The sequence below is a fragment of the Sapajus apella genome, unplaced genomic scaffold (assembly GCF_009761245.1).
Source record: "Sapajus apella isolate SASKATOON/1434 unplaced genomic scaffold, GSC_monkey_1.0 scaffold12, whole genome shotgun sequence".
Classification (NCBI taxonomy): Eukaryota; Metazoa; Chordata; class Mammalia; order Primates; family Cebidae; genus Sapajus; species Sapajus apella.
Window position 1 is genome coordinate 26214803 of NW_022436952.1, and position 65329 is coordinate 26280131.

Below are 65329 nucleotides of genomic sequence, written 5' to 3' on the forward strand. Positions count from 1 at the left end.
TTTACAGGCACCCGCCACCATGCCCAGCTAATTTTTGTATTTTTAGTAGAGACAGAGTTTCACCATGTTGGCCAGGCTGGGTCTCGAACTCCTGATGTCAGGTCATCTGCCTGCCTTGTCCTTCCAAAGTGCTGGGATTACAGGCATGAGCCACCACACCCTGCCTGAATTTGACTGTTTTATATTTCACATGTAGGTGAGATCATACCAAACTTGTCTTTCTGTGCTTGCTTTATTTAACTTAAAATAGTGCCCTCTAGGTCCATATGATGATCACAAATGGAATCATTTCCTTTTTAAAAATGCTGAATAATATTCCATCATATGTATATGCCACAATTTTGTTGTCTATTCATCCATCAATGGACATTTAAGTTTTTTCACACCTTGAATATTGCAAAGAATGCTGCAATGATCATGGCAGTGCAGATATCTCTCTGAGATACTGATTTGTTTCCTTCAGATATAAGCCCAGATGTGAGTTGCTGAATCATTTGGTAGTCCTATTTTTAATTTTTTGAGGAACCACCATAGTATTTTCCATAATAGTTGTTCCAGTATATATTTCCACCAACAATGTATAAGAGTTCCCTTTCTTCACATCCTTACCGGCACTTGTTAGTTTTGAATTTTTGATAGTGCTCATGCTAACAGGTGTGAGATTATATATCATTGTAATTTTGACTTGCATTTCCTTGATGATGACTGATGTTCAGCTCCTTTTTATATGCCTGTTGGCCATTTGCATGTCTCCTCTGGAAAAATGTTTGTTCAGGTATTTTGCCCACTTCAAAATCAGGTTGTTTGTTTTTTGCTGTTGAGTTATATGAGTTCCTTTTATATTTGGAATATTAAGGCCTTATCAGATACATGGTATGCAAATGTTTCTCCCATTCTGTGGTTGCCTTTTCATTTTGTTAATTGTTTTCTTTGCTGTGTAGAAATTTCTTAATTTGATATATTCCTATTTATTTTTGCTTTTGTTGCTTGTGCTTTTGGTACCATATCCAAAAATGGATATGGATTTTGATGGACTGCCCCACCCATCAAATTATTGTTAAGACCAGTGTCATGGAGCTTTCTTATATGTTTTCTTCTAAAATTTTTATGATTTCAGATCTTACATTTAGGTCTTTAATCCATTTTGAGTTGACTTTTGTGTATGGTATAAATAAGGTTGAATTCCATTTTTTAAATGTTTATGTTGAGCTTTTAAATTCTTGTTCACAATTGCTTTAGATATTAGAGGTCTTTTGTAGCTCAATACAAGTTTCAGGATTTTTTTTTTTTTTCTATTTCTGTGAAAAATGCCATTGGAATTTTGAATGGAGTTGCAATGGATCTTTAGATTGCTTTGGGTAGTATAGACATTTTGACAACATTGATTCTTCCTGTTCATGGACATGGGATTTTGTGGAATAGGTTCACTGTGTACTGATTACCAACTTCTCTGAGTCCAGTAAGACTAAACCCACTTATATGCAACAAATTAAATGTAATGAATTTATTAACTACAGATAGGCAGCAAGGGACAATGAAAGCCCAGTGCTGATTGCAAGCATTCCCCATCTCTGGAAAGCTGCTGTGGTGGATGGGGTGTCGTATGGACATGTCCACCTGTACTGCAGCTGAGGGACCTCCCCCAAAAAAGCAGTCTGCTCTGGCTTTTTGTTTTCAGACAGGGTCTCACTCTGTTGCCAAGACTGGAGTGCAGTGGCACTATCTCCACTCACTGCAACCTCCACCTCCTGGGAGATTCTCCTGCCTCAGCCTCCCGTATAGTTGGGACTAAAGGAGTGCACCACCAGGCCTGGTAAATTTTCATATTTTTAGTAAAGATGGGGTTTCGCCCTGTAGCCCAGGCTGGTCTCCCAGAGTGCTGGGATTATAGGCATGAGCCACTGCACCTGGCTGGGTTTTTTAATTAATTTTTTTAATACCCTGGGGTATGTGACATACTGGGCTAACATATTGAAGGACATCTTATTTCTAGGGGGGACTGGAATAGAGCCCGGGCTGTTCTGGCCAACTCCTTAACTCAGGATGCTGAATTCCCAGCACATTGTATAGTTATTTTTGGGAACTACAAGCAAGAAAGGGGGAAGAACTAAATCAATGCAAGACTCCCCCACCCAATAACTGTCTTGCAGATATCTTTACATTTATTTATGACTTTCCAGTGTATTTCATTAATGTTTTATAGTTTTTGGGGTACAGACCTTTCACCTCCTTATTTAAGTTTATTCCTAAGTATTTTATCCTTCTTGATATTATTGCAAATGGAATTGCTATCTCAGTTTCTTTTTTGGATAGTTCATTGTCAGGGTATGGAAATGATACTGATATTTTTAGGTTGATCTTTATATCCTGCAACTTTACTCAATTTATTTATTAGTTTTAGCAGTTTTTTTTGGTGGAAACTTTAGGGTTTTCTACATATAAGAAAGATCATGTTATCAAATGAGACAATTTAACTTTTTCCTTTTCTATTTGGATGCCATTTTGTTCTTTTTCTTGCCTAATTGCTCTGGCTAGGACTTCTAGTACTACTTCATGGTACTAGAAGTAGTGAGTATGGATATCCTTGCTTGTTCCTGATCTTGGAGGAAAACTTTTGACTTTCACTGTTGAGTATGACTAGCTGTGGGCTTGTCATGTATGGCCTTATTATGTTGAGTTACATTATTCAGTACCTAATTTGTTGAGAAATTTTTATCATGAAAAGATGTTAAGTTTTGTCAAATTCTTTTTCTGCATCTATTGAGATGATTATTTTTATTTTGCAATCTGTTAATGTAATGGATCACATTTATTGATTTGTATATTTTGAACCATTTTCTCATCCCAGGAATAAATCTAACTTGATCATGGTGTATTATTCTTTTAATGTATTGTTGAATTTTGTTTGCCAGCATTTTTATTGAGGATTTTTGTATTTGTGTTTATCAGGGATATTGCCTTGTAATTTTCTTTTCTTGTAGTGTTTTTATCTGGCTTTGGGATCAGGGTAATGCTGGTCTTGTAAAAAGAGTTTAGAAGTGTTCCCTCCTCTTTAATTTTTGGAAAAATTTGAGAAAGATTGGCATTAATTCTTCTTTAAAGGGTTGTAGAATTCAGCAGTGAAGCCATCTAGTCTTTATTAGTGCCCTGTTCAGATTTTGTATTTCTTCTGACTTAGTTTTGTAGGTTGTAAGTTCTGAGAATTTATCCATTTTTTTATGCTACCCAATTTGTTGGTGTCTAATTGATCACAGTAGCCTCTTATGATCCTTTGTATTTTTGTGGTATCAGTTGGAATGACTCATCTTTCATTTACAATTTTATTTACATCTGGTCTCTTTTTTTTTTTCTTAGTTTAGCTAAGGGTTTGTCAATTTTGTTTTTTTCAAAAAACCGACTCTTTGTTTTGTTGATTTTTAAAAATTGTTTTTCTCGTCTCTATTTCATTTATTTCTGTTCTACATTTTATTATTCCTTTTACTAACTTTGGGCTTTGTTATTTTTCTATTTCTTTGGGGTATAACTTTAGGTTGTTTATGTGAGATCTTTTCTTCTATTAATGTAATCATTTGTTGCTATAAAATTCCCTTCAATAACTGCTTTTGCTGCATCCCATACATCCCATTTTGTTTGTTTGTTTTTTCCAGTTTTGTTTGTTTCAAGGTATTTTTGTCTCTGCTTTTAATTTCTTTTTTGACCCATTGGTTTTTCAGGAGTGTGTTGCTTAATATCTATATATTGTGAGTTTTCCAATTTTTCTCCTATTATTGATTTCTAGTTTCATTTCATTGTGATTGGAAAAGATATTTCACATGATTTCAATCTCCATAAATTTGTCAAGATTTATTTTGTTGCTTAACATGTGATCTATCCTGGAGAATGTTCCATGTGGCTTTCAGAATGTGTATTTTGCTTCTGTTGGATAGAATGTTATGTATATGTTCATTATATCTGTTTTGTATCTAGTGTTTAACTCCACTGTTTCCTTATTTATTTTCTGTCTGGATGATCCATCCATTGTTGGGTGGGGTATGGATTTCTTCTACTATGTATTACTATTTTATGTCTTCCTGATGAATTGATCCTTTTGTTAGTATATATAATGACTTTCTTTGTCTCTTATGACAGTTTTTGACTTGAAGTCTATTTTATCTCATATAAATATAGCCACCTGTGCTCTCTTTTGTTTATTTTTATGGGATGTGGTTTTCATCCATTCATTTTCAGGCTATTTGTGTTCCTTTCTTCCTCTCTTGCTGTCTTCCTTTGTGGCTTCTTTATTATTATTATTTGTGGTAGTATGCTTTGATTCTTTTCTTTTTATCTTTTTTGTATCTACTACAGGTTTTTGTGTGTGTGATTACCATGAGGCTTATATAAAACATCTTGCAGTTATAATAGTATATTTTAAGCTGATAACAATTTTTATTACATACAAAGACTGTACACTTTCACTTCTCCCCCATATTCTATATTATTTATAACACAATTTACATCTTTTTATATTGTGTATCCAACTATATGCCATCATCACAGTATTACAGAATTCTGAGTTTGACTATATACTTACGTTTATCAGTGAGTATATGTTTTCATGTTGCTAATACATGTTCCTTTCATTTCAACTTGAAGATCTCCCTTTCACATTTCTTGTTAGGCAAGTCCAGGGGTGATGAACTTCCTCAGTTTTGGTTTGTCTGGGAAGGTCTTTATCTTTCTTTCCTTTTTGAAGGATGGCTTTACTGGGTATGTTTTTGGTTGGCAGTTTTTTTTTCTTTCAGCACTTTGAGCATATCATTCCACTTTCTCTTGGTCTGCAGGGTTTTTGGCGAGAAACCCATTGATAGTCTTATGGAGGTTCCTTTGTATGTGTTGAGTTGTTTTTCTTTTGCTGCTTTAAAAATTCTCTGGTAAAAAGAATTTGAGGAGGTTAAAAAATAAAATAAAACAAAAATTTAAAAAATCTCTCTTTGTCTTTGATTTTTGACTATTTGATTATAATGTGTCTTGGTGAAGACCTTTTTATTCTCAATGTATATGTAGTTCTTTGGGTTTAATGGATCTGGGTGTTTTTTTTTTTCTCTTTACAGATTTGGAAGGTTTTCTGTTATTTTATTTTTTGTAGTTTTTACAGTTTTATTTAAACAGAACGTGCACATGAGCTGTCTACTCATTTTCTTCACTGCACAGCTTGGCATTGGGGTTAGTGACTCTGATGGCCAGCAGGCAGCTCTTTCCACGATGGCTTTGTGGTTCTTGGAGGAAACATTGTAAGCAATCTCAGCACAGTAAGATTTGTTGCACATCAGCAGCACTTCCAGGTCCTTCATGTTGTGGACCAGGAACTTTTGGAAGCCACTGGGCTGCATATGCTTTGTTTTTTTGTTGCTCCTATAACCAGTGTTGGGCATCAAGATCTGGCCCTTGAACCTTCCGCGAACCCTGTTGTCAATATCTCTGGGTTTCTGCCAGTTACGCTTAATTTTGACATATCAGTCTGACTGGTGCCAGATGAACTTCTTCGTTCTCTTTTTGTGATCTTGGACTTTACAAGGGGTCTGAGGGTGGCCATGATGCCAAGGAGGAGATGGCTGCCACCTTGGCAATGCCAAGGAAGAGAGCCATTATATTTTAAAATAAGCTTTCTTTCCCTTTCTCTTTCTCTGGTCCTTTTGGGATTTCTGTGATATGTATATTATTTTACTTGATGTTTTCATAAGTCCAGCAGAGTTGAGCCAGCTGCTAAGACCCATGCCTGTTGTTAATGTTCATGTTCTCTCTCTGCAGCAGTTAATGTGGGCCATGCACAATGGTATTGGGCCCCATATATGGTGGGGTAGGTCATGTAGGGTACATAGACTTGTTGGGTGGGGTTCCTCAGGTGAGTCATCTGGTGAGATTTGTGGGCAAATCTCCTGCTGGGGCCTGTGAGCTAGTTGGCAGAATCTGTGGTTGGTTGTTGAAACCACATGCCAGTTTCTGTGCACTTCACTCCCTTCTCCCTGTTTCTAGGTGATCAGTCATCTGTATTCTGGGCAGGGAGAGACATAAGTGAGCCTCCTGGTCAGTGTTCTTCAAGTCTGGGGAAGCTAGGTGTTCACTATACTTTCACCTTCCCCTGTGGGAGAAATGGAAGGCCAAAAAAGCTTCCCTCAGCACAAGCTGTGCCTCTGTGGGGAAGGGATAATGCAGGTAAAGTGGAACTGCACGTGTTACCCTTTTCAGTGCTTCCACTCTTGGGTTGATTTGCTCCAGTGGCATGATGGAACCTCAGCCAGACTCCAGGCCTCCCACGTAGTGATTCTCATCTGTCACTGCCTGCCTTAACTGGTGTTTCTATAGGGGGATGAGAGCTGGAACATCCTACCCTGCCGTGCTACTGATTTCACTCCTGACTGAATTTTGAAGAATGAACAGAACTCACTAGATGTATAAGGAGAAAAGAGCATCCTAAGCAGAGGGAACTCCAGTTACAAAGGCAGAGAAATTTAATCTATCAAGGTGTTTGTGATGGACAGTAAGTTTTTTGTGGGACTGGGGTGTAGGGTTCATGGAAGGAGACAGTAGGAGTGTGTAATTGGAAAGCTAGTCAGAGGCCAGATTACCGTGGGCTCATATGGACAGTGAAAACTATAAAGGAAAATGGAAAACTTGTGATGGCTCTACTCATTGAAATTTACCAGTGAAGACTTTTCCTTCTATCTGAGCAGGATTTTAGACATGGATTCATCAACGAGCAGTTGCAGTACTGTACGTGAGAGAAGTCAGGAGTGATAGTGGAGCTAAGAGACAGAGACATCAGGAAAGGTATGTGCAGTCACAGTTTGAGATGGGCAATAAGAGGAGTTCATTCAACTAATATTTGCTAAGTATCTACCACATACCCTCAAACTTGTAGAAATTGAAGACACAGCAGTGAACAAAGAGAAGAAAATCCCACTCTTATTCTGTTACATATGTTTGCTATATCTATACATATTTTTTTTTCTGGAATATTTAAAAGCAAATCCCAGACGTCATGTAATTTCACCTTTGAATATTTTAGTATGTGTCTCTAACTGATAAGGACTTTAAAAGTACATAGCCATCATACATAACTACCATATCATTTATCATAATATATAATACCATGATATCATTTCAGAGTTATTATGCATTTATATTTTCACTAGTGTTTAAAATGTCTTTTTAAAATTAGTTACTTTGGGCCAGTTGTGGTGGCTCATGCCTGTGATCCCAGTACTTTGGGAGGTAGAGGTGAGCGGATCACTTGCAGGCCAGGAGTTCACGTCCAGCCTGGCCAACATGGTGAAACCCCATCTGTACTAAAAATGCAAAAATTAGCCGGACGTGGTGGCGTGCACCTATAGTCCCAGCTACTTGGGAGGCTGAGGCAGGAGAATCACTTGAACCTCACAGGCAGAGGTTGCAGTGAGCAGAGAGTGCGCCACTGCACTCCATCCTGGGTGACAGAGCAACTCTGTCTCAAAAAATAACTAACTAACTAAATAAAATTAGGTGCTTTGGATCTGGGTTCAAATAAGGGCCATATATTGTATTTAGTTGACATATCTCTTGTCGTTATCAAAATCTAACAATTTCCTATCCTTCCTTTGATATTCTTTTATGCCTCTCAAAATTTTTTTATTTTAAAATTATCATACAGTAAAATTAGCTTTCTGGTATACAGTTCTATACATTTTAACACATGTATAGATTGATGTAATCATGACCACAGTCAGTATACAGAACAGTTTTTTCACCTGCATGTGTGGGGTAGGAGGAGATTTGGTGGTTGATCATCTATGACACACTGTTAAATACCCCCTTGATTTTGGGTCTATGGCTCACCTTTCCACCTTGAATCTCCCTGGGCTGAGACTTTCCAGGTTCTGTGGGGGTTTAATGTCTCACTTTCCATTGGGTTACTCTTCGTCAGGGTTAGGAAGATTAAATTGCCAAAGGTTCCACACTGTATTGTGGAATTCAGATTCGAACCCAGGTTTTCCATCTTCAAACCTCTCTATTTAAAATTTATTGTATAAAACTAGAAAAAGTCTGAGCACATAGAGTACCAGAAGAACCAATTTCAGAATATAGATGCAGGATTCCTAAATAAAATATTAACAAGCTGAATCTAGCACAAATTAATGAAAAAAATCTATGAATGGTAGATAATAAATAAATATGAAGTAAAATGAGGAACCATTTTTGTGTATAGGTTACTAACTTAGCAGAGATTTTAAGAGAAATACTATCCACTACAGGCAATAGATGGAGAAAACAGGCATTCTTATATGTTTCTAGTGTGAAAACAAATTGGTACCACCATTCAAGGGGTCAATTTTACTATCTATAACAAAACTCTTAATATTTCCCAACTTTTAACCCAGAAGTTTCACCTCTAGGAATTTATTTTCAGGAAGCAATCATGATATTTATAAAAATTTAACTATGAGGATATTCATTTCAGTGTTATTTATAATATTGAAAAAACTAATAATAATATATCTGTCCACTAACATGGACTTCATAAAATAAATTAAAATACAAGACACAAAATAATATTGAAGAATAATGTTAATAACATGAATGTATGATAATGTTATATTAAATGAAATACCTAGTTTCAAAACAGTGTTTTTTTTTTTTTTTGTATTACAAGGGATTCTTTCTGTTGCAAGTAATGAAAAGTCAACTAAAAATGGCTTATGAGAAAGAAAAGGAAGATATTGATTCATAAAAATGGAAAATCCATGTTCACAAGGCCTTCAGGTAAGGTTGCATCCAGCTTCATCATCAGTAATTGGTTTCCATCTCTTGGTTTGGCTTTACTTTCAGATAGACACTCTAAAAACATTGGTAAAGAGAGCTACCAGCAGCTCTGGGATTATGCTTTACCAACTAATAACCTAACAGGAAAAGAGTATTTCCTTTCAAATCATTCCAACAAAAATCCTAGTGCTGAATCTCATTGGTCAGGTCTGGCTCATGTACTCCTCTCCTCTTTTTTTTTTTTTTTAATTGCATTTTAGCTTTGGGGATACATGTGAAGAACATGCAAGATTGTTGCATAGGTACACACATGGCAGTGTGATTTGCTGCCTTCCTCCCCATCACCTATATCTGGCATTCCTCCCCATGCTATCTCTCCCCAGTACTCCTCTCCTTAACTGAGAGGTGGTGTGAATCCCATTTGAACTATGTCATCATAATGATAGCTGAAATTTATAGAGTATTGACTATGCGTCAGATTATGATTCTGAGTCCCATGATTTTATGTGTAAGTTTGGGCAATTTAACCTTCCTAAGCCGGAAAAGAACACATAATCTGTGTCCTCTGTATGATTTCACTAAATTCTCTTGGCAATCCTTGTGAAACAGACTCTATGTCCATCCTCATTTTATGGAGGAAAACACTGAAGCTCAGGCAGATTAATTATTGTCTTAATCTATTTAGCATTGCTATAAAGGAATACCTGAGGCTGGGTAATTTCTTTCTTTTCTTTTCTTTTTTTGACACAGAGTTTTACTCTTATTGCCCAGGCTGGAGTGCAATGGCGTGATCTGAGCTCACTGCAACCTCCGCCTCCTGGGTTCAAGTGATTCTCCTGCCTCAGCCTCCTGAGTAGCTGGGATTACTGGTTTATGCCACCACGCCCGGCTAATTTTGTATCTAGTAGAGACGGGGTTTCTCCATGTTGGTCAGGCTGGTCTTGAACTCCTGACCTCAGGTGATACACCCACCTCGGCCTCCCAAAGTGCTGGGATTATAGGCGTGAGCCACTGCGCCCGGCCAGGCTGGGTAATTTCTAAAGAAAAGAGGCTTCTTTGGTTCATAGTTCCGTAGGCTCTGCAAGAAGCACGGCACTGGCATCTGCATCAGATGAGGGCCTCAGGCTGCTTCTACTAATGGTGGAAGGTGAAGGGGAGCCAGTGTATGCAGAGATCACATGGCGAGAGAGGACGTAAGGTGTGGAGGCGGTGCCAGGCTCTTTTTAACAATCAGTTTTCCTGGTAAGGAATAGAGGAAGAACTTACCCTTGAGGGAAGGCACTAATATATTGATAAGGGACCTACCCCCATGACCCAAAAACCTCTCATTGGGCCCCACCTTCAACATTAGGGATCAAATTTCAACATGGGATGTGGAGGGAACAAACATCCAAACTAAAGCAAGTTGATTATATAAGTTGAAAGAATTAGCAAATGATGCATTCACTCACGTGGACTGAGAATACGGGAGGCAGCAGCTCTTCAAAGAAGAATCAGATGCTGCTTCAGACATTGACTAGAAAGCCCAAAACAAAGTAAAGGAAAACAAAACAACCCCATAGAATAAACAAGGATATGAAAACTTTAAAAGTCTGCTATTAATATACTTGGAAAGGTACAAAATATATTGCACCCATGTTATAAGAACAGAGTAAGATTATGATACTTTTTTTTTTGAGACAGAGTCTTGCTCTGTCGCCAGGCTGGAGTGCAGTGGCGCGATCTCTGCTCGCTGCAACCTCCACCTCCCAGGTTCAAGGGATTCTCCTGCCTCAGCCTCCCAAGTAGCTGGGACTTACAGGTGTGTGCTACCATGTCTGGCTAGTTTTTTGTATTTTAGTAGAGACGGGGTTTCTCCATGTTGGTCAGGCTGGTCTTGAACACCCGACCTCAGGTGATCCGCCTGCCTTGGCCTCCCAAAGTGCTGGGATTACAGGCATGAGCCACTGCACCCAGTCAATAAATTTTAAGAGAATAAAAAGGGCCCTTAAAAAGTGAAGCAAGAGAGTAGACCTGAAAAATGTGACAGAAGAGTTGGAAGATAAACTTGAAGAAATGGCCCAAGAAGACGTAGAGTTGGAAAATAGGAGAGAAAAGATAGAGAAGATTAAAGTTAAGGCTGGACTGTTCAATATCTGAATAATAGGTGTTCAAGAGAGAAAAAGAATATGTAGGAGAGGCAGTCGTCATAAAAACCATACAGAAAGTTTACTCAAAACTCAGGAAGGCCGGGCGCAGTGGCCTGTGCCTGTATTCCCAGCTACTCGGGAGGCTGAGGCGGGAGGATCGCGTGAGCCCAGGAGTTCTGGGCTGCAGTGTGCTATGCTGATCGGGTGTCCGCACTAAGATCGGCATCAATATGGTGACCTCCCGGGAGCGGGGGACCACCAGGTTGCCTAAGGAGAGGTGAACTGGCCCAGGTCGGAAACGGAGCAGGTCAAAACTCCCGTGCTGATCAGTAGTGGGATCGCGCCTGTGAATAGCCACTGCACTCCAGCCTGGGCAACATAGCGAGACCCTGTCTCTTAAAAAAAAAAAGAAAAGAAAAAACTCACGAAGGACATGAGTTTCCAGATTGAAAATGTTCTTCAAGTGCCTAGAGAAATGTATGAAAAAAGACTTGTCAAGACACATTACCATGGAATTTCAGAACACAGAGTCCAAGAGATCTTGAAAGCTTAGACAGCAAGGGAGAGGGTACATACGCAGATCAAATATAAAGGACTGGGCATCAGCTTTGGCTTTGCCTGCTTCAATAGACAATGGTAGAGGCAAGAGACACCAGAGCAAAGCTTGTCAAATTCTTTTTTTTTTTTTTTTTTTTTGAGAAAGAGGGTTTCTCATTTTTCCCAGGCTAGAGTGCAATGGCGCGATCTCGGCTCACCGCAACCTCCGCCTCCTGGGTTCAGGTAATTCTCCTGCCTCAGCCTTCTGAGTAGCTGGGATTACAGGCACGCACCACCATGCCCAGCTAATTTTTTGTATTTTTAGTAGAGACGGGGTTTCACCATGTTGACCAGGATGGTCTCCATCTCTTGACCTCGTGATCCACCCGCCTCGGCCTCCCAAAGTGCTGGGATTACAGGCTTGAGCCACCGCGCCCAGCCAAAGCTTGTCAAATTCTTAAGAAAAACTATTTCCAGCCTAGAATTCTGCACCCAGCTAAATTAGCAATCAAATATGAGTGTAAAATAAGGACATTTTCAGATGTGCAAGATTTACTTCCCATGCATTCTTTCTTAAGGAGCTGCTGGAGGCTGTGCTTCTTGAATGAGAGGACAAGCCAAGAAAAAGAACATATGGGACACAACAGATAGGGATCTAACATAGGAGGGTGGCGAGGGGACTCTAGGATAAGGGTGATGGGAGAGCCCAGAATGGCAGTTACGCACTAGGTGCAGAAGGAAACAAGTCCAGCTTGAAGCAGTGGGACACTGGGACTCCAGGGAGAGACATACTGAGGGTTTCCATCACCACTGTCCCCGCTGCCATCAGGCTAACTCTCTTTTTTGAGGTGGAGTCTCGCTCTGTGGCCAGGCTGGAGTGCAGTGGTGCAATCTCGGCTCACTGCAACCTCCACCTCCCGGGTTCAAGCAATTCTCCTGCCTCAGCCTCCCGTGTAGCTGGGATTACAGGCATGCTCCCACCACCATGCCCAGCTAATTTTTGTATTTTTAGTAGAGACAGGGTTTCACCATGTTGGCCAGGATGGTCTCGATCTCTTGACTTCATGATCCTCCTGCCATGGCCTCCCAAAGCGTTGGGATTACATGCGTGAGCCACCACACCTGGCCCATGCTAACTTTTAAATCAAGAACTAAATACCCAGAGTCTGCCCCAGATTTTTCTCTGTGTTTATCTTATTTTGACCACATGCTGATAAAGTTCCTGCTCGTTCCTCCATGCTCTGATGCTTGAGCTACTGTGGGTCTCATCTAGTAATGTTCTGCTTTGACTTCTGGGAAGTGGAGGGGAAGTCATGATGAGCAGAATATACAGAACAGCCCTCTCCTTCTGACTATATCCTGGCCAGACATCTAAAACCTGGCCCATCCTCCAGTGCCACCGCATGTCTCACCTGTGCTGAGCCCAGCATTTCCCAGTGTTACTCATCATCTTACTCAAAGATTTTCTCATAAAAGCTTTTATAAACGCTTAGGGAAGCTGAAGCCAGATAATGACGCAGAGGCTGTTCAGTTTATCTTCTCCTCCTGAGCCTTCCTCAAACAGTGGTAACGTCACCCTTTCCTTATCCTTCTAGATTGGTGCTTGCTGCTCAGTTTTTCAAGATGAAAGTTGTCATGTTGTTTAGGGTTGCATTTATAGGTGGAAAACTGTAAAAGAAACAAGAGAATGAGTGACAGAAGTCGTCATTGCGGTTATCACTGGGGGTGGACAAGAGACTGCAATTGGGGAGGGATAAACAGAGGCTTCTAAAGGACTGGTTATATTTTGTGTCTTTTTTTTTTTTTTTTGAGATGGAGTCTCACTCTGTCACCCAGGCTGAAGTGCAGTGGCGCAATCACAGCTCACTGCAACCTCCACCTCCCGGGTTCAAGCGATTCTTCTGCCTCAGCCTCCCAAGTAGTTGGGATTACAGGCACCTGCCACTACGCCTAGCTAATTTTTGTATTTTTAGCAGAGACGGGGTGTCACCATATTGGCCAGGCTGGCCTCAAACTCCTGACCTTGTGATCTGCCTGCCTTGGTGTCCCAAAGTGCTGGGATTACAGGTATGAGCCAACACACCTGGCCTATATTTTATATCTTAAACGGGGTGGATGATTATTTATCTTATTATGTTAGGTTGGTGCAAAAGTAATTGCGGCTTTTGCCCTTACTTTTTTTAATAATTTTTATAATTTTCCACCGGGTTTTCGCTCTTGTTACCCAGACTGGAGTGCAATGGCGCGATCTCGGCTCACCGCAACCTCCGCCTCCTGGGTTCAGGCAATTCTCCTGCCTCAGCCTCCTGAGTAGCTGGGATTACAGGCACGCGCCACCATGCCCAGCTAATTTTTTGTATTTTTAGTAGAGACGGGGTTTCACCTTGTTGACCAGGATGGTCTCGATCTCTTGACCTCGTGATCCACCCGCCTTGGCCTCCCAAAGTGCTGGGATTACAGGCTTGAGCCACCGCGCCCGGCTTGCCCTTACTTTTATTTTGCCATTACTTTTAAATATTCAATCAAGCAAATTTTATCCATCCTTCTATTTGTATGATGCATTTTACAACAAACTATTTTAAAAATCAGGTGCTGTTAATAAAAGAGGAAGTCAATGGAAACAAGTAGAAAGAAGAGATATTTATTCAGAATCTTTGGATAGTAAAAAATACCTGCAAAGGGAAAGGACAAGAAGGGACATTTTATTTCTTTTAAAGTGAAAGCAAGTTTATTAAGAAAATAAAGGAAGAAAAGAATAGGCAGAGCATCTGGGAAGGGACATTTTTTTCCCCCTCTGGCTTTTTTGTGGTTGTTGTGGCAAGCAACAGAGCCCTGCTCAATTTGACTCAAAAAGAGCAGGGGTTGTTTTGAGCCTACACACGGAAGAAACTGGAATAGTAAAACTTAGACAGTGTTTCCTACAGGCATCTCGGTGTGTCTGCTCTGTTTCCTTTAACTATACAGATGCCCCTCGACTTATAATGGGGCTGTGTCCTGATAAACCCATTGTAAATTGAAAATATCATTAAGTCGAAAATGCATGTAATACACCTAACCTAGGCTAAGGTAGCTTAGCCTAGCTTGCCTTAAATGTATTCAGAACACCTGACATTAAAGTTGGCAAAATTATCTAACACACAGCCCATTTTCTATAAAGTGCTGACTATCTCATGCGATGTATTCAATATTATGCTGAAAGCAAAAAGCAGCATGGTTGGATGAGTACTCAAGGTGCAGTTTCTGCTGAATGTGTGTCACTTTTGCACCATCCAAAAGTTGAAAGATACTGAGTTGAACCATTGCAAGTGGGGATTGTCTGTATAACAAATCTCCCCAAAATGTATTGTCTTAAAAATAACAACTACTACTTATTTATTGGCTCAAAATGCTAATCTTTGGGAAGGGATTGACAGGAACAGGTTGGTTCTTCTCTGTGTGGTGTTGGCTGGGCCACCTTTTCTGGGGCTGGAGGATCTAGGTGGCTTCACTCACATGTGTGGCTCAGCAGAGGTGTCTAGAACAGCAAAGGACTGGCCAGGCCAATCTCTCCAGCAGGCAGTCAGTCTTCTTTATTATGGTAGCTCAGGGCTCCAAGAGAAGCAAAGAGCAAGATGTCAAGCCTCTTACTGGTCAAGAACTGGCACCGTGTCACTTCTGCATTCTGTTGGTCAAAGCAAGCCATAGGGCCAGTCTAGAATGCAGGGAGGAGAAACAGATCTCACCTCATGATGGAAGAAGTGCTTACGAGATGAGAAGCATTCTTGGCACCTATTTTTGCAAACAATTTGCTGTACCTATCTTCCACCTCGTAATTTTGGTGTGTACGTGATTTTAGTTTGCTATCACTGAACTCTAACTGTTTTTCTGTCACCTCCAGCTTTATTGCTAACTAGCAGATCTTTTTTTCTGTGTTTAGGTTTAAATTCCTAAGAACAGTTGGTTTAATTAATCTCTTTACCTCGTGTCGGTGGTCGGAGGTCAGAGGCCATCCTATTTTTTTTTCACCGAGTTTTTATTTTGAAAAGCCTTTGGGAGAGTTACAAGAATAGTACCATGACTGTCTCTAGATGCTTCACTTAGATTCGCCAGTTTTAACCTTGGGCACATTTGTTTGATCACACATTCGTTCTCCATGCATATATATATGTACGGAGTTGGTGGAAGTCATCATGACATTTTACCTTTAAATACTTTAGCATATATCTGCTGAGAACAGGGGCGTTCTCTTACATAACCACAACCAAATTACCACACTCAAGAAATTTAACATTTATATACAACTATCATCTAATGTACTAACTATATTTATATTTCTACAATTGCCCATAATGTCCTTTATATATCATTCTTTTTTGATCTAGTATTTAATCAATAATCACATATCAAAATGAGTTACCATGTCTCCCTAATGTTCTTTTCTTTTTTTTGAAAGAGAGGAGGATCTCACTCTGGTCACCCAGGTAGGAATGCAGTGGCTTGATCATGGCTCATTGCACCCTTGACCTCCTGAGTTCAAGTAATCCTCCCGCCTCATTTTTTGATTTTTTTATATGTAGAGATGGGGACTCACTATGTTGCCTAGGCTGGTCTCGAACTGCTGAGCTCAAGTAATCCTCTCGCCTCTGCCTCCCATAGTGTTGGGATTACAGGCATAAGCCTCCCTAATGTTCTTTAATTTAGATAAATTCTCTGTCCTTTTTTGTCTTTTAGGACATTGACATTTTGGAGAGCCTAGGCTAGCTAGTGTACAGTGTCTTTCAATTTGGATTTGCCTGATTGTTGCCTCATGATTAGATTCAGCTTAAACATTTTTTGGCAAGACTACGCCATAGGTGATGTGTGACCAGTCACTTCAGGTGCTACTCTTAGACAATTGCTGGCCAGCTGCCTGTGCGTACTACCATCCCATCCCCACCTTCCATCATTTCCATCACCTGAAGTCTTCCAGGTAAGTTTGGCCACGGAAAGATAATAGTGGATGACTGGAGGGTGGGAAGAGGGGAAAGGCTAGGATATTGCCCCTATTTCTGTCTCCTCTGTGACTGCTTTTCTTTGTGTCTCCAATTCCTCCCCAACAAATGCTCCCTCTGTGGTTTCAGCTCCCCTGGGGAAATGCCCTCTCCTTAGTACTGCTCCTTCTGGTTGGCCTCAACTTCTGTGCTCTGATAAAATGACCTTCTCCCGTTGTTGACTCTTTAGTTCCAGGATGGCAGTTCCTTTCGGCTGTTGCCGACCTCTCAGTTGCCTCATCATCCCATCCTGTGTTTGGCGTCTCAGCTTTTCCATTTCCTCTGTCACCAATTTCCTTATTAACTTTCCTGTTCATTTTGTTTGAAAAGTCTAGGGTGGTGTCTGTTTTCTTGACTAAACCTTGATTAAGATAGTTAGGGTGTTCATTGTCAGTGTGATTTGTGTGACTTGTGGAATGGGGCCACGTGGTAGAAAATAAGGCAGCATTAGCAACAGGAGGTATAAGATGGGAAATTCCTTTATAAGGATAAGTAAGCAGCATAGGCCTCCTCCCTGGTTACACAAAAGGAAATATACAAAAAAGAAACATCTCAAGGTGGTAGAATTTTGTATGATTTTTATATTATTTTTCTTCTTTTCTGTTTATCCAAATTACTATTTTTTTTTTTTTACAATGGACATAGATATTTTTGACATGAAGAAAAATTGCCAGCATGCTGTATTTGTAAACAAATGAAGGAGAATGGTGTGCAGGTGTACATGTTGTACACAATAAGATATTATCAGAGGATGCAAAAATGGCTCACCCCCATCAAAAGACAAAATTACAACAAATTTAGAGACCTTAATTGGCTTTTATTTGCCATTCTAGAATAAGGTAACACCTCATTCTACAAAATAGAATGAGTGCTCTGATGAGCTGAACAGAGGTGGTTGGTTTTATCAGCAGAAAATGGCCAAGGAAAGCAGAAATAGGAAATAAAAGGTAGACGGGTTGTTTCAGAGTTACTTTTGGTAAAGATTAAAGCAGGTGGATTTCCTTATTATACCAGCTAAGATTGTGTTGTTTGGGGATTTGGCTATTATATCTCACTCGCTTGATTTCTTGGAAGGTCAGATAAACAACTTAGTTTTGTCTTGGTGATGTGGAACTGTAGCATGAGTGACTCCATTTTGGTTTGGTCTGTTGGGCTTAGTGTAGGAGCTCAGTCAAAATCAATGGCCTCCTATACATTTTATTTAATACCCCCACAGAAGCATTTAGCTCCCAAATCTTTTTTATTTTTTATTTTTTGACGGAGTCTCGCTCTGTCACCCAGGCTGAAGTGCAGTGGTGCAATCTCGGCTCACTGCAACCTCTGCCTCCCAGGTTCAAGTGATTCTCCTGCCTCAGCCTCCCAAGTAGCTGGAACTACAGATGCATGCCACCAGATCTGGCTAGTTTTTTGTATTTTTAGTAGAGACGGAGTTTCACCATGTTAGCCAGGATGGTCTCCATCTCCTGACCTCGTGATCCGCCCGGCCTCCCAAAGTGCTGGGATTACAGATGTCAGCCACCGTGCCTGGCCCAAATCTTTTAAATAGAAAACATAAGAGGGTCATTCAGTGTAAGATGATAAAAAGAGTAACAAGAGACTACTCTTATTTCTTCATATAAAATGCTTATACTTTTTTGTATGTCTAATTTGTAATTTAATAATTTAAAAAATTTTTATTATAAAGGAAATCATAAATTGGGAAATGGTTCAGTTGAGGTTTTCATGTGATCAGTCTAGCCCACAAATGGGCAAATCTCCATTGATCATGAAGAAATTACACTGGTTCTTATGGAAATGTTTACATTTAATAGGTGACATAACAGTGATTGTTTATAACAATTAAAGGTACTTTTCCAATGTTTACTTAGTCAGTTATCCTTAGGAGCTTTGGAAAGCTTATTAGAGACTAAAGAATTTAAAGGGTACCAAAATAGCTGAAGCATGAGTTAGAATTCATAGAAAATGAGTAAAAAAGGCTAGGAAATATTAGCGAAAAGATCAAATGATTGCAAGGCTAAAATAAAACTGCAATGATGAAGACAAATGGAAAACACTGGAGATAAAATGGATTACTGGAAACAAGAAGCACAAAAACAGAGTTACCCAGTAAGTACCAGATTTGAAAAATTAACAAGAAGTTTTCACAGAAGAGCCTAACATAGGAAATATGCACTGCAAGTGAGGGCGTGCGAAAGCCTGCTTCTGCTCTGCGTATAATCCAATATAATCTGGTACAGAATGTCTTGAAAAGTCAAAAGAAGATAGTTTCCTAGGTGTTTAACTATTTCAGTGGCTCCCATCGGTAAGTCATAGCTAGCAATGGACTTTTGACTTAAACCTGCTTGTACCTGCTGCTATGTTTTGAATGTCTCCTCCGAAACCCATGTTGAAATTTAATTGCCATCGTGATAGTATTAAGAAATGGGACCTTTAAAGGGTAATTAGGTTATGAGGGCTTGGCCCTTATGAATAGATGAATGTTATCATGGGAGTGGCTTAGTTTTCATGGGAATTAGATCCCCATTTTCTCTGTTTTGTGTGCTTGCTTGCCTTTCTGACATGAGATGAATCAGCATGAAGGTCCTTGCCAGATTCTCATGCTGTATTCTTATACTTTCTAGCCTCCAGAGCTGTGAGTCCAGTAAACTTTTATTCTTTATAAATTATCCAATTGATGATAGTCTGTTACAGCATCAGAAAATGGACTAAGACACTGGCCAAAACCTGTATGTAGTCAGAGTCTAATTAAGGCTATCCCAAGAGTTTATTCAATGGGCTCACTAAGTGCTACATGTGCGAATAAGAAGATTGTTAATTCTGTCTGAAATGAAGCATACTAATAAATGAATGCATTGACATTTTATGTGAATAATTATGACCTTCTAGTATTGCATATTTAATGTTATGGCTTAGAAACATGGAAGAAAGTACCAGGTCAGAGTTAAACCTGTTTGTCTTTACCACCCACATCAAAAAAAGAATCAAGGTTGAAGTAAGAGCTCTGATTCTGAGAATCTCTTACTTTAGGATTTTCCATCGATAGTGTTGGGAAACACGATCTGGACTATGCAATATTTGGCTCTTCATAGGCTGCAAATTTTTGAAAGGTGCTGGTATGAATTGTAGCAGAGATCTCTGGCCTAGGTAGTCCTTTATCTTTTCTTTCTCCCAACTTTATGCCAAGTAAGTATCTCAATACAGCAATATCTACTAATTCACAGGGCTATAGTGACATTCTCTTGACACATCAGGAAAACTTTAGGAAACAAGGCTGGGAGGAGAAAATGGGCTTGGGATACCTTCTCATAGCTATGCACCTAACACTACCTAGATAATAAAAAACTCTATAGATTTTATGTTTAAAAACTCTATTAAAAAAACAAAAAAACAACGCAACTTGGCATTTATTAGTTATATAACTCAAGCTTTTTTCTCTTAAGTGTTCCCCCATTCTGTTTGTAGAAGCTCTAAGGTCATGATTACCTTTCCAATTTCCTGAGACACTATAAAATAACCATCATCAGACTTCTAGCTGCAGGTAATAAGTAGAAGAGTTATTATAACATTCTCAGTATAATAACTGGCATTCCTAGAAGTATCCAGGACAACTGTCTAAGGCCTTGAGGTATCAAACAGGTATCTAAATGGAAAATAAATCTGAATTTTGTTCAGTGGATGGTTGAGATTCCTTTGAAAGCTGTTGATGTGCAGTTATGTGAAATACAACAGCCATTTATGCCCATAATCTGCTTGAGAGTAATCGTGTACATAGTTAATACTCCAAACTACTTTTCCATTCAGATCATTTCAATTTGGTTAATGATGTAAAACAATGCTGCTCCTTTATTAATGAACTACTGCCTGGTCCCCTCATTATTGGACATCTCAGTCACTTTCAATGACACTCAAAAAGCATACCACCCAAAGGAGTCTTTTTTTCCCATGCTCACTCAGTTTAACTTCCTCTCCTGGTTTATCTAAACAGGAATTCATCTCCATTTTAGGAAGTACTTACTTCACAAATTAGTTTTCCTTATATTCCTTCTAAAGCAAAACAAATCTAGTTTAGTTTTGTTTCTAAGAATCGAGGTCAGAAATGCTATAACTTAAATTTTGTAACTGCTTAACAAGGAACACGTTGACTACTAGTTTTTCTTAAAGACAGTATTACCCATTTCCAGAGTACATATTTTTTAAATTAATAGACTTTATTTTAGAGAAATTTTAGATGTACAGAAAAATTAAGCAGAAAGTAAGCATCTATTTTTTGAGCAGAAATTTTTGAGAGCTGACAAAATTTCGGGATCTGTTGTAATAGTTGGTTTTGTTCCATTCTGCTGCGGATACACCAATAGCTTATAGCCAAGTGCGTATTAGTACCCATCAAATCCTTGAATGAGATATTTTTCTTTAAATCACATGGCTCTAAATTACAAGTTTTACATACAGTTAGCCCTCTGTAACAGCAGAGGTGGAATCTGTGGATACAGAGGGCTGGCTGTTACCTGAAAAACCAGGGTTTGTTTGCCTGGTTTTTCAAGCAACTCTCCATGAGAATGCAGGAGTTTTCTTACAAGAAAGGCCGGCACTGGGAGTATTCTCCAAATCAGTGTCTTCTCAAGGGAAAATGACAGGAGGCTGTTGACAAAAAGAACTAAACTGTAAAATATTTTAAAAGATTTATTCTGAGCCAAATATGAGTGACCAAGGCCCATGACACAGCCCCAGGAGGTCCTGAAAATAGGCATCCAAGGTGCTTGAGTCACAGCTTGATTTTATACATTTTAGGGGGACAGAAGTTACACAGGTACCAATTAATACATGTCAGGTGTATATCAATTCAGTCTGAAAAGGTGGGGCAACTCAAGGCAAGAGCCTCCAGGTCATAGGTGGATTGAAAGATTTTCTGACTGGAAATGGCTTGAAAGAATTACGTTATTATCAATTTTTTTGAGATTGAGTCTCGTTCGCTCTGTCACCCAGGGTGGAGTGCAATGGCATGATCTCAGCTCACTGCAAACTCTGCCTCCGAGGTTCAAGCGATTCTCCTGCCTCACCCTCCTGAGTAGCTGGGATTACAGGCACATGCCATGACACCTGGCTAATTTTTATATTTTTAGTAGAGACAGGGTTTCGCCATGTTGGCCAGGCTGGTCTTGAACTTCTGACCTCAGGTGATCCACCTACCTTGGCCTCCCAAAGTGCGTGCTGGGATTATAGGCATGAGCCACGGCACCTGGCCAAGTTGTTATTATCTAAGGATCTGGAATCAATAGAAAGGAATTGTCTTGGTTAAGATAAGGGGTTGGGGAGACCAAGATTCTGAGGTGGGAGGCAAGACTTGATTCCAGAGGTGGAGCTTGGACGCCAGACCAGTTGAAGACTAGCTAAAAACAGGTGCTGGGGGGCAGGGGGCAGAAATACCTCCTCATAAGACACACCCACCAGTGTGCCACGTCAGCTTACCATTGCCGTGGCAACACCTGGAGGTTACTGCCCCTTTCCATGGCAACGACCTGACAGCTGGGAAGTTATCTCACTCTAGAAATTTCTACATAACCCCCTTAATTTTCATATAATTACAAGTGGGTATGAGTGCAGACCTGCCTCTGAGGTGCTACGCACACTGCCTATGGGGTACCCCACTCTGCCAGGAGGAGGACCTCTGTTGGTCCACTGCCGCTTTCAATCAAAGCTGCTATTTAACAGCAGCAGCTGACTCTTGAATTCTTTCCTGGGAGAAGCTAAGAACCCTTCAGGTCATAGCCTTAATTTTGGGCCTTGCCTGTCTTGCATCAGTTCTTATTATGCAGATGAAGTCTCCCGGTAGCAGGCTTCAGAGAGAATAGGTGGTAAATGTCTCTTTTTTTTTTTAAATGTATTATTTATTTATTTTTTAAAGACGAGGTTTCATCCTGATGGCCAGGCTGGTCTTGAGCTCCTGACCTCAGGTGATCCACCCACCTCGGCCTCCCAAAGTGCTAGGATGGCAGGCGTGAGCCACCGCGCCCGGCCATCTCTTACCAGAGCTAAAAGGGTGCCAGACTCTTAGTTCATCTCTCCTGGATCGGGAAAAGACCTGGAAAGGGAAGGGGGTTCTCTACAGAATGTAGATTTTCCCCACAAGAAACAGCTTTGCAAAGCCATTTCAAAATATGTCAGAGAAATATATTTTGGGGTAAAATACTTGGATTTCTTTCAGGGTCTACTATCTGTCATTTGAAGCTATACTAGAGTCAGATTGAGATTTAGTGTCTTATTGCTACAAAGAGTCTGTTTTGTCAGTCTTAAGATCTGTTTTAATGTTAATGCTGGTCAGTTTTGTCTTTTTTCTTTGATGTAATCCCATTTGTCCATTTTTAATTTTGTCCTTGTGCTTTTTGTTAGGTTTTGAATGGAGGCGAGGGTTAAAGAAACACACACACACACACACACACACACACACAGAGAGAGAGAGAGAGAGAGAGTGAGAGAGTGAGAGAGAGTGAGAGAGAGAGAGAGAGAGAGAGAGAGAGACTCAACAGCAAATGCAGGCATTTATGCCCACGATAAACCTATAGAGGTGGCGGATCAGCTTAATGTCAGCGCCCACTGCTGCTTACATACAAGCTGGGGTACGGTGCGGGCGGAAGAGGTCTAGGGAGCATGGCTTGTTGCCTGGCAGGATATTGATAAGATGTTCCTATGATCAGGTGGTTTGGCCCCTGTTCTGGTGGAATGTGGTGTTCCTTGCATTTTCTCTTAGCGGAATATAAGAGGCAGGCTGTTTCTCATGGCCCTAACCCCATGGAATGTTTGACTTTGACCAAGGTCTGTGAAATGGTGGGGAGCTTAAAAAATGGTGCAGTTTGGACTAACACTTTTGGGGAATCTTGTTCTTTTTGACTACATATATTTTCTAGGAGGACAGCAAGTTTCTGGATACTCGTAAATATTACTTGTTGGAAACAGATGCTGGTGCCGCAAAGAAAAATCAACACTCAGACAAAGGATCTCTCAGCAAAGCAATTTTACTTCCTTCAGAAAGGGTGCTCCTGTTAGCCATCTTGCCATGAGAGTAAAGTGAACAAAGGAAAAGCAGAATATTTATTCCTTACACATTTGGAGTGGTCCTTCCTGCTGTGTCTGATCTCTGCTGATTGGAGCCAGGCCTCGCTATCTAAACTAAAACCTGATGGGCTAACAACTTAAAACTTTTCTAAACAGGTAAAAGCAATGGAGAACAAAAGGAAAAGAGGAAGTCCAAATAAGGAAGGGACAGGAAGTTGCTTGTGAAAGGACTTAGAAAAGTAATAACAGAAACCTTATTTATGTTAAAGTACAAGGACACAGAATGCATTTCGTGCCTGTGAGCATGTCTAGCACAAATATCTTGGTTAAAGCACAAGGACATGGAACGTACTTATTCCTTTATATCTAACAGCTACTAGGATAGGGCTTAACGAAGAGTCGCTAATAAAAAACAAGAAGGCTTTGAAGAAAGTTAGTCTTTAAAAGAGACTATTATTTCTAACATTTATTATTCTTTAACAAGACAGGAAACTTTGAAGAGGCACTTTTCTTCTTCCCACATGACTTGTGAGCTTTAAGTTACTCAGTGATTTAACCTGTGATGGTGGTTGTCTTTAAACATGTCATGATTTTTTTCTTTAACCGTTTTTAGTGTGGACTGTATAAAACATACAAAAGGCCACCATACTTATATATAATTTTAAAATAATTTAAAACAAATTAAAAAGTACCCAGATAGCTACAACCCAGTCCAAGAGTTAGAATATGGACAGAGTCCCATGATGCACAATTTCCCTATGCCATCCCCTGCCTGCAACAGACCTTTTCCTCTTCCGGAAGTCACCACTTTTCTAACGTGTGACAGTCACTTCCTTGCATACCTTTATAGTTTTGTCACTTCTATGTGCATTGCTTAGTTTTGCCTTTTATGTTTAGATCTTCAATCTACTTGAAATTTATGTATATCAATAAATAAAAATTTATGTGTGATATAAATTTATGTATAAAATTTATGTATGATATAAATATACATTTGTTTGTGTATGATAAAATATAAGACCATGCTTCTCTGTCCCAGCACTGTTTATTAGAATTTCTGTTTCCTTACCTGATCTACACTACCACTGAATCAGGAGATTAGAAGCTGGAGGCAGGGAACCTAAGGCTGATTCGTGCTGCTTATCAGGGAAAGGAGGGGTTGAATCCGGCTTAGGCTCAACCTTAGGTTGAGCCTAAGCCGGATTCATCCGTTTCCAACCCCTCCTTTTTTCTGCGAGGCAGTTGAAAAATGAAAGTACCTCTGACTGGGCTGGGCATTGGTGGCTCATGCTTGTAATCCCAGCACTTTGCTGAGGCAGGCGGATCACTGTGTCAGGAGATGGAGAGCATCCTGGCCAACATGGTGAAACCCTGTCTCTACTAAAATTCAAAAGTTAGCTGGATGTGGTGGTGCGAGCCTGTAATCCCAGCTACTCGGGAGGCTGAGGCATGAGAATCGCTTGAACCAGGGAGTCTGAGGTTGTAGTGAGCCAAGATCGTGCCACTGCACTCCAGCCTGGGCAACAAGAGTGAAATTCTGTCTCAAAAAAAAAAAAAAGAAAAGAAAAAAAAAAGAAAGTACCTCTGATTGGTCCCCTCCTGCAACCAATTAATCAGACTGGTTGGGGGCCAATGGGAAACCTCTAGCGGGTATTTAAACCTCAGGAAATTCTGTAACGGAGGCTTTGAGCTGCTTGCTTGAGCCCGCTCCTACCTGTGGAGTGTCCTTTCATTTAAAACAAATCTTGGCTTTAGCTGCCTTGCTTTGTGTGTTTTGTCTAATTCCTTGTTCAAAATGCCAAGAACCTGGCCAACTACCTTCAACTGGCAACATATTTTGGTCAGCCAGCCAGGAGGTAAGCCCAATGTTTGGGATTTATTTTTCTTTTTCCCCTTTCTGTCTCTTTTCCTTTCCAACTCGGGACCCTCAGTGGACAGCGCCTGAGCATGGAGGCAACTGCAGGTTTCTGGCTGGGCCACTCTCCAGTGCATTGCAAGGTTTCCATGTAGAAGCACCTGATCACCACCGTCCAGTTTGGGTGATGGACCTGAGTCCTTTTCTTTTTCGGTCTTTCAGCAGCTGTTTCCTGGCAGGGCAAATGCTCAGAAATCCTACATGTACAGGCCTTCATGGCCCTATGCCAAAACCTAATAATTTCCCCGAAGAAAGTCTAAAGGCAGAGCTAGATATTATAGATGACCCTCTTTAACAAGGGTCACCTGTCTTTTATGGTGAACAGCAACTGCCCCCATGTAGCCCCTTGCCAAGTGCTCCTGAGGCTAAAACCCACACTGGACACCCTACCAAGTCCACCTCACACTCAGAGGGGAACGCCATGTTCAGCTCACCTTCCAGCCCTGCTACCCCTTAGGGAAGAAGCAGGAGCTGAGGGGCCAGTCCTAGTGCGGTCCCCTTCTCTATAACTGATATACAACAGTGTAAGGGAAAGCTAGGAAGCTCTTCTGAGAATCCCAGGAAATTAGCAGATGGGTTCCAAATTTTGACCATAGCCTTAGATTTCTCATGGAGAAATGTTCAATTCTAGCAACCTCTTGCACCCCCTTTGAAAATAAATGAATCTTTTAAGGCAGCCCGCCAGGAAGCAGATGATCTGTTTGTTCTGATCCTGCTTGTTGGGACTCTAAAACGCCCATGGAAATGAACAGCTGGGCTAAATTTCTTGAGGCTCTCCTTGGAGGCAAGAGAAAGGGAATAACTAAGGCAGTTAAGTGATGATGAACTAAGGGAGGTTACATAAGGTGAGGCAACCCTTGCCATGCTCATGCTACAATCTGGAAGGAAGGGGACTGCTAAGTAGCAAATAATCCCCTATACAGCATGGGCCTGAAATTCTTCAGCGTTTGGAAGCAATACACCTGCTAAAGGCTGTAGCCATTGTAGGGGGCATCAAAGGGGCTTAACCCTTATAGTGCAAGGAAACAAAAACAGCTGGAGAAGCCACGGCTGTAGTTCTCAGGGCACAATCCCCCAGATCCTAGCACTGCTTCCACTCTGATTCCCCAATGGAACCTGAATACACACCACAGGAGGAACAGTTAATAAAGGAGCAAGGAGGACAAAAACAAGGATCCTGGTGGTGTATCGCATCAGAAACACATTTCCCTCATGCAGCCCAATGGAGAATTATAAAAACCCTGCAAGCTGGGCGTGGGGGCTCACGCCTGTAATCCCAGCACTTTGGGAGGCTGAGGCCGGTGGATGATGTGAGGTCAGGAGTTCCAGACCAGCCTGGCCAATATGGGAAACCCCATCTCTACTAACAATAACAATTAGCCTGGTGTGGTGGGTGGCAGCCTGTAATCCCGGCTACTTGGGAGGCTGAGGCAGGAGAATCTATTGAACCTGGGAGGCGGAGGTTGCAGGTGAGCTGAGATCGCCCCTTAATAAGGGCAAAGGGGGAAACTGATTTCACAAGAGTGAAACTCCATCTCAAACAAAAAAAAACAAAAACACCACCACCAAAAACCTGGCTTAACTCTTTCCATATGGGGAGAGCTGCCAGCCTGGCCATGGTTAACAGGCTCTTCTTTGGGTCTAATTTAGCTTCTGTGGTTAAGCATGTCTTTCAAGCCTGCTCACTGTGTGCACTTAACCCAGGAAACAAAATGCCTCCTCTAATGGAACCAGTCCAGAGGAGAGTTTATTTATTTTTGAGATAGAGTCTCGCTCTGTTGCCCAGGCTGGAGTGCCATGGCACAACCTCAGCTCACTGCAACCTCCACCTCCTGGGTTCCAGCAATTTTCCTGTCTCAGCCTCCTGAGTAGCTGGGATTACAGGTGCCCGCCCCTATGCCCAGCTCAGAGGAGACTTGTATTAGAGGACTGTAATAGAACATACCCAGGAAAAGACTGGCAATTAGACTGCACACATATGCCAGCTAGCACTAACAAGTTTTTGTTAGTGCTAATAGATATCTTTGCTGGTTCGGTTGAAGCTTACCCTACCCGAACAGAGAAAGCTAATGAGGTTATAAGGGTTCTCTTAAAAGAAATAATCCCCCTAATTTGGGTTACTTCAGAGTCTCCAAAATGATAATAGCCCATCCTTTCCCAAATAACTTAAGGGGTTGCTAAGGTTCTCAGAATCAAATACTATTTACATTCAGCATGGAGGCCTCAATCCTCTGGGAAGGTAGAAAGGTCTAACCAAACTCTAAAATGATGGTTAGCTAAGCTGTATCAGGAAACAGCAGAAGCTTGGATCAGCTTACCGCCCATAGCCCTCTCAAAAAATCTGTAATACCCCTGGAGCAAAAATTAAGCCCATACTAAATGTTATATGAAGGCCATCCTTAACTAATGATGTAATTACTGATTCAGAAAAAGCTGATTTAGTAAAATCCCTAGTTAACCTAGGACAATTTCAGCAGGCTTTACAAAAGTTTGTAACTCAAAGGCTTCCCATACCGGGAACTAACCAGCAACCCCAAATCAGGCCAGGAGATAAGGTGCATGTCAAAGCATGGAAGGAGGGATCAGTTGCTCAGTAATTACAACACAAACGGAAGGCGCTGTTTTCAGTAATACTGGCCATGCCTTCTGCGGTCAGAGTACTAGGATTAGATAGTTGGATCCTTTCAAGGATCAAGTCTGATACCTGAAGCCCTGGACCTCAAACCTGAAGTTTCCCTTCAGCCACTACACCTGTGAAGGTTTTCCTTCAGGGAAGGACCTGTTTAGAAGACAGCCAAAAGATAAATGTTATAAACGGGTTCTCAGTGCCACAAAGAATCAACACTGAGACTATGGATCCATCAGCAAGGCCAGTTTTACTTTCTGCAGAAAGGCTGCCACTTGCTAGCAATTTTGCCATGAGAGCACACCTGAACAAAGGGAACAGAAGCATTTATAACCTGATGCAACCACCCTACTGCTATGTCCAGTTTCCATTGGCCGGAACAGGACCTCACATTCTAAGCTTTACCTGACTGGCTAGCAACTTAAAACTTTCCTACATAGGTAAAGGCAAGAAAGGACAAAGAAGAGAGGAAGCAGCTTGTAGAATGCTGAGAAAGGCAAAAGTGCTTCTTAATAAGGGCAAAGGAGGAAACTATGATCTAATGCCTGCCTAGGCTTGCCCAGACATGTCAGGATGAATATCTGGGACAGCCAAGGAAACTTTGAAGAGGAACTTCTGTTTCATTTTCTACAATAAATAAATGCCTCTCAACTTCTCTTGGTGTTTTTGTGGCATAGTTACTGCAGGATGAATAACAGAACCCATGTTTTTTGTTTTTTTTTTTGAGACGGAGTTTCGCTCTTGTTACCCAAGCTGGAGTGCAATGGCGCGATCTCGGCTCACCGCAACCTCCACCTCCCGGGTTCAGGCAATTCTCCTGCCCCAGCCTCCTGAGTCGCTGGGACTACAGGCACGCGCCACCATGCCCAGCTAATTTTTTGTATTTTTAGTAGAGATGGGGTTTCACCATGTTGACCAGGATGGTCTCGATCTCTTGACCTTGTGATCCACCTGCCTCGGCCTCCCAAAGTGCTGGGATTACAAGCGTGAGCCACTGCGCCCGGCAGAACCCATGTTTTTATATTTTTTGCAAATTAATTGCCTTCTTTCAAACAGTTGAAATTGCTTCCTTTGTAATAATTAAGTAGAAAATTTTAATTGATTTCTATAGCAAACATTCCTGACAGCATAGGTATCCACTTCCTGAAGTTCAATAAATCTTCTAACCAAATTCATTTTCTTTCGCCTAGAGATGATCATGTGGTAAGGCCTCCAGCCAGTTCCAAATGAATTCACCACCCCTGACTATCAAGAAACTACCCTGTCTTCACTAGACAGAGCAGGGTGAGAGTTCTGTGATCCCCAATAGGTAGGGACTGTGCCCCAAGTCAGCATGAAGCAGTTACAGAATAAAGACCATCAGTCTGTCTGCCTCCCATAAAGACTATGGGGATCATGTCTCTCCATGGGGAAATGAGGCAGGAGAATAGGGCCTGGAGGCAGGAAGCCTGAGGTTGATTTATGCTCACTGGATATCAGCGGCTACTGCCTTTTCAACCCCTCCTTTGTCTGCGTGGCAGTTGGTGTTTGGCAGTTGGTGTTTGGCAGTTGGTGTTTGGCAGTTGGTGTTTGGCAGTTGGTGTTTGGCAGTTGGTGGGTGGCAGTTGGTGGGTGGCAGTTGGTGGGTGGCAGTTGGTGGGTGGCAGTTGGTGGGTGGCAGTTGCCACCCCTCCTGTTTCTGCCTGTCAGTTGAAAAATGAAAATACCTTTGATTGTTCCCCTCCTGCAACCAATCAGGCTGGTTGGGGGGCCAATAGGAAACTTCTAGAGGGAATTTAAATCCCAGAAGATTCTGTAACCAAGCTCTTGAGCTGCTTGCATGAGACTGCTCCCACTGTGTGGAGTGTACTTTCACTTAAAATAAATCTTTGCTTTCGCTGCCTTGCTTTGCACATTTTGTCCAGTGCTTTGTTCAAAAGCCAAGAACCTGGGCAACTACTCTCAGCTGGTACCACCACCTGTGTCGAAAATGAAGTGTCCATATATGCCTTTTCTTGGGCTTTCCATTCTATTCCAATTGTTCTACTTGTCAAAATGTGTTAATATGATGCTATCTTTAAAGCAAGTTATTTCTGTTGATGTCTGGCTTGTTTGCACATACTAGTCATAACATGGCTTGCCTGATTGCAATCTCCTAATTTTGTGGAGACTTCCTTTATTGTCCAGTATGATTCACTTTGTAAAGCTCTTGGGTGTTCTTGAAAAGAATGTGTGGTATGCAGTGTTCACATCCCTTCAGGTCCCATATGTACGCAGTCATTTTCCCCTAGGCAGGCTCACAGAGTCCACATACTTGGTCAGGGCTGGTGTTAAGCATGAGATACAGACTAAGTTCTCTTCTATGTTAACCTAGCCCTTGTGTTGACACCAGATGGTGATTCCAGACCTCCGACCCTCTTGTGTTTCTCTTGGGTTATCTGCGGGCCAGCTTATTTCAGTTGTAGATATTCCAAATTATTAGAAATACGTCAACAAGTTAGAAAATCAAAGGGAAATCACTCGGATCTTTATTTTCTTCCTTCCTAAAGCTCCTTGTCTTTAGGGTGCAAGGGGGGCATCACCTACTTTTTTCTACCAAGAACATTTAAACTCTTGCTCCCCGTTAACCTTCTCTACCCTCCCCATCCCCCCAAAAGAAAATCCTGCTCCTTTTGTTCCTCTAGAACAATGGGTGGGTTCTTGCTTTTGTATAACTAAGTGACCAAACTATACTTCCCCAAATTAAAAAAAAAAAAAAAAGACTACGCTGAGGTACTTTAAAAGCTCTCTTCTTAAAAGTAGAAATGGCTAGCAAATCTAAAGGCTTAATTTCACTATGAAAAAAGCTTTTGGAAGATATACAAGTGGCCAATAAACATAAGAAAAAAATGCCTGACATTATTAATCATTCGAGAAATGCAAATCAAAACCACAATGAGGTACCATCTCACACCAGTCAGAATGGCTGTTATTAAAGGGTTGAAAAATAACAAATGCTAGTGAGATTGCAGAGAAAAGGGAATGCTTATTCACCGCTGGTGGAAATGTAAATTAGTTCAGCCATTGTGGAAAGCAGCGTGGAGCTTTCTCAAAGAACTTAAAACAGAACTGCCATTGGCCCCAGTAGTCTCATTATAGGGTATATACCTGCAGCAGTCCATTCTCATGCTGCTAAAAGGACTTACCCAAGACTGGGTAATTTTTAAAGAAGAGATTTAATGGACTCACAGTTCCACTTGGCCAGGGAGGCCTCACAATCATAGTGGAAGATGGAGGAGGAGCAAAGGCACGTCTTACAAGGCAGCAGGCAAGAGAGTGTGTGCAGGGGAACTGCCCTTTATAAAACTATCAGATCTCGTGACACTTATTCACTATCATGAGAACAGCTTGGGAAAAACCTGCCCCCATGACTCAATTACCTGTCACTGGGTTCCTCCCATGACACCGGGGGATTATGGGAGCTACAATTCAAGGTGATATTTGGAGGGGTACACAGCAAAATCGTATCAATACCCAAAGGAAAATATTGTTCTACCATAAAGACGTGCGCACTCATATGTTCATTGCAGCACTACTCACAATAACAAAGACACAGAATCAACCTAAATGCCCATCATCAATACACTGGATAAAGAAAATGTGGCACATATACATCATGGAACACTATGCATCCATCAGAAGAACAAGATCATGCTCTTTGCAGCAACAAGGATGAAGCTGGAGGCCATTATCCTAAGTGAACAACGCAGGAACAGTAAACCAAATACTGCGTGTTCTCACTTAGAAGTAGGATGTAAACATTGAGTGCACATGGACACAAAGAAGTGAACAATGGACACCGAGGCCTTTGTGAGGGTGGAGAGTGGAAGGAGGCCAAGGATCAAAAACTACCTATTGGGTACTAGGCTTATCGGCTGGGTGACAAAACAGTTTGTATAACAAACCCCCACGATACTCAATTTACCTGTATGACAAACCTGCATATGTACCCCTGAACCTAAAATAAAAGTTAAAAAAAGATAAAATTTGTAATCAACAGCAACAACCACAAAAGCTTTTGTTTCACACACCATTTATTACGATATGTAAAATAGTAATACTTAAAACAGTTTGCGATTCCTTAAGCATCTAAAATGATAGTTATTTTTATTTGAAAAATTCCTACTCGATGCACAATTCAGTGGGATTAGACCTGTTCACCCATGTTATTCAGCCATCGCCTCTATCTAGGTCCAGAACGTTTAAAAATCGCCCTAGACAGAAATGCTAACTAAGCAGTCACTCTCCATTTCTCCCTCTCCTCAGCGCTTAGCAACTACTAATCTGCTCTTTGTCTCTATGTATTTGCTTATTCTGGACATTTCATATAAATGGAATCATTCCATATGTGGTCCTTGGTGTCTGGCTTCTTTTACTTAGCATAATGTTTTTGAGGGTCATCTGTGTTGTATTTTTCTTTCCTTTTTATGGATGAATAGCATTTAACTTTGTGGTATCAAAACACATTTTGTTTATCCATCTATTGATGGACATTTAGATTGTTTCAACCTTTTGGCTATTGTGACTAGAGCTGCTGAGGTTGGTTTATTTGTGTATAACATTTTGTAAACAAACAAATGGAAATGTTTTTATTTGAACACCTGGTTTCAGTTCTCTTGGGTATATATTTAAGAGTGGAATTTCTAGATCAAGTGATAATTCTATGTTTAATTTATTGAAGAATCACCAAACTGTTTTCCACAGTCGTTGTACCATTTACATTCCCACCAGCAATGTATGAAGGTTCCAATTTCTCCACATCTTTACCAACACTTATTCTCTATTTTTAAGAAATGGCTATCCTAGTGGGTGCAAAATGGCATCTGACTGTGGTTTTGATTTGTCTTTCTCTAATGTCTAATGACATTGAACATCTTTTCATGTGCTTTTTGGCCATTTATATACGTTCAGAGAAACGTCTGTTCTAGTCTTTTGTCCCTTTTTAAATTGGGCTGTGTTTTGCTGTTAGTTGAATTGGATTTTTAAAGCTTTAAGTTGCAGAGAGCCAAACACTGGCTTAAAAAAAAATGATTTTTTTTAGAAGGAGACTTACGTAGCTGGAAGGTAGAAGGAGCGATTTGTTTAGTTCCAGGAATTCTAACAATGTGAGGAGGGCTCTGTGTCCTTTTTATATCTCTCAGCTGTAATTCCCCCAAATTAGTTGCAGAGATTTCTTTTACTACAGAGTGGCAGGGCGACCTTCAGTAACACCACATGCTTCCCATCTCCTGACAGTGGAAAGAAATCTTCCTACTATCTTTCATTTTAAAGGGATAGCATTAGGAGAAATACCTAATGTAGATGACAGGTGCAGCAAACCACCATGGCATGTGTCTGCCTATGTAACAAACCTACACGTTCTGCACATCTATCCCAGAACTTAAAGTATAATTTTAAAAAAGTATTTATTTATTTAGAGAAAGGGTCTTGCTCTATTGCCCAGACTGGAGTATAGTGGCACAATCGTAGCTCATTGAGCTTTGACCTCCCAGACTCAGGCAGTCCTCCCACCTCAGCCTCCTGAGTAGCTGGGACTGCAGGTGTGCATCACCATGCCCAGCTAATTTTTAAATTTTTTGCAGAGATGAGGTCTCCCTATGTTGCCCAGTCTGGTCTCGAACTCCTGGGCTCAATGAATCCTCCCACCTCAGCCTCCCAAAATGTTGAAATTACAGGTGTGAGCCACACCCACTCTCTAATACCTTTCAGATAACTTCTGATTGACTCAGTTTAGATTTCATGTCCAGGTCTTAAATGATCATGGTAGCCAATGATATGGGTAGCGTAATTTGCTGAGTCTAGGTCATGTACCCACTGATGTCATCACAGTGACAAGTCAGTGTTGCCCCTATCCTAACCACAGAGAAGGGGTTCCCCACAGAAAAGTGGAGCTTAGATCTGAGAAGGTAGTTGAGAATGAGTGCTGTATAGTGAATAATAGATATCCCCCCCATTTTGTCCCTTATATCTTTGGCTGTATATATATTCACATGCCATTGTAATTATACATACAGTTTCAAAAATGCCTCTGCTTCTCCAAATACAACTGTACTTTATATTTTCAAAACAGATCTACCTCCGTCTTACACAGATATCTATGTTTTGTGTCCTCCAAAGTCACACCTAAGAGAGGTGCAAGGAGGATTTCATTCCTGGGAATGACCTACTTTAATAGCCTGGATATTTACTGAAGAACTGAACAATGACAGGCACTTATTTCCGGGCTCGAGGTTTTTAGGCAATATTTAAAACCTCAGTTGACATGAATTAGATGATTCTGCGGCATAATAACCACATCCAGAGAGCTTATCTAAACCTGGACCTTGACTCTTGATCCTCACCTTATGGTTTCTATTTCTTGCCAATAATCTTTTCTAGCTTTTCTCGATATCCCAAAATAATGCTTTCACTTTGCTCTCCACTTTGAACAATGTGAAAGACTTGAAGGGGAAAATGAAGCTATATAATGTGGCATTTCCCCCAAGATTATAACCTACTGGATGCATTTTTAGAAGGGATATGACACTTTTGTTTGGCGAAGAATACCTAGAATATAATATTTGAGAGAGAATCAGACTTCCCAAATTTGCTGGCTCATCCAAGACCCAATGTTTTATTTATTCATTTAATCATTTTCTCAACAATTTAGAAGATTGATGGATAATAGGTTACATAGTTTCAGGGTACACATGATAAGACATTCGTATAATTTGTAAACATCAAATCGGTGTACTTGGGATATCAATCACCTTAAATATTTGCCTTTATTCTAGAAACATTTGAATTTTTCTCTTCTATTTTGAAATATATAGTATGTTTTCGTAAACGATAGTCACCCTACTTACCTATTGAACACTGGAGCTTACTTCATCTATCAACTTTATATTTGTTTCCATTTGTCAACTTCTTTTAATCTCCCACTCCTGCTACCCTTGCTGGCTTCTGGTAACCACCAATCTACTCTCTACCTTCATGAGATCCACTTTTTCTTAGCGTCCACGTATGAGTGAGAACATGTGATATTTGTCTCTTCGTGCTTGGTTTATTTCACTCAACATAATGACTTCTAGTTTTATCTATGTTGCTGCAAATGACGGGATTTTATTCTTTTCTACGGATGAATGATATTTCATTGTGTATATATACCATGTTTAGCCATTCATTCATTGACTAATGAATAGTGCTGAGATAAATGTGGGCATGCAGATCTCTCTTTGATATATTCATTTCCTTTCTTCTGGAGATATATCCAGTAGTGGGATTGCTGGATCATACGGTATGATCATTCAATTTTTAATTTCTTGAGGAACTTCTAAGCTGATCTCTGTAGTAGCTGTACTAATTTACGTTCCCACCAATGGTATACAAGCGTTCCCTTCCTTTCATATCCTTGCTAGCCTCCCTTATTGCCTGTCTTCTTGGTAAAAAGCCATTTTAACTGGGGCAAGATGATATCTCATTGTGGTTTTGATTTGCATTTCTCTGATAATTTGTGATGTTGAACATTTTTTTATGTGCCTGTTGCCCATTTGTATGCCTTCTTTTGAGAAATGTCTACTCAGCTCTTTTGCCCATTTTTTTTCTCTTTTGAGACAGAGTCGTGCTCTGTTGCCCAGGCTGAAGAGCAATGGCACGATCTTGGCTCACCACACCCTCTGCCTCCCGGGTTCAAGAGATTCTCTTGCCTCAGCCTCCTGAGTAGCTGGGATTATAGGTGTACGCCACCATGTCTGGCTAATTTTTGTATTTTTAGTAAAGATGGGGTTTCACCGTATTGGCTAGGCTGGTCTCGAACTCCTCACCTCAGATGATCCTCCTGCCTTGACCTCCCAAAGTGCTAGGATTACAGGTATGAGCCACCATGCCTGGCCTCTTTTTGCCCATTTTTAAATTGGATTATGTGTGTTGTGTTTTTCTTTTTTCTTTTTTGCTATTGAGTTGTTTGAACTCCTTATACATTCTGGTTATTAACCCCTTCTCAGGTGGCTAGTTTTCAAATATTTTCTGCCATTCTGTAGGTTTTATCCTCACTTTGTTGATTATTTCCTTTGCTATGCAGAAGTTTTTAGTTTGATATAATACCGTTTGTCTATTTTTACTTTGTTTGCTTATGCTTTTGGGATTTGACATAAAAAAATCTTTACCCAGACCAATGTTTGGAGTCATTCCTCAATGTTTTCTTCTAGTAGTTTCATGGTTTGAGATCTTAGATTTAATTTTCAATTAATTTTGATTTGATTTTTGTATATGGTAAGAGAGAAGGATCTAGTTTCATTCTTCTGCATATAGTTACCTAGTTTCCTTGCACCGTTTATTGAAAAGTCTATCGTTTCCCCCGTTATATGTTCTTGGTACCTTTGTTGAAGATGAGTTGGCTGTAAATGTGTGGACTTACATCTGGGTTCTCTATTGTGTTCAGTTGGTCTGTGTGTCTGTTTTTACGTTAGTATCATACTGGTTTGGTTACTATAACTTTGTAGTAAAATTTGAAGTCAGGTAGTATAATGCCTCTAGCTTTGTTCCTTTTGCTCAGGATTACTTTGGTTATTTGGGGTCTTTTGTGGTTCCACAGACGTTTTAAGATTTTTTTTTTTCAATTTCTGTAAAGAATGTAATTGGATTGCATTTAATCTGTAAATTGCTTTGAGTAGTATTATAATTTTAACAATATTAATTTTAACAATATTCTTTAAATTCATGAACCTGGAATATCTTTCCATTTTGCATGTCCTTTTCAATTTCTTTCCCAATATTTTAGTACGGTATTTCTTTATCCCTTTGCTTTTGTCTTCACAAATTTTAGCTTAGGCTGCAGAATTCGGCTTTTTCAAATTCTGACTCCCAGCCCTCAAGGATTGCAAGGTATAAGTATGAAGATTTTTCTTAAAAAAATGAAGTTTCATTATTCTCTCTCTGCTTTTAGATAGTATAGCCTGGACCGAACTTGTCCTTTTCTCATAGAATATTATTTGAGGTCACAAGTGATGTTCAATAACTTGCTATTTTCTTGGGACTGAGTCCAAAGATTTAGCAAACCATTGGATAGGGATAGCCAGTTGCATTGCTACTGTGTAACAAAAATTTTCAAATAATTATTTAGGAATGGGAATAATTATCTCCTCTCTGTTTTGCACCTTATATTATCTCAGCTATTTTCATACATTAGGATCTGTTACTTAAATTATCTCATTCTCAGGTATAAATTGCTCAGGAATTTTTCAGTTGCAGATGACAGAAACCAAACTCAAAACTGCTTTAACAAAATTATAGCAGGTGGTGGGGAGTGAACATGTGTGTTTCAGAGAAGGGGAAGGTTATTTCCACCTCTACAAGTACATGCTAGATTGGGCACTGATGGACAGAATCATCAGTTTATTAGTGAAGCATAATGTGTGTTGAACAAGACAAGCTAGGTCAAGCATTTGAAGATGCGTTTGAGGTATCGAGGCAACAATTAACTGGAGATCTTCAAAATTACCTGGTTTTTCATCAGTGATTGTCCCCATGTCAGAGGGGATTCCAACTGCTATGGAGTGTTGCTTACAGAGGAACCTATCTATAATTGAAGAACTTTAATAAATAATGCTATTTTGAAGGAACTATACATTGATCTTTGTGGAACATAACTGAAAGCCAGCTGGTACCATCTGCTGTTTTCCAGCAAGAGGAAGGACAAGGCAGGAAGATGCTCTGACTGTTTGAATAACTTCACAAATCTTGGGGTAATCCCAAGATGGCGTCTGCATTCAGTAAGTAAATAAAACCAAAAGGAGTTTCCAGTTTGTATCAAAAAAACAAAGAAAAACTTGCCAAACTTTGAGGAATAAGAAAGGGCAACAGGAAGACCATGATATATCAGAAAATGGCCAGGAAACTGAGGAATTATGGAAGAACTGGGGAAATCATTAAAATCTGGAGAAAGCTTATTTACCAATGAGCTTCAGTAAGGCCATTCTCTGAATGGCCATCTTGTTTCTTGGAGAAAGAGATCGTCTACTCACAGTATGTTCAGCTTCATCAAGAACATCTCAGTTTAAATAATTGGAATGCAAACTAAAATTATACATATGCCAGTTACCATGAGCTTAGTCACCCTGATTGCCAAATATACTCTCCCATTTCATCATTATTTTTGGCATTAGAAATCCCTACAAGATTCAGGATTTTTCTCTTAAAGCAAATACTGAAGATAAAAATTAGCTTCATTGCTGCTATCTTTTATCAAATAGCACATAATTTATACAGACTTGGTGGGAAATTCTGCCAGTGAACAACTTTATTATTTCAAATCAACTTCCATTTGAAAGTATGAACTAAAAATGTGCTTGCTCTATTATCTATGCAACCACTTTCTTCTAGATTAACAATGCCAGTGCAGACAATTTGATTTATGTATTGATTTAAACATTTTGCTGTCTTACACTTAGGTGAAAAATCACTTGGCTATATATCTGATGGCTTTACAAAAAATTATTTACAAAAAATAATTGCATATAATGCAGTGTTTGTGCCAAAGTATATTTATGCCATAAAAACTTTAGTGGAAATGTCTGTTCAGGTCCCTTGTTCATTTTCTAATTGGGCTTCTTGTTTTCTTGATATCGAGTTGTTTGAGCTCTTTATGTATTTTGGATGTTAATCTCTTGTCAGATGTATGGCTTGCAGCTGTTTTTTCCCAATCTGTGAGTTGCTTCGGCACACTGTTGTTGTTTCATTGGCTGTGCAGAAGTTTTTTAGTGTGATGTCATCTCGTTTGTCTATTTTTGCTTTTTGCCTACTTTGTTGACTGTGCTTTTTGGGGTCAAATACAAAAAATCATTGTCCAGGGAGTGTCATATAGTTTTCCTCCTCTATATTTTCTTCCAGTAAGTTTAGAGTTTCAGGTACAGTATTACATTTGAATCTTTAATCCATTTTGAGTTGATTTTTAGTTGTGTACATGGTGTGAGATAAGGGTCCAATTTTATTCTTCTGTAGGTAGTAATTTAGTTTTCCCAACACTATTTATTGAAGAGACTGTCCTTTTCCTATTGCATATTCTTGTGCCTTTGTTGAAAATCAATCGACTGTACATGAATAGGTTCATTTCCATGCTCTCTATTCCACTCCATTGGTCAATGGGTCTGTTTGTTTTGCCATGCTGTTTTTGTTGCTATAGCTTTCTAGTATAGTTTGAAATCTGGTGATGTGGTAACTCCAGCTTTGTTCTTTTTGTTCATGATTGCCTTGGTTGTTTGGAGTTTTTATGGTTCCATATGAATTTTTGTTTTGTTTTTTCAGATGGAGTCTAATTCTATGGCCTAGGTTGGAGTGTAAATGGTGTGATCAGGGCTCACTGCAAACTTCACCTCCTGGCTTCAAGTGATTCTTGTGCCTCAGCCTCCCAAGTAGCTGGGATTACAGGTGAGTGTCACCATGCCTGGCTGATTTTTGTATTTTTAGCAGAGATGGGGTTTCACCATGTGGGCCAGGCTGGTCTGAAACTTCTGACCGCAGGTGGTCCTCCCACCTCAGCCTCCCAAAGGGCTGGGATTACAGGCATGAGCCACTCATCCAGCCCCATATGAAGTTTTGGATTATTTTTATTTCTATGAAAAGTGATATTGGGATTTTCATAGGGATTGCATTGAATTTGTAGATCACTTTGGGTAGTATAGACATTTTAGCAATACTCGTTCTTCATTAACATGAAATATCTTTCCATTTACTTTTGTCTTGAATGTTTATTTCATCAACATTTTATAGTTTTCATTGTGTAAGTCTTTTGTCTGCTTGGTTAAATCTGCTCTTGGGTAATTTATTTTATTTTTTGTAGTTACTGTGTGATTTGTTGATTTCTTTTTGGGTAGTTTGTTGTTGGTATATAGAAATGCTACTGATTTTTGTGTGTTGATTTTACATCCTGCAACTTTATTGTATTTGTTTATTAATTTTAACAATTTTTTGATAAGACTTTCCATGTATAAGATCATGTTATTGGCAAACAGTGAAAATTCCACTTTTTCCTTTTAATAAAAGACCTTCACTATTTAGCTTTTTATTTCTTTTTCTTGCCTAATTGCTCTGTCTAGGACTTCCAATTCTATGTTGAGTGGAAATGGCGAGAGTGGGCATCCTTGTCTTATTCCAGATCTTGGAGGAAAGGCTTTCAGTTATTCACTGCTGAGTCACAGTTAGCTGTGAGCATCTCTGGATAGCTTTTATTGTTGAAGTATCTTTCTTCTATACTTAATTTGGTGATTTTTTTTTAATCATTAATGGATGTTGAATTTTGTCAAATCTTTTTCTGCTTTTGATGAGATGATCATATGATTTTTGTCATTTATTCTGTTAATGCGGCGTATCATTTATTGACTTGCATATGTTGAACTCTCCTTGCATTCCAGGGATAGAGACATTTCTGAAAAAAACGACATATAAATGGCCAACAGGTATAATGAAAAATATTCAATATTGCTAATCATTAGGGAAATGCAAATTAAAGCCATAATGAAATATAATCTCACACTGATCAGAATGGCTTTTGTCAAAAATAGGAAAGATAAATGTTGTCAAGAATGTGGAGAAAAAGGAACCTTGTACAGTGTTGGTGGGAATGAAAATTACTGTAGTCAATATGGAAAACAGTATGGAGGTTCCTCAAAAAACTAAAAATAAAATTACCACGTGATCTTGAAATTCCGTGTCTGGGTATTTACCCAAAAGGTTTAAAATCAGTTTGTTGAAGAGATGTCTGCACCCCCATGTTCACTGCGGCACTATTCACAATAGCAAGTTACAGAATCAACTTAAGTGTGCATCAACAAATGAGTGGATAAAGACAATGTTGCATACTTAAACAATGGAATACTATTCAGCCTTAAAAAAGAAATTATTGGCCAGGCATGGTGGCTCCCACCTATAATTCAGTACTTTGGGAGGCCGAGGTGGGTGGATCACTTTGAGGTCAGGAGTTTGAGACCAGCCTGGCCAACATGGTAAAACCCTGTCTCTACTAAAAATACAAAATTAGCTGACCATGGTGGCAGGCACCTGTAATCCCAGCTACTTGGGAGGCTGAGGCAGGAGAATTGCTTGAACCTGGGAGGCAGAGGTTGCAGTGAGCTGAGATCGCGCCACTGCACTCCAGCCTGGGTGACAGTGAGACTCGGTCTGAAAAAACCCAGAACAAATCAACAACAGAAAAGTAAGACATTCTGACATTTGTGACAACATAGATGGAATTAGAGAATATTATGCTAAGTGAATTAAGTCAGGTTCAGGAAGGCAAGAACTGCATATTCTCACATATATGTGAAGTCTAAAACAAACCCATAGAAGCAGAGGGTAGAATGGTGATTACAGAGCGTGGGGGTTGTGGGAAATGGGGAGATGATGATCAAAGGGCATCAGATTTTAGTGAGACAGGAGGATTTTAAAAATAGTTTTGAGTTCTATTGCACAGTATGGTGAATATAGTTAATAATAGAGTATTGTACATTTCAAAATTGCCCAGGGAATAAATTTCAAATGTTTTCACCATAAAAATGTTAAGTATTTGAGGTGATGGATATGTTAACCAGCTTGATTTAATTATTCCACATTATATTCACAAATTGTAACACCACTTTGTATACCATAAATTTATATAATTATAAATTATCAATTTGCAATTTCAAAAATAAAGTAGGAAGGGGGTTCATTGGCTTTATAGAGCTAAGTCTGAGGTCAATAGGATTAAGGTGTGGCTGGATCAGATGTCATCAGCACTCTGCCTTCTTTTATATATACAGCTTCCCCTCTTCCCTCCCTTTCCGTCTCCTCTCTCCCCTCCTCTCCCCTCTCTCCCCGCTCCCCTTTCCCCTCTCCCCTCCTCTTCCCTCCTTCTCTTCTCCCCTCTCCTCTCCTTTCGCTCTGTCACCCAGGCTGGAGTGCACTGGCGTGACCTTGGATCACTGCAACCTCTGCCTCTCAGGTTCAAGCCATTCTCCTGCTTCAGCTTCCCGAGTAGTTGGGATTACAGGTGTGCACCACTATGCCTGGCTATTTGTGTGTGTGTGTGTGTGTGTGTGTGTGTGTGTGTATTTTTAGTAGGGATGAGGTTTTACCATATTGGCCAGGTTGGTCTCGAACATATGACCTCAGGTGGTCTACCCACCTTGGCCTCCCAAAGTGCTGGGATTTACAAGCATGAGCCACCATGCCCAGCTGCCAATGACTTTTACATTAACACCTCTAACCCCCTAAGCATTTCTAAGCATTGTCTATGGAACTCTGCTTTTATATCTGATATCCTACTTGGCAATTCCACATGGACATCTAAAAGCCATCTGAAAATGAACATGACCCCAAACAGCACTCCTGAATTCTTTCTCTATTAAAACCGCTCTCTTCTCAGTTTCCCCTCAACTTAATAGTTTCACTATCCATTTATTTTCTCAAACCAAAAAATTCAGCAGTTCTCCTTGATTCCTCTTTTCATCACTCCTATGTCCACTTCATCAGCAAGTTCTCTCAACCCAATTTCCAAAACCTATCTTAAATCTATCCATTTTTACTCATCACCACTACTACTGCCCCGATCCTTGTCACCACCATTTCACCTTCTAGCTCCTGTCTCTATGTTCACATTTGACCTCTTAGAATTTGATCGCCATGCTGTAGCCAGAGTGACCTTGAAAGTGTGATAAGTCCTCATTTGCGGTGTAAAATTCTCCAGTAGTGTCCAAATGTACTCCAAATTCCTAATCCCAGTTTTAAAAACCTTAGATGGCCCCTTCTCATTATTCGGGCCTTACCCACTTGGCTCTCTCTTTCTCTCTTTTTTAACACGCTAGATTGATTTCCACTCTGCATCTTCACACTAGTTGTTCTCTCTGCCATTCATTCTAACGTGTGACCTTGCCATGTCTATTTCCTTCTTCTCATTTGGACTTCAGCCTGAATGGCAGTGAGAACTTCCATATCTAAACCTAAAGAAGCTACTAATCACTCCCTAAAATGTTGCTCTGTTTTAATTCTCACCACAGCCCTTATTAACTCGTTATGTTTTTATGAAATCATTTGTTTGTTACCTGGCCAACATGGTGAAACCCTGTCTCTACTAAAAATACAAAAATTAGCCAGACATGGTGGCAGGAGCCTGTCCCAATTAGAAATTAGGCTCAATGTGTGCTTAGATATTATCTGCCCTGTTTGTCTCTGTATCTCAATAAAGAATGAATGAAAAACCAGAGATTTCTTTTGACAAAAATTATATGTGAAGGGACAGCTGTCTGCATTCCTAAGGCTCCTTTTCTTAGGCCCTAGGTGTCCTAAATCATTAAAAATCCCAGCCTAGGCTAGGGGCGGTGGCTCATGCCTGTAATCCCAGCACTTTGGGAGGCTGAGATGGGTAGACCCCTTGAGGTCAAGAGTTTGAGACCATCCTGGCCAACATGGTAAAACCTTGTCTCTACTAAAAATACAAAAATTAGCCAGGCATGGTGGCAGGTGCCTATAATCCCAGCTACTTGGGAAGCTGAGGCTTGAGAATTGCTTGAGCCCAGGAGGTAGAGTTTGCAGTGAGCTGAGATCACGCCACTGCAGACAAGCCTGGGCAACAAGAACAAAACTCCATCTAAAAAAAATAATAATAAGGAATAAAAAAATCCCAGCCACTAGCCTTTACCTACCTCTGCTCTTAACCTTGGCTTTCAGCCAATCAGGAACCAGTTCTCAGGACTCCCATGTTCCCAGTTTCCCTAGTTTCTATTCCCCAAGTGTCCCCGGTCTCTGATTTAATAGGCCTGGGTCTCACTGTCTCGGGGCTGTCGTGAAGGAGCCAAGGGAAAGGCTGAATGTTGCGTAAACATGAATAGAAGAGCAGCCCTGGAGATGATGAAAGTGGCTGTTTCAGGGGCCGGAGGAGAGGGGAGAGGAAAGAGGGACATACCAGAGAGCGTAGACCAGGAGAGGGACACCTGCTCTACTCCTCTCCCTTTCCTTCCCTGCGTCCTGGTCCTCCATGCAAGATGGGGTTAAAAAAATCTGTTCCAAATCTTTCCCAAGACAATCTGTGGGCAGAGATCTTAGGAGACGTAGAGGTAGAGAAGAGGGCGTGTATTAGTGGGAGAGGGAATCGGGAGAAGGGGATCTCCCACACAGAGGGGACATGTTCAGAGGCTTGCCCTGGAGGGGCAACAGAAGGACTTTTCTGATGTGTGGGATGAGCTGGATTTAGTGGGGTGGACTGGGCACACTGGATGAATAAGGTCAGGTCTACCCGGGAACACTCAGGACAGGCCCAGCGCTCAGCTCCTGCATACTCTCTTTGTCCAGGGCAGCCAGCTGCACTTCAGCAGGGACCAGGGTGAGAAATGCTCCCTCTTATACGGTTCCCAGGCTACTTGGGATGCAGAGAAGAGGGGTCTCAAAGTCCCCGAACCTTGAACCCCTGCCCTTCGGTGCTCTGTAACTGCTTCCTCCTTGGAGACGTGGGTTCCAGCTTCCACCTTATATCACTTGAGTGGCCTTGATGTCTGGGGTCTGTAATTTCCCCTCCATCTTTCTCTCCTACCCCTCCTACTGTCCTTGTACCTCTACCCTGTAGTTAAAGCTGAGCAAGGAGAACTAGGATGCAGACCTTTATTATTTTATTTTTTTTTTTGAGTTGGAGTTTTGCTCTTGTTACCCAGGCTGGAGTGCAATGGTGTGATCTTGGCTCACCGCAACCTCCGCCTCCTGGGTTCAAGTGATTCTCCTGCCTCAGCCTCCAGAGTGGCTGGGATAACAGGCATGTGCCACCAAGCCTGGCTAATTTTGTATTTTTTAGTAGAGACAGGGTTTCTCCATGTTAGTCAGGCTGGTCTTGAACTCCTGACCTCAGGTGATCCACCCGCCTTGGCCTCCCAAAGTGCTGGGATTACAGGCATGACCACTGTGCCTGGCCAGGATGCAGACTTTTTAGGACACTCCTGCTGGGGAGGGAAACAGTGAGCTAGAGTCCTGAGGGAGATCTGGTTCCCAGTGTGGGGCTTTGAAAGAGGGATAACAAAGGGCCCAGACCCAGGGTACAGTGTTCTCTGTACACTCAGATGCACAGAAATCCAAGGATCCAAGGGCTTACTCTCAGATGGCCTCGGCCTTGCTGTTTCCTCCTCACTGTCTTATTTTGGGATTCCAGGGCTCAAGAGAACTAGCCTGGGACCAACAGCATGGATGCACAGTCTTGGGGAGTCGGGGGACAGGAAAAAGCCTCCCATGGGCCAAGCCTGCCTGTGCTGTTGTGTTTGCTCTTGCGCACTGCTTCACACAGGTCTTGAACACAGCATCCCCCTCAATAAAAATGTGAAATGAAAACCAAATCAAATGACAATCTGTCTTTTGTTGGGAAGGTGGAAGAAGCAGGGCCATTTCCAGTTCTTTCATAGGAGGGTGTGACATCCCTTATGGCAAGGTAGAGATTCAGTTGGCTGCAGAATATCCACAGATTCAGAGCAGGAGAAAAGATTCAAGTGAGAAAAGGCTTTTTTTTTTTTTTTTTTTTTTTTTTGGAGACAGTGTTGCTCTGTTGCCCAGTCTGGAATGCAGTGGCACGATCTCGGATTATTGCAGCCTCCGCCTCCCGGGTTCAAGTGATTCTTCTGCCTCTATTCCCTGAGTAGCTGGGATTACAGGTACCCACCATTATGCCCAACTGATTTTTGTATTTTCGTAGAAACAGGGTTTCACCATGTTGGCCAGGCTGGTCTGGAACTCCTGACCTCAGGTGATCCGCCCACCTTGGCCTCCCAAAGTACTGGGATTACAGGAATGAGCCACCACGCCCGGCCGGAAAGCCTTTCTTAGTGTGAGCTGATGGGATGGGATTTGAGCTGGCAGGAAACAAAGTGGCAGATACTCCCTTGGGTGGCTGCATCAGCAAGATTGGAGTCAGGGAGTTGGACTAGGTGAGACAGGCAGGAGGGAGCCAACTCTCACTTCCTCTTCCTCTCCCCATTTGTCTTCTTCTTTACCCTGAGCAGATATCTGTCATCCTTTCTATCATTTAATATTGTATCATAAGCATTTTCCATGTTACTGATGTGTTTTCTTAGTAAACTTTTTATTTTGGAAGAATTTTAGATTTACAGAGAATGAATGAAGACGGAACAGAGAGTTCTTGTATTCTGCTCCCCCAGTTTGCTTCTCCTGATGCTCTCATCTCACATGACTGGTCAGTTGTCTTAACAAAGAAACCACTCTTGGTATGTTACTATTTTAATTTTTGAGACAGGGTCTCACTCTGTTGCCCAGGCTGCTGTGCAGTGGCACAATTTCGGCTCACTGCAGCCTCCACCTCCAAGGCTCAAGTGATTCTCCCACTTCAGCCTCCCAAGTAGCTAGGACTACAGGCATGTACCTCCCCTGGCTGATTTTTTTTTTTTTTTTTTGAGATGGAATCTCAGTCTGTTTTCCAGGCTGCAGTGCAGTGGCATGATCTCAGCTCACTGCAGCCTGCACGTCCCGGGCTCAAGTGATTCTCTTGCCTCAGCCTCCCAAGTAGCTGGGACTACAGGTACGTGCCACCATGCCTGGCTAATTTTTGTATTTTTAGTAGAGACAGAGGTTTCATCATGTTGACCAGGCTGGTCTCAAACTCCTGACCTCAGGTGATCCACTCGCCTCAGGCTCCCAAAGTGCTAGGATTACAGACATGAGCCAACGCGCCTGGCTATATATATATACTTTTTGGTAGAGACAAGGTCTCACTCTGTTGCCCGGGCTGGTCTCAAGTCAAGCTCGTTGATCCTGGGCTCAAGTGATCTACCCATGTTGGCCTCCCAAAGAGCTAGGATTACAGGAATGAGCCACTGTGCCTGGCCTATATGGTACGCTACCATTAACTAAACTCCAGAATTTATTTGGATTTTGCCAGATTTTCCAAAAATATATATTTTTAAATTTCAGGAACCAGGCCAGGACACCACATTGCGTTTAGCTGCCACGTCGCCTCCTTAGTCTCTGTGATAATCTCTCAGTTGTTCCTTGTTTTTCATGACCTTGACAGATTTTGGGAGTACTCATCAGGCATTTTAAAAAGTGTCCTTCAAATTGGGTTTATCTCATATCCTCATGATTAGCGTGGGGTTATGCATTGCTGGAAAGAATACCACAAAGGCAACATGCCGGTCTCATCACATCACATGAGGTGGCATAGGATATCCAGGTGGCATCACTGGCAATGTGGGCCCGGATCACTTGTTTAAGGTGGTACTGGCCAGATTTCTCTATTGCAGAGTTACTGTTCATCTCTCTGCCTACTCTGTTTTTGGAAATGAGTCACTAAGGACGGTGCACACTCAACAGGGGTGGCGGAAAACTGAGCTCTTCTTCCTAGAGAAGGTAGTATCTTCATACATTATTTGGAAATCTGTAAGGAACTTCTGTTTCTTTTCCCCATTTAATTATTATTTTTGAGACGGAGTCTCCCTCTGTTGTCAGGTTGGAGTGCAGTGGCATGATCTCAGCTCACTGCAACCTCCGCCCCCAACCCCGCCCTGGGTTCAAGTGATTCTCCTGCTTCAGCTTCCCAAGTAGCTGGTACTACAGGCACATGCCACCCACGCCCGGCTAATTTTTGTATTTTTAGTAGAGACGGGGTTTCACCACGTTGGCCAGGATGGTCTTGATCTCTTGACCTCATGATCAGCCCGCCTCCGCCTCCCAAAGTGCTGGGATTACAGGCGTGAGTCACTGTGCCAGGCCCTCCCCATTTAATTATTTATGGAATGTAGCTTTATGGGTATGTAGCTTTATATTTTAGATTATAATCCAATACTACAATGTTTATTTTGTTGCCCAAATTGTTCTAGCTTTGGCCATTGGTAACTTTCAGGTTGGCTTCTGTGTCCCTGCAACACGCCCCCATCTTTTTATTATTATTATTTTTTAGCACTTTCTTATTTCTGGCACCATGAGATGCTCCAGGCTCATCTTGTATTTTTCCTGCCCCAGTCCTAGAGTCAGCCATTTTCTCAAAGAGCCCTATTTCTTTGGAGAGTGGTGTTTAGAAACCAAGATCTGGGTGTTGGGAGTGGCTACGTGGTTTTCATAGCTGTGTGTTTCAATTGTTTATTCCATTTGGTGGATTACAATGATTAATATAGCCACTCCGAATTTTACATTTAGTAGTAACAGCACTAAAAATCATTTTGTAAATTTCCCCTTTGATTGAATTATTTCTGGAGAGAAATTTCTAGGAGAGGAATTAATGAGAAAAGGGTCATGAATATTTTTGTTTCTAGATAGTTAAGGACAAATTGTTCTCCATAATATTGTTCTAATATATACTGTCTCCAAGAGCTTATAAATATGCCAGTTTTATTTCAATTTTTAGAATAAATAAAAAGATATACAATGAAAAGTCATCTTTCTGTCCACATCTTTCCAGATTCCACACACCTCTTTCTTGGAGATAACAGTATTTGTTTCTTATATATCATGTAGAGTTTCTTTATGAATAAACCAGAAAAATGAATGCATGCAAAAGAGCATATTAAACACAGTTATTAATTTTGTCTTTTTTTGTTTGTATCTGGAAACCTTTCTATATCAGCACAAGAGAACTTCCTCATTTTTTTATAGCTGCAAAATCTTCTATCATATGAAGGTACCTTAATGCATCTACTGATAGACATTTAAATTATTTTTCAGTTTTATACTAAAAGCAAACAGCAAAGAAATGATTAATCTTCTACACATTATTTTGCCTGTGTGTAAGTATATGAATAATGAATTTTCACAAACATTACTGCTCGACTGAAGGATATATACATTCACGATCTTGTTAATATCACCAAATTGTCCTCCTGTAGTGGACCATATCCAACTTACATACCCATTCATAACATGAGAGTGTGATTTCCCTATTATCTTATACACATGAATGTGTTATTAAACATGTGGGTTAATATGTCCAAACCACGTAGAACAGTGAATGACATATAGCAAGAGTGTAAATTACTTTTATTGCCATTGTTGTTATTGGATTTTTGCCAATCTGGTGAAAAATGGTACCTTGGTATTTTAAAATTTTCTTTCCTTTTTTTTTCTTTCTTTCTTATTTTTTTTTTTTAAAGACGAGGTTTCACTGTGTTGGTCAGGCTGGTCTTGAACTCCCGACCTCAGGTGATCCACCCGCCTTGGCCTCCAAAGTGCTTGGATTACAGGCGTGAGCCACCATGCCCGGCTGAATTTGCTTTTCTCTTATGAGTGAGGATGAATCTCTTTTCAAGTGTTTAAAAGCCATTTGTAGTTCCTTTTCTGTGATCTCTCTTTGCATGCCTTTTGCCATTTTTCTATTGGGTTAATGATCTCTTTTTTATATGTTGTTAATTGCATCTAGTGAAATGTTTATTTCAGATATTATATTTATCATCTCTAGAAGTTCCATTTGGTTATTTTTATATTTCATAGGAGCTCTTTAAATATTAGAGAGATAAGCCTTTTGGAATACGAATGCCAAATATTTATTCCCAGTTTATCATGTATCTTACCAATCTTTGCTTATGGCTTTTAGATTTTGAGTCATAGTTGGAAAGATTTTTGCGGTTTCATTTTTTACATGTAACTATTTTATTCTTTTAGAAAATATCCTGGCAGATGGTACAAGGTTTAGAATGCTTTAAATTTTTGTAAATTTAATAGCTATAAATTAGTACCTTGGTGACATTTTTCTCTGCGTTTATTTATAGGATTACTGGTGAGGTAAAATATTCTCCGCATTTGTTTTCTGATATTATTTCATCTCAGGTGAATGGCCTGGACTTTTGCATACATTAGTCTTTAGGATCTCAATAATTTTCTTACCGACCTTCAAGTGTTCCCTATATAATATAGACAAGGTTCATATATTTATTGCACATGTTTTTCCAAGCCTGTTTTTGTCTTTTTATATTTATTATGTTTCAAAAAGTTTTAGCTTTTATACATTAAGTATTTACCTTTTTATCTTTATGTTCCATTTTGGATAATTCCTATTGCTATGTCATCAAGTTCAATGATCTTAAACAGTATTCTGGCTGCTGTTAATTGCATCTAGTGAAATGTTTATTTCAGATATTGTATTATCTCTACAAGTTCTATTTGATTTTTTTTTTCATTTTTCTTTTCTATCTGCATATTTTACTTCAAATCTTTGAGCATATTTATAATAGTTGTCTTAAAGGCCTTGTCTGGCAATCCCATCGTCTTTGTCCTATCTGGTTTGTTTCTATGGAATACATTTATTCAGGTTATGAATCATACTTTCTTGCTTCTTTGCACAGCTAGTAGGTTTTGATTAGATGCCAGATATTGTAAATTTTATGTTGTTGCTTGACTTTGTTGTATTTCTTTAAAGAGTGGTGGGCTTTGTTCTGTTAGGTAATTGATTGACTTGCAGATCCCCTTATCTTTTTGAGGTTTGTTTTTAAAGCATTTTAAAGGATAGAGTTAGAGTGGCCTGTACCCATGGCTAGGTTAGCCCCCGCCAAGGGTGACCCTCCTGAGTCTTTACTGAATGCCACATGTGTTGAATGAGGTCTCTTCACTCTTGACTGGTGGGAACTTGAAGAATTTCTAGCCCTGTGTGAGCTCAAAATTTTTTGACCTCCGGATTTCCAAGTAATTGTTCTCTGGCAGTTGTTTGCTTAGCCTCATCGAATTTCACCCTTTGTCACACTGGTATTCAGCCGAACATTCAGGAGGACTCCATGCAGATTTCTGGAGCTCTTTCTCCTTGCAGCTTCCTCCTCTCAGGTATTTTGCCCCTAAATCCTGCCTTACCCTCTCTGTACTCTGATCTCTGTTTTCTCAATTCAGTGGAGTTCTGAGAGTCTTCTCGTTCTGTAGCCCAGGAATTGCCCCTCGGCAGAACGCCTGTGCAAGAGGAGTCATCTTACTTATTTCCCTTCACAGTCCAGCACTACCTGTTTTCTCTTTGAAAACAGTTGTTTCACATATTTTCCCAACTTTCATTTTTTATTTTTTTTTTTTTGAGACGGAGTTTCACTCTTGTTACCCAGGCTGGAGTGCAATGGCGCGATCTCGGCTCACCGCAACCTCCGCCTCTTGGGTTCAGGTAATTCTCCTGCCTCAGCCTCCTGAGTAGCTGGGATTACGGGCACGCACCACCATGCCCAGCCGATTTTTTGTATTTTTAGTAGAGACGGGGTTTCACCATGTTGACCAGGATGGTCTCGATCTCTTGACCTCGTGATCCACCCGCCTTGGCCTCCCAAAGTGCTGGGATTACAGGCTTGAGCCACCGCGCCCGGCCTACTTTTTTTGCTTTTTGTTTTTTAATGGCAGAAAGGTAAGTTTTATAGTAGTTACTGAATATTCAGCTTTTCATATGTTATTTTCTTAGTAATTTTTTTCTGTTATACACATCTGAGAAAATTTTTATCTTGCTCTCAGAAATGTGACAACCCAGGAAAGGAGAGGAGGATTTGGTAGTGAGAATGGAGAAGGAGTGATTTTAAGAGATACTGAACAGAACAAGCAGGAGGATCTGGTAATTGTGTATGGGGTGAGGGGTGTGTGTGTGTGTGTGTGTGTGTGTGTGTGTGTGTGTTTAAATTATGAGAAGCAAAGGGAGGGGGCAAAAGTTATGATAAAAATGAGGGTTACACTGAAGATAAAGCTTTCAGGAAAATGGAAAGATGTGCTGTTCTTGAGGTAAGGTCATTTTCATTTCATCCTTATTTACAATTTGAGAAGAAGGAGGTGGTGCATATCCAAAAGAAGACATGATGATAGTAAAGAACTAACTATATAAACACATGAGGCATTGTATACAAAGTACCGAACTGGGAATTGGAAATTCCAGATTCTAGTTCGTGTTCTACCATTTGCAAACTCTGCAGCCTGCAGCTGATCTGAGCCTTAGTTTCTTTGTTCAGTGGGAAAAATATCTGTCATAGGTACCTCCCAGGAGAAGCTCAAATAAAATAATGCAAGTGAGAGTGCATTATAACATTATAAACCATGTTGTACCATACAGAGGGAAGATATCACTGTATGTTTGTTATATTTTGCCTAGTAAATGTCAAGATGCAGAGGGTCAGAGCAAAACTTCAATCAAAGCCAGGCAGTTATGATCTTGGAGGTCTTCCTAAACCAGGTGCCATTAAAGGTAGAAACAATAACTCGAGGGAAAGTAGCAGGTATGGGAACCACGGTGAACAAAACTGTAGAGGCAGAAACAAGCTCTCTTTTTATGTTGGCCCCCGGGAGTTTACTCTTCTCCCCACAAAGAGAAGCTGACCAACACTTGGAGGAAATTATGGCAGAGAGTTTAAAGCTGGAGTGGGAAGATTAGGGGCGTGCTGGGGAAGAGATGGGTCGCTGGCTGAGAAGGAGCTAAGAGGGATGGCTGGAGAGAGAGATAGGTGTGGGAGAGCAAAGTGACTTGTCATCTCTGCTTTTTGGCCAGAGTGGCAGTGGGGATAATTATTAAAATAATGCCGGCCGGGGGCGGTGGCTCAAGCCTGTGATCCCAGCACTTTGGGAGAATGAGGTGGGTGGGTGCTCACCTGAGGTCAGGAGTTTGACACCAGCCTGACCAACATGGAGAAACCCTGCCTCTACTAAAAATACAAAATTAGCCAGGCATGGTGTCATATACCTATAATCCCAGCTACTCGGGAGGCCGAAGCAGGAGAATTGCTTGAACCTGGGAGGCGGAGGTTGCAGTGAGCCGAGACTATGTCATTGCACTCTAGCCTGGGAAACAAGAGTGAAACTCCATCTCAAAAAGAAAAGTTCCAAGTCTGTATTTGCTACTACTTGCTAGACATCTCTTCCTTTATCTCATACCTACCACTGCTCATATAGATTTGCTGATGACTAAAGTCAGTCATTTGTCAGTTTCCTTCTTTAAAGCGCTCCTTTTTTTTTTTTTTTTTTTTTTTGAGATGGAGTTTTGCTCTTGTTACCCAGGCTGGAGTGCAATGGCACGATCTCGGCTCACTGCAACCTTTGCTTCCTGGGTTCAGGCAATTCTCCTGCCTCAACCTCCTGAGTAGCTGGGATTACAGGCACGCACCACCATGCCCAGCTAATTTTTGTATTTTTAGTAGAGATGGGGTTTCACCATGTTGACCAGGATGGTCTCGATCTCTTGACCTCGTGATCCACCCGCCTCGGCCTCCCAAAATGCTGGGATTACAGGCGTGAGCCACCGCGCCTGGCCCAAGCGCTCCATTTTTTATCACTGGCATTTATGTATACCCAAAGTCATGTGCTCAAAACGGTGGCCTTATCCTTGACTTTTCTCATTAACATCCAGCTCTAATTGGTTCTTCTTCTGTAATATCTTTCTCCTCCATCCCATCTTTTCACCCTATTTTTACCACCTAGATCATGATTGACATCTTGCCATGAATCTGTTCCCACTCCAACCCATCTCCATATAGCTGCCACATGAACTCTTATAAAACACTATTTACACGTGAATCCTCTCTTCCTGACATAGAATTCCTCACCTTGTTTACCTGCCACTGTCCCAATTTCTAAATCTGATAATTACACCTCCCACCATCTAGCATCACACTGTCTTCCCAGACTCGCCTCCATGCTTTTCCCACACCTGTTTTCCACTCCAGCCCAAAGCGTTTAGTTACCGACCTCTTAAAACACTTTGCACTTGCTGATGCCTGGGTCTTTCCTTGAGCCGCTAAGTCAACCTGAAATTTTGAACTCATTTATTTGAACTTGTTCAAGAACTTTTTTTCCCAGCCGAAATCCCAGTCAAGTCCTGTCTCTTTCAAGAGGCATTTAATTTTAGCTGGCCATGGTGGTTTATACTTGTAATCCCAGCACTATGAGAGTCTGAGGTGGGAGGATTGCTTGAGCCCAGGAGTTGAGACCAGCCTGGGCAGTATAGTGGGACCCCATTTCCACAAAAAAGATTAAAAAGAAGAAGTAGTAGGAGCATTTTTTGACCACCCCCACAGCCCATGGAATTGTCCCTTCCGAAAGCTGAGGCCAATGCTTGTTGATAGACTGGATTGGTATTTACATATCATCTCTTTGGCCTCCCCGACTTTCCCCTGTGCCGAGACTATCCCTTATTTCTCTATTTACTTTCAGTGCCTGGCACAGGATCTGGACATGTTCAATAACTTTTTGAAAAAATTATATATTTAGAGATGGGGTCTCCGTCACCTCGGGTGGAGTGCAGTGGCACGATCATAGCTCACCACAGCCTTGAATTCCTTGACTCACGCGATCTTCCAGCCTCAGTCTCTCAGGTAGCTGGGACTACAGGCGCAGGCCACCACACCTGGCTAACATTTTTTTTTTTTTACTTTTTGTTGAGGTGGAGTCTGGCTATGCTGCCCAAGGTGGTCTTGAACTCCTGGCTTTAAGCAGTCCTCTTGCTTTGTCCTCCAAAAGTGCCAGGATTATAGATGTGAGCCATCATGCCTAGTCTCAGCAGCTTTTATGTGCAATGATTATGCTTATGCATAAGTTGAAGGCTTGGAGGCAAGAAGAGGAAGTGTGCAGAATACACAAGCGAGATGTTGCAGGAATGGATGAAGGATAAAATTGTGTTGGGGACTAAGGGTTAAAGGAGAGGCAAAATTGGGTTTGGGGATTAAGATTGCAGAAGAAGGATAAGAGTATGAGGTTGTGTGAAGATCACTGTCCTACGTGTCATTGGGAGTGCTCGGGTTAGAGGAACCATCTGGATGTGGTCATGAGGTTGTTGAGTGAGGATCAGCTGGGCCTCAGGCTAGGGAAAGTTAGGTAGAGTTGGCCTCCTCAGATCTACCAAGGCAGGCAACTCAATGAATTAGTTACTTAATTTGACTCTTGCAGAGGCTCAAATAAGCTCCTCCTGGAAGGCCTAGCTGCTTGTTTCAGGAAGGCCAAAGGCAGGGAAGTAGTATTTTGCTTGTTTACTGGCTTCATTCAGGAAAGTGTTTATTGAGCATATACTATGCACCAGGCATTGAGAACATAGAGATTTTTTTTTTTCTCTCAAGGAGTTCCTAGTCTAGTGGGGGAAACAAAGAGATACAAAATAAATGCAACAATTTGTTACAATAATGGAGAAAGAATCCTGTGGGGTATTAGGGAGCACAAAGCAGGGAGGTATAGGTTCAGCTTGAGGAGATAGAAAAGGCTTCTCAGGGAGGCAACTTGAGCTGAGTCTTTAAATCCGAGTAGATATCTACCAGGTTGACGGGAATAAAGGGCAGCTCGGGAGAGGGTGGGCATTCTGGGCAAACGGACAGCAAGAGTTGCAGGGAGCTGATGAAGTTTCAGGGAAATTGATGAATTTGGGGTCAGGAAGAGATAAGTGATGTGGTTGCACGGAAGACGAGACCCATGAGGAAGACTTCTTTGGTGTGCTGGGGACAGATAATAAAGGCGTGCGACAAGAGGGGACGCAGGAATGGAGATGGGTGGGGCGCAAGATGCTAAGGAAGTGGAATGGTCAGGACTCCATTGCTCGGTTGGTGATGACAGGAAGAGCAAGAGAAAGAGTAGACAGAGAGGACAGAAGAGAAAGAAAGAAAGGAGATTGGTCGTCATTACTCCCTGGTTCTTGGCTGGGGCAACTAGGTATATGATGTGTGTGCGTGTGTGTGCTGAGATGTGGGACACATAAGGACTGGAAGAGTTGCTTGGTTTTTGACAACCAAGTCTGAGTTGCTTTTGGGAATTGTGGCCCACTTGGCTTTCCACTCCTTTGCATATGCGAAAGCTCTGATGTCTGAGAAAGGTCAAAGGCATCCTTGGTAGAGAACTATAAGTAAGTATAGTCCAACTTAAAATAACTTACTGAATATTCACTATGTGCTATGTGCCAGACACAGTGGGGGCAGGGACTCTGACTTGTTCACATTTACACTCCAGTGCCTAATACAGTGGCTGATACACAGTGGTCATTTAATATTTGTTGAATGGATGACAAGACATGAGTGAATGTAACGGGAATGGGTAATGGGAATATAGTAGTGAGGATCTTCTGATCTCTCCTTTTGGGAGCAAGCTGTCTGGCTGGGGAGACACATACATAGACAACCAGTGTCCAAAGAGCATATTAAATACTTGGATAGAGGCTGGATGTAAGAGCAATGGGGATCAAAGGGAAAGGACTGAGCCCTTGTGTTGGATTTTTAAGGACATGTACAAGTTTTCTAGGCAAAGAGGAAAGTTCTCAGAATAACAAAATGTTTAATGCATCTGAATTCCACATGGTAATCATGATGTCTGCCTTCCCCTTGTAAGGAATCTGCCCCATCCACAGTTAGATGTGTGCTTGGCTAGGACCACTGCCCAAACAAAAGAGCAGGGTCAGTTTCTCGCTGTGTGTGTGTGTGTGCGCGCGTGCGCGCACATGCACTGATTTAGAAAATACAGAGAGAATCAGGCAGTTAGCAATAGGAGCAAAGATGGAGAGAACCCAGAGGGGTCAAGATGGCCATGAGGAACAGAAGTTACAAAGAAGTAGAACCACATGGTAGAGAAAAGACATGCTGAGCAGAGAGAGAAGCCACAGTACTTTTTTTTTTTTTTTTAGACAGTCTCGCTCTGTTGTCAGACTGGAGTGTAGTGGTGTAATCTCTGCTCACTGTAACCTTTGCCTCTCGGGTTCAAGCAATTCCCCTGCCTCAGCCTCCTATATAGCTGGAACTGTAGGTGCATACCACTACCCTCAGCTAATTTTCTTGTATTTTAGTAAGGATGGTCTTGATTTCCTCACCTCATGATCCACCCAAAGTGCTGGGATTATAGGCATGAACCACCTTGTCCGGCCAAGCACAGTTGTTTTTAGGATGAGAGCAGATGAACTCAGCCCATTAATCACATCTATGTATATTAAAAACCCATTACTAGAGTGGGCGCAGTGGCTCACGCCTGTAATCCCAGCACTTTGGGAGGCCAAGGCAAGTGGATCACCTGAGATCGAGAGGCCGGGACCAGCCTGACCAATATGGAAAAACCCTGTCTCTACGGAAAATACAAAATTAGCCGGGTGTGGTGGCACATGCCTGTAGTCCCAGCTACTTGGGAGGCTGAGGCAGGAGAATCGCTTGAACCTGGGAGGCGGAGGTTGAGGTGAGCTGAAGGTGGCCGTGAGCTGAGATTGTGCTATTGCACTCCAGCCTGGCCAACAAGAGCAAAACTCTGTCTCAAACAAACAAACAAAACCTATTAGTCATGTTAAAATGTTTGCTTCCAACCATCAAATATATTTTAAATAACTCATTAGGAGAGGGATAGTCTGTTATATTTACCCAGATATTGAACGTTTCTGTTCTCGCTTGAATCCTGGTGTTTCAGATTTCCTTCTCACGTTACTTCCCTTCTGTCTGAGGAACTTTCTTAAGCAATTCTTTTAGATTACATATGCTGGAAATGGATTATCTGTTTTTTTTTTCTTCTTTTCATCTGAGAATGTCATCATTTCACCTTCATTCCTCAAGGATATTTTTTTCTGGATATAGAATTTTGAGTTGATAGCTCTTTTCTTTTAGCACTTTAAACATGTTATTCTACTTTCTTTTAAACTCTTTAAAATGGCCGGAAGTGGTGGCTCACGCCTGTAATCCCAGCACTTTGGGAGGCCAAGGCGGGTGGATCACGAGGTCAAGAGATCGAGACCATCCTGGTCAACATGGTGAAATCCCGTCTCTACTAAAAATACAAAAAATTAGCTGGGCATGGTGGTGCGTGCCTGTAATCCCAGCTACTCAGGAGGCTGAGGCAGGAGAATTGCCTGAACCCAGGACGCGGAGGTTGCGGTGAGCTGAGATCGCGCCATTGCACTCCAGCCTGGGTAACATGAGTGAAACATCGTCTCAAAAAAAAACAAAACAAAACAAAACAAAACACTCTTTAAAATTTTCATAGGTTATTGGGGAACAGGTGGTGTTTGGTGACATGAATAAATTCTTTGGTGGTGATTTGTGATATTCTGGTGCACCCATCACCAGAGCAGTAAACACTGCACCCAATTTGTGTTCTTTTATCCCTCATCCTCTTCCTACCCTTTCCCCGAGTTCCCAAATTCCATTATATAATTCTTACTAATTCTTTGCATCCTCATGGCTTAGCTCCCACTTATGAGTGAGAATGTATGATATTTGGTTTTGCATTCCTGAGTTATTTCACTTAGAATAATAGTCTCCAGTTGCATCCAGGTTGCTGCCATTAATTCATTCTGTTTTATGGCTGAGTAGTATTCCATCATGTGTATGTGTATATGTATATCACTGTTTATCCACTTGTTGATTGATGGACATTTTAGTTGGTTCCACATTTTGCAATTGTGAATTGTGCCACGATAAACATGTGTGTGCAAGTATCTTTTTTGTATAATGACTTCTTTTCCTCTGGGTAGATGCCCAGTAGTGGGATTGCTGGATCGAATGGTAGTTCTACTTTTAGTTCTTTAAGGAATCTCCACATTGTTTTCTATAGTGGTTGTACTAGTTTACATTCCCACCATCAGTGCCAACATCTATTATTTTTTGATTGTTTTGATTATGGCCATTCTTGCAGGAATAAGGTGATAGTGCATTGCGGTTTTGCTTTGCGTTTTCCTGATTATCGGTGATGTCGAGCATTTTTTTCATATGTTTGTTGTCCATTTTGTATATCTTCTTTTGAGAATTGTCATCTATTCATGTCCACCGCCCACTTTTTGATGGGATTGACTTTTTTCTTGCTAATTTGAGTTTGTTGTGGATTCTGGATATTAGTCCTTTGTCAGATCTATCTTCTGGCCCCCATTGTTTTTGATGAGAACTCTATAGTAATTTGAATGATTGTTTCTCTATAGGAAATACATTGCTTTTCTCTACTTGCTTTTAAGATTTTTTTCTTTGGCTTTAGTTTTCACTAGTTTGATTGAGATCTATCTGGATAAGGATTTGTTTTATTCTGTTGGTAATTTGTTGAGATTTTTGAAGCTGTAAGTTACTTCTTTTACGAAATTTGAGAAATTTGAAGCCATTATTTCTTTTCTTTTTCTGCACCACACTCTTATCTTTCTTTGATGACAAGAATGTTAGACCTTTTGGTATTATTATTCATGTCCTTGAGACTCTATTTACTTAACATTTTTTTCTTTGTTATTCATACTGCATAGTTTCTATTGAGCTATCTCCAAATTCACTCTTTCCCTTGCTGTCTCAATTCTGCTATAAGTTCATTCAGTGAGTTAAATTTTTTTTTTTTTTTAAATCCCTGGTCCCCTTCCCACTCTCCCCACTTCTGAATCTCTGAAGTCTATTATATCACTCCGTATGCCTTTGGGTATTCCTAGCTTAGCTCCCACTAATAAATGAGAACATATGGTTTTTGGCTTTCCTTTCCATTATCTCCTAGGGGGTTGGAATGGTAGAGGTTACTTAAAGCTTCTCTCCTTCTCCCATCTCATGCGCTTTTTATTTATTTTTCCCCTGTATTTTATTTTCTGATTTGATGGTTCAGGTTTCAGGCCAGTAGGGAATGTGTCCCTGGGTAGGAATAGGTTGTGGCTAAAGCAAGTGGGTAAATGAAGTCCCAGGCTTGACAGAGGTGGCTGGAGGAACCCTCAGTGAGTCACAATGAGGTCTTCTCAGGGAGAAGGGTTGGAGCCACCTTAGCTCCCCTGCAAGGCCAGCAGGAACGTTTTCTACCTCTTAGATATGCTCCTGTCCCAGTGCTCTGGCTATTCGTATCAGACAGGCACCTCTTTTCATCTGTAGGAATGTTGGTGTTCCAGATAGAGAGGGATTATGACTTTGTTTCTTGTACAATCCTGAACCTGGAGGGTGCCCCTTTTGTGGGGATGCAGTCACCTTGATGTGTTCCCAAATGGCTGTCTGTAGTTGTACCCATGCTGAACTCCTGTGGGAGAAGCCCCAATTGTGCATATGGTGGCGAACAAGGGGGGAAGGGCTTCCTCTTATCTGAGATCCTTCACATGCACCAAAGCTGTCTGACTGTTGGGATATAGCTGAAGACTCTCCCTGCTGAGCCCAGCGCTTCAACTGTGCCTCTGCTCAAGGAAGCTTTCCATCAGCAGAAGGATCTGATGCTCAAGGCCTGCCATTCAGATTCCTTTCTCCCACAGGGTGTTGCCTTGAGGTGGTGCACTCCGCCTTTCCCTATGAGTGGGAGAAGTGCACTTTTCCCTCCTAGGAAAAGGGGGAGTGCACGACCTCAAGGGAATACCCTGTGGGACAAAAGAATCTGGATGGCCACACTACCGTGTGGGGTTAGGGCCTTCCTCCGTGTCCTGTACTTTCAGGGTCCCTGGTGGGGGTGTGTATCCCAGAGGCAAACTCTTCCCCTCTCACACTCTGGGACTCACAGTCCTTCACCTGACTCACAGTGTAGACTGCAGCCTCCTGCATCCTTCAAAGGGTCCATAGAATCCTTGGGTTTTCCTGTTCAATGACTGCATTGCTTCTTGAAAAAAGTTCACGATGTGAATCTCTCTACACTATTCTGTCCTTCCAAGTGGGAGAGAGATGCTAGCACTGCCTCTAATCTAACATCTTGACAAAAAGAATTAAAAAACTACTGCATTTTTCAGTTCTAAAATGTTGATTTGGTACTTGTTTAGATTTTCTATTTAGTTCCTCAAATGTTCTATCTTTTCAACAGTGTTTGCCCCGGCCTGGTGTATTTTATAACTTCTCTTCATAGTCATCTATGCCTCTTCCCATGTGAACTGAGATTTTCCTGTTGTCTTATGATGAGCAATTTTGGATTGTATCCTAATACTTTCAATATTATGAGACCATCTTTTTTATGGAGAATGCTGGTATTTTCGTTTTATCAAGCATTGACCTGGTTGAGTTCAGCCCACAAGTTCTAATCAGTCTTTGTGGTGATGGTTTCAATGCTAGTTCTGTTTTCCAGGCCTTCACGATGCTATTTGGATCTATCGCATGCATGTGCCACCCAGTGGCCAGTTAGGAACCTGGCTGGTACCCTACCTCTTAATTCAGTTCTCAGTCTTTGGTAGTCTGTCTGTGATCTGATCTCTGTATGTGCAGTTTAGGAGTGAGCCCCTGAGCTTATAAACAGTATTTTGGGGCTTCTTTCCTGAGCTCCTCTCTCTCTGTAGTCTCCTCAGTGCTTTTTGGTTTCCTGGCATCTTTCTTTTTCTTTTTGGTCCTTCAGCCAGAAAATTGGGGCTTAATTTACACTACCCTGCTGTACACTTCTTGCAACTGGACCCTCATCTAGAGTCAAGTGGTAAGAGGAAAGAGAGAGGAAAAAAACCACGGAGGTTTGTCCCATGCTCTTGGCTCCACACTTCTGACTGGGGAGGAAGATTTCCCTTCTTCAGATGTACGTGCTCATCGGTCCCCACTGCTGTTGTCACTTCCAGGAGACTCCCTTTTCACTCCCTCAGCCAGAACTGAGGGCTCTCCCGAAGGCTTTATCTGTCCATGCTGACCTGCAACTCTGGGTTTAGGTTGCCTTGAAGTCAGTCTAGGAGTTACCGCAGGGAAAATATAGTAAACTGACTACTAGTTTTCTTTCTGGTCTTTTACTCCAACCCACCTGCTACTGCTGCTTCATGCATTCTGCCCAGGTCTTCATTGTTGCATTCAGTGGGAGAGAGGAACCAGCACATCTGCCTTTGAAAAAATACTACAAATTGGCTGGGCGCGGTGGCTCACGCCAGTAATCCCAGCACTTTGGGAGGCCAAGGTGGGCAGATCATGAGGTCAGGAGATAGAGGCCGTCCTGGCTAACATGGTGAAAACCTGCCTCTACTAAACATACAAAAAATTAGCCGAATGTGCTGGCATGCACCTGTAGTCCCAGCTACTGGGGAGGCTGAGGCAGGAGAATCACTTGAACCTGGGAGATAGAGGTTGCAGTGAGCCAAGATCGCACCACTCCACTCCAGCCTGGGCAGCAGAGTGAGACTCCATCTCAAAAAAACAAAACAAACAAAAAAACCCCTACAAATCTACAAATTATAAAGCATGCTTATTTTAACCTGACACTGTTGCTTTTGATTTCTTTACATATCACCATGTTCTTGGCATCTCAGATAGCTTTTACAGCATGATTTTCCTTTTCTTTTTGAGCACATTACCAAAAGTTTTTGTAAGGCAGGTCCTTAGAAGTAAATTTTCTCATTAAAAAAGATTGAAACCATTTTTTTTAAAGAGTTCTGCTGAGTTCACATTTCTTGGTAGACTAATAATTTTTTTCAATATACCAAAGACCTGATTTTGTTATTTTCTGGCTTCCATTGTTGTTGAGACTTTTGCTGTCGTGCTAATTCTGGATCATTTGTAGGTGATCTTTCCTTCCTTTTTGCCTATATTCCAGATTATCTTTTCACCTATTGTGTTCTGAAGTTTCACTCAGATGTGTCTAGTTATGGATTTATGTTCATTTTTTCTCTTTGGGATATACCAGTCTGTGGGGTTTGATTTCAGTTTTTTTCTGGAATATTGTTAACCAAAATAACTTTAAACATTTCCTTTTGTCTGTTGTCACTATGTTTTCTTTCCGAAACTCCAATTATTCCTATATAGTACCTTCTAATTTTATCCTCCATGTCTCAAAATCTTTCTTCTACATTTTAAAAACTTTTTATTTTAAATTCAAAGGTATGTGTATAGGTTTGTTATATAGGTCAACTGATGTCTTGGGAGTTTTTTGTACAGATTATTTTATCACCCAGGTATTAAGCCTAGTACCCATTAGTTATTTTTCCCCGATCCTCTGCTTCCTCCCACCCTCAATTGTTGCCCTGTATGTGCCCATGTGTTCTCATCATTTAGCTCCCACTTGTAAGTGAAAACATATGGCAATTGGTTTCCATCCCTGCCTTAGTTTGCTAAGGATAATAGCCTCTAGCTCCATCCATGTACCTGCAAAGAGCATGATCTTATTCTTTTTTTATGGCTGCATAGTATTCCATGGTGTATATGTAGCACATTTTCTTTATCCAGCCTGCCATTGAAGGGCATTGGGTTGATTCCATGTCTTTGCTGGGTCAAATTGTAGTTCTGTTTTTAGGTCTTTGAGGAGTCACCACACTGCATTCCACAATGGTTGGACTAATAAACAATTTCATTTATCTAATGATCAATGATGAGCTTTTTTTTCATATGCTTGTTGCCTGCATACGTGTCTTTAGAAATGTGTCTGTTCATGTCCTTTGCCTGCTTTTTAATGAGGTGGTTTTTTCTTGTAAATTTGTGTAAGTTTCTTATAGATGGTAGATATTAGACCTTTGTCAGAGGCATAATTTGTAAATATTTTCTCCCATTCTGTAGATTGTTTATTCTATTGATAGCTTCTTTTGTTGTACAGAAACTCTTAAGTTTAATTAGATCTTATTTGTCGATTTTTGCTTTTGTTGCCATTGCTTTTGGCATCTTCATTATAACGTCTTTGCTCTTTTCTTTGTCCAGAATGGTATTGACTAGATGGTCTTCCAGGGTTTTTATAGTTTTGGGTTTTACATCTTTCATCCGTCTTGAGTTGATTTTTGTATATGGTGTAATGAAGGAGTTTAATTTCAATCTTCTTATATGGCTGGCTGATTATCTCTGCATCATTTATTGAATAGGGAGTCCTTTCCCAATGCTTGTTTTTGTCAGCTTTGTAGAAGATCAGATGTTTGTAGGTATACAGCCTCATTTCTTTTTTTTTTTTTTTTTTTTTTTTTTTGAGACGGAGTTTCGCTCTTGTTACCCAGGCTGGAGTGCAATGGCACGATCTTGGCTCACCACAACCTCCGCCTCCTGGGTTCAGGCAATTCTCCTGCCTCAGCCGGGACTACAGGCACGCGCCACCATGCCCAGCTAATTTTTTGTATTTTTAGTAGAGACGGGGTTTCACCATGTTGACCAGGATGGTCTCGATCTCTTGACCTCGTGATCCACCCGCCTCGGCCTCCCAAAGTGCTGGGATTACAGGCGTGAGCCACCACGCCCGGCTTACAGCCTCACTTCTGGGCTGTCTGCTCTGTTCCATTGGTCTATGTGCCTGTTTTTATACCAGTACCATGCTGTTTTGGTTACTGTAGCTCTGAAGTATAGTTTGAAGTTGGGTAGCATGATGCTTCCAGCTTTGTTCTTTTTGCTTAGAATTGCTTTGGCTATTCAGGCTGTTTTTTTGGTTCCATATGACTTTTAAAATAGTTTTCTTCTAGTTCTGTGAAAAATATCATTGGTAGTTTGATGGGAATACCATTGAATCTATAAATTGCTTTGGGCAGTGTGGCCATTTTAACAGTATTGATTCTTCCTATGCATGAGCATGAAATGTTTTTCCATTTGTTTGTGTCATCTCTGATTTCTTTGAGCAGTGCTTTGTAGCTCTCCTTGTAGAGACCGTTCACCTTTAGAGTTAGCTGTATTCCTAGGTATTTTATTTTTATGTGGCAATTGTGAGTGGGACTGCATTCCTGACTTGGCTCTCATCTTGACTATTATTGGTGTATAGGAATGCCAGTGATTTTTGTACATTGATTTTTTTATCCCGAGACTTTGCTGAAGTTGCTTATCAGATCAAGGAGCTTTTTAGCTGAGACTATGGTGTTTTCTAGATGTAGGATCATGTAATCTGCAAATAGGAATAGTTTGACTTCCTCTCTTCCTCTCTGGATGCCATTTATTTCTTTCTCTTGCTTGATTGCTCTGGCCAGGATTTCTAATACTGTGTTGAAAAGGAGTGGTTGAATAGGAGTGCTGGTCTTCAAGGGGAACACTTCCTGCTTTTCTCCTTCAGTATGATGTTGGCTCTGGGTTTGTTATAGATGGCTCTTATTATTTTGAAGTATGTTCCTTCAGTACCTAGTTTATGGAAAGTTTTTAACATGAAGTGGTGTTGAATTTTATCAAAAGCCTTTTACTGCATCGATTGAGACAATCACATGGATTTTGTCTTTAGTTCTTTTTATGTGATGAATTATATTTATTGATTTGCATATGTTGAACCAACCTTGCATCCTGGGGATGAAGCATACTTGATCGTGGTGGATTAGCTTTTTGATGTGCTGCTGGATTCAGTTTGCCAGTATTTTACTGAGGATTTATGTATCAATATTCTTCATGGATATTGGCCTGAAGTAGTGTTGTTGTGTCTCTGCTAGGTTTTGGTGTCAGGATGATGCTGGCCTCACAGAATAAGTTAGAGAGGAGCCTCCTTCTCAATTTTTGGGAATAGTTTTAGTAGAAATGACATCTGCTCTTCTTTGTATATCTGATAGAAATCATCTGTGAATCCATGTGGTCCTGGGCTTTTCTTTTTTTTTTTTTTTTTTTTTTTTTTTTTTGGTGGTTTTTTTTTTTTT

General features: G+C 40.9%; 1 long non-coding RNA gene across 2 annotated transcripts; it reads left to right on the top strand.

The window, feature by feature from the left end:
* Nucleotides 1–3421: 3421 nt before the first annotated feature.
* On the top strand, nt 3422–39482 carry LOC116553266. Of its 2 annotated transcripts, none has more exons than XR_004269680.1 (4): nt 3422–6807; nt 8666–8775; nt 16152–16389; nt 39340–39482. It is a non-coding gene; the product is annotated as an uncharacterized LOC116553266 (long non-coding RNA). The 2 variants fall into 2 exon arrangements; XR_004269679.1 differs by lacking the exon at nt 39340–39482 and adding an exon at nt 23353–24537.
* The last annotated feature ends 25847 nt before the right edge of the window (nt 39483–65329 follow it).